Consider the following 67,182-nt stretch of genomic DNA (forward strand, 5'->3'; position numbering starts at 1 on the left):
CCCCAGATGGAAGTTGAGGCTGCTGGACTCTGTTTCCTATCAGCTCCCTTCAGGGGATCGCTCTGTGACCCTCTATGAAGTCTCCCCCAGGTGCCAGAAGGGCTGAGCTTATCCCCTTGGAGCTGTTTAGTACCCAGAAGCATGTAGGAGGGCTCCCTCTGTGCCGGATCCTGGGCTATAAGTTATGGGGGACATCCAGGACTTTGGCGGACATTCCTTGCCCTCAGGGAGCTCCCCAGCTGCTGATCCCAGTTAATATAGTGAAACTGTCACCAGGTCTGCGGTCTTGAGGAACTCGCAGACTCCCTGTGCCTTGACAGCCCAGCCTCGTGGGCTTCCCCTAACTGCAGGGAGGTGTCTGTCCCAATGCGGGGTTCTGCAAGGCCACTTGAGGTTTTCTTCTCTCCAGGATGGGGAGGGGCTGCAAGGCTGGCACGCGCATGCGCCCCTCGGTCAGGGAGGCCCGCAGGCAGGAGACCGGGGACATTCCCTCAGCTCGCCTTCCTCGTCCTACAGGCGCTCCCCACGCGCTTGATCCCAGCACAAAGGCCGCCGGAGCCTCCCCCCATCCCCGGAGGTCGCCGCCTCCTCTTCCCAAGTATGCGAGCTCTCCCGTTACTAAACTTCTGCTACCTGGCTGGCTGGGAACTTCCGGCGGCCGGAAACGCGCCCTTCTTCGGGCCTTCATTGGTGCCCGACACCGAGGCTTCCCAGAGCCCCGCCCCCCCGAGGAGCTTCTTCCGCGCACGAGGACCGCATCGTTCAGCCCTCCTCCATTTCTCAGCCGCCCGCGCGTGGGGAGAATCTCCCTGAGGCCCCCACACTGTCTTGGGGCCCAGAAGAGCCTGGAACTCCGCACGCCTGACGCCCCGGGACCCTTTTCTTTCCTCCCGGAAGCCCCGAGACTGCAGCGAAGTGAAGGTCGTACCAGTTCCTCCTCCACCTCCTCCTCCTCCTCCTCTCCCAGAGCTCTTCTCGTCTCGCCCCTTAACCTGCAGTGGAACTTCCTCCGCCCCGCGCCTGCAGCCTCGGTAATTATGAAGTGCTGGCGGGGACTGAGGGGGAGGGGCCTGGGGGAGGGCGGGAAGCGGAGAGCTGGACCCAGTTCGAATCATCCTTTTTACGAGTCCCTCTGGGGCAGACACCTCCCACCTGTGCAGCCGAGAGCCCCCTAAAACCCCGAGCCCGGCCCCTTCCCCCAGGTACTGGGTCTTTGCAGCTGGGCGGGGCCGACTGGCCCTCGAGAAGAGCGGGACGGGCAGCGCTTGTGTGGGAGTTGCCTGCTGAGTATGATGCATCCCGGGGCTGCTCTGGTGTCTGACAGGGGTCGGCTGTGACCTCTGGATTCCTCTACAGGATCTTCTTTTCTGTGGAAACGTCCTGCCTGGAGGGGGTGTCCGGGGAGGGGTGAGGAAGTACCAGAGGCAGTTTTACTGCACTCTGTAAGGACCCAGGAGTCCTGCCTCCCAGCCTCGGCCCCGGACCCCCGAGCTCCTGCTCCCTCCCTCCTTGGGCAGCCTCAGCTTCAGTCACCCCAAGCAGGCTCTATTCAGGCTAAACCGGCAGTAATGAGCAGATAGAAGGCGGAGAGTGAAGGGGAGCTCAGGAGGGCTTCCCGGAGGAGACGAAATTGTCGTTTGGGCTGTAGGGAAGCCAGGGAGGGCAGTGGTCCCAGCTGGAGAGGAAGAGCCTGTGAGCCGCCCCTGAGGGACAGCCAGAGAAAAGATGCTCCTGGCCAGGAGATGGAGGTGCTGTTCTTGGACCCTCCCAGGAGGCTGGTGTGTCCTGGGCAGAGGGGGTGGCAGGGAGAAGGGGGATGACGCCATCAGGGCTGGGAGGGCTTAAGAGCATCATGGGGGATTTGATGCAGGGTAGGCTAGACCCAAGGAAAGTCACCTGAGGGGCTGAATGGAGGCTGGCAGGGAAGGGGAAGAGAGCCCAGGAGGCCAGCAGAGCCCCAGGAAGGCCCTGCAGTCAGGACTGAGGGAGGAGGAGTATCTTCCCCACAGGGAGGACTGCCCTCTGGCAAAGGGAGTCCCACCTCTGGGAAACCTAGGAGAGAGTGCCAGCCCTGCAGTGGGGTGGGCCTGGGTTCCAATCTGGCCTCAGACCCTTCCTGTGCTCTTAGCTGCTCACCCTTTTGTCTATGAACCCTGAACTGGCTGGAGGATCTCCCCCTGGAGGCTGGCTGGGCCCCCCTGGAGCACTAGGAAGTTCCCCCTCCCCCATGATCTTCCCCCTGCCCAAAGGGGCCTTCAGCAGGCACTTGAGGACTTCTGGGATGGGAGAGACCAGGTGGTCCTCCTGCAGCCCCTCCCCCATTTCCCCGAGAGCAGGGCTTTGGCTTTGAGCCAGTTTCTGGTCAGATTGGGCCTCCTTTGGTCTCTTGGCCACATCCAAGCCCTGTTCCTGGTTCTGGTTCTGATTCTCCCATTTTTCCTCCCCCTCCCCCCACTGACTCCTCTCCTTCACCTGCCTGATTCTCCTGGGATGGCTCAAACCGCATCCCCACCCCAGAACTCCCAGATGGCCCCTCTTTGTGGGCCTCACATTCCCTCAAACCCCCACCCCATGAGCCCTGTTCTCACCCAGGAGCTCTCTGCTGCCCCCACATTCCTCAGGCTATATCTAGGCAGTTCTGGGGGAGGTGAGGGCAGGGCTGGGTTCTGATGAATGGTGGGGGAGGGAAAGAGGGGCTGGATGCTGGGGAAAGGGAGTTCCATCCTGCCCAGGGTGGTGGTAGTAGCCCAGGGGGAATCCCCAACCCTGGGGTGGAGTATAGGAGGAGAGAGGAGCCATTCCAGGGGTATAAGGATTCCTGACCCAGGTGTCCTGTTTCCCAGCTCCTGCTTAGAGATTCTTCTGTATTGCCCTCAGACCCAGCCCTCTGTGAGGATCCCTGAACTCTGCCTTCTTCCCCTGGGGCTGCCCAGGAGCCAAAGCCCTTTCCTGGCCCCTTCATTTGGTCCCCTGGCCCTTGGGCTTATTGCATCTCTTAAGGAGACCCCAGCACCCTGTCATCCTGTTTCTCCAGGATCAGCCACCCCCAGGAACACTTGAGTCTTTCCAGGGTCTCTGCCCTCCGTTACACTTATAATAGATGAAGGAGACGGGAACAAAGGGATGGAGACAGAGAGACTGTGTGTGTGTGAGAGAGAGATGATCAGAGATGAGTTAGACACCGTTTGGTTCTCCTCCCTCTCACTAAAGGTCTCAAGACGGGTATCCCTGAGGTGATGTTTGAGCAAGGATGGACAGAGACCATTGCCCAAACAAGAGTCTTCAGTGACTTGAGAAACCAACTTTTCCCCAGGCCTTTGCTGTAACCTGGGACCCAAGAAAACCTCCTCTCTGTACATGATCCTGAAGGTAAAGGCTGAATGGCTTCTACTCTGGATTTCCTTGACCAGCTTTCCCAGTTCCCTCTCTCCTTTTCTCCTTCTTTCTTATCCTCTAGAAGACAACTTTGATCTAACTGTAATTTACTCAGAAAGGGGTGCTTTATTATGTTAGTGAACAAGGGAGGGTTAGGAAGGAAGGATTAGGAAACCTTAAGAGACACCCCAGCAGTTTGTGCCTTCTCTGCTCAGCTGAGCCAAACGGCTAGGGCTTCTGTGGGTTTTTCCTCCTTCTCCCTAAACTATCTATTAGACTACACTACACCAGGTCACTAGTGTCCTCCTTGGGTAGGCACAGGTTGGGACAGGTCTTTGGGGTGACTCCACGAGGTTTCAGGTCAAGCCCCTCAGCAGCTGATGATGGTGTCTCTGCCCCTTTGGTAGGTGCTCCAATGATTTGAGTAATCATTCTATTTATTCAGGGCAAGGGGAAATTGAGGCAAATCTCAGGTATCTCAGTTTTGAGTCCTGAGCCCAGGTGCTCCCTTCCCATCTCCCTCAGTGTCCAGAGTGCAAAAGACCCCCTCCTTAGTTCTCTTTCCCACGTGCCTCCTTGTTGCTTCCAAGTGTCACTCCTGTCCCTGCTTCCAACATTCTAAGTGGTCCCTCTTTGTTCCAGTTCCTTTCCTAGACCTCCTTGCTAGGAGCTCTGTTGGATCATGTGACTTCCTGGCCCCTCTCTTGGCTCTCCTTCCCCATGCTTGCCTGTTCCGCCTTCTGGCAGAGCCCTTAAGCCCCTTCCTCGAAAGAGGGTTTTGGGTTCCCATTCTTAGCCCTGGAGGTTCTGCCTGGGCCCATTCTATGTGGGATCCCAAAGCCCTGCTGCCTCTTTGGGGTTTGGGAGGATGAGGGAAAGGAGGGTGCAGAAGAGGAGGAACAGAGTGCTCATCTGCCCCTTCAGACTGTCTTCTCTTCCCAAGCTACCCCTTCCCCTCTGCTGGTAGTGTAAAGATTAAAATTTAGGGGAGGCTGAGGAGACTGAAGCAAGTAGAAATTAGTTTCTCTCTGCAAGGAGCATTATATTTTTAGAGGTTTATTAAAGGTTAAAGATTAAAGAAAATACAGAATAAGAAAGAACACGTGCCTAGGCCAGAGGCCTAGACAAGACCTCACCTACATTATGGAAAGAGCCACGTCTGCTCCAAAACAGAACTCCAAAAGAGAGCTCAAAAGCCTTTGCAATCAGGTTAAATACCTTCTTGATCTCGGCCCATGTGAGAATTCAAAGCATTCTGAGGAAGTGGAGCAAGGACTTCTGGGGATTGAAGTCCAGAGTTCGAGTCTATTGTTACATATCCTCATTTGATCATTTGAAAAAAATATTTTTTTCCCAAAGGATCATGAAAACATAATTAATTTCAATATTACAATAATTTGAGGATAAGAGAAAAAAAAGAATAAAACCAATAATTACTGGACACATTGACAGAAAGCCAGTTAGGGGGCAGTCCCCTTTGGCATGAAAGTATACATACAAATAAATGTTCAATCAACTACACCCAAAGTTCAATTTTTGTGCAGCTTGTGATCTGGAGGCTTCTTCATGGTGGCTTCTCCAACAGTTCAGTTCTGGATTCAGAGAGGTAGCATCTTCTTTACCTAAAATTCTTCTCAAAAGGAATTTAAACTTTGCAATTTAAATAATGATTTTTTTACATTCCCCCCGTTAAGAGGGTGATTGAAAAAAAAAGGATCACTTAGGGATACATGGCTGAGGTATGAGGTATATGAATGAACTGGCAAGAGATATTAAAAAGATATCAGAAAAATCCAAAAAAAGAAAGATTTCTGGATGAAAATATAGACTATCAAAGTCTTATGTGTAAAATTCCAAGTAAAAAGAAAATAAATCTATAACAAGTCCTTGAATCAGGGCCCAATTAAAATGATCTAAGCAATGATGCATTTACCCAGTCAGTGGCCAGGACTACAGAAAGTTACCACACTATGAAAGGCAGAAAAAGGGACCAGATTATGAACCAAGGTTTCCGGGATACTCGTCTGTAAGTATTTTCAGAGTGAGTGTGGACACAAGGAAAGCCTATGTCTAACAATGATAAACACAGTAACCTCGAGTCTTCACACTAGGTTCAAGACCTTTGTATTGGCCTAGAAGTGCATCAATACATCCTGGATTGGCTTTTCTTTGGCTCTGTGAAATGGCTCTTGTGTGTTTATCTTGTCCTGGAATCAGACAGAATCATTAAGCAAAGTCCCATAATTTATTTAAATAATTAGTGGCATCGTTTTTATAGTCACAAGCCTTTTAGGGCATGCATTAGCAAATGTATCTTAAACTTGTAGTACTGAAAAATCAAAAGGTTAAAGAAAATCTTAATGCTGGTGACATGTGCTTCAAATATAAAAGGAGAAAAAAATAAAAAAAACAAATAGCATATTGCACATGGAAGAAAAATATAATAAAAGTCTTTAAAAAATTCAAAAATATAGCTTATAATCATTGACACACTGTGTCAGCTAAGAAAATATAGAATGCAAGGCTTTCTCACCAAAAATGAGATCCATTTCCTCTTAATATTTGGCCATGCTCTACTGTGAGTAGAAGGCAAATGAATTGAACACTATTACAAATATGTAGTTTCAATATCCCCAAAATTCTCAATAGCCCAATTAATTACAATAGCAAACATACACAATATCATATTTCACACAAGTTGCTGCATGGCATTTTAAAAAACCTATGAATTGATGGACATTTGTCACACTTTTTTTTTAACAATCGTAGCAATCTTTCAACCTTGGTAATAAACATATTTTTCAACAAAGTAAAACTCATCTTGGGTTAAGAACATAATCAAGAAATCTATATATCATTCTGGTGGAAGTAAAATAGTGAGGTGAAGAGTATAAATAAAAGGATGCTCCTTTTTTGGAGGCTTTTTAGGGATACAAATGCACTGAGATTAACTGCCCAATTTCCATTCACATATTTAGAAATGTGGGAAGGTTGGGGGTTATAAAATGTATTTTACTTAAGCTAGAATTGGCCTTACCTTGTGGTAGGGGCAGGCAAAATGACCAGAGATTGTTAAAAATTTTCAAAAATCATATTTTAAAAACCCTTAAAATCATTTGAGATATTTAGCATATTAAATCTTCCAACGGTTGTTATACAGTTATAACCAGTTCTGCCTCTATGTGATAATTTACAAAGTCAAAATAGAAAGGCTGTTTTTTTTTTCATATATGGGCTTAATTACAATAATATTTGTTCAGCACAGTTATAAGGGGAAAACAACAGAATTTCAAAACTCGGTGCATTCAAAATAAATTCAATTTACCTTCAGTGTAACAGAATAATATTGAATCCAGTAATATATGAACTTAAAATCACAAAGTTAAACCTTAGAAATACAGAGACTTGTATAAACCATTGGAGTCTCAAATGCCTTAGAATATATAACCTCCAGTCTTTAAAGTTCCTTGGGGTTTTTTTGTTTGTTTGTTTTTAATTATCCATTTAAATGTCTATTGTCCGAAGGCAGAGTGGTAAGGGCTAAGCAATGGGGGATACTTCCCACAGCTGGGAAGTATCTGAGGCCAGATTTTAACAGCCAGGGTGGTCAGGTGAGCTGCAGTCTGCGAAAAGGTCTAGATCGGGGCTGAATGCCTGCAGGCAGAAGTGGCTGAGCCGTGTGGGGGAGCTATCTAATGGCTGGAATGAACAGCAGCTACATTATGGAAAGAGCCACGTCTGCTCCAAAATGGAACTCCAAAAGACAGCTCAAAAGCCTTTGCAATCAGGTTAAATACCCACTTGAGAATTCAAAGTATTCTAGGGAAGTGGAGCAAGGACTTCTGGGAATTGAAGTCCAGAGTTTGAGTCTAGTTTTACAGTAGCAGGCTCTCCCCTGAAGCCAAGCCTGGCCCTTGGTGATTCCTGTAGCATCTCACTCCCTGTAGATCCCTGTGGGGCAGCCTAGGATCTGGGAAGAGCAGGGAAAACCTCTGCTCCTCAGGGTCCCTTCTCCCCATCTCAGGGTGCAAAAGCCCAGGGCCTGGCCCCAGGAGGGATGGGGCTGAGCTAGATCCAAGCCAGGATGGAGATCAGGGCAGCTTTCTTCTCAAATTCCACCAAGAGCAATTGGCCCAGAGAATGAGCCCAAAGGCAGTGAAGAAGATAGGCTTTTTTTTTCCACACGAGGTGAAAGGGGAGGGAGTGCCTTGGAGTGGTGTTCCAGGTCAGCTCCAGCTGCTCAGAAGGGTTGAGCCGTCAGATGTTTCCTAGGCCAAGGGAGGCCTGTTGGGAAGAGCTTTGTCTGGAGCTCTAATTGGGGAGCCAGAAAGCTGGGAGGAATGGGGGGCAGGGAAGAAAGGGAGACTCCAGACCCTGAGTGAGGTGATCTAAAAAGTGATTTTTTTATTCCCTTTTTAATTTAACTGGGAACCTGGAGGTCCACCTACCATAGAGATGTGTATGGACTAACCACCTCACAGTTACAGGAAGTAGAAACTATAGATATAGGAAGGAGGAACCATAGAGACAGGAAGTTAGGTTGGAACGGGGACCAGCATCAGTTGGTCATTCTGTCAGTTGCTGACAGCAGTTAGTTGCTGAAATATAAAGACGGGTCTCAGCTTACTGAGAGGGCATTTTGACTTTAGCCTTTAAAGGGTTTGGGGATTTGGGTTTTTAGATTGTTTTTCTTTTGTGAACTTTTTGAAAGGTGGCTGGGCTTCATTGACAGACCTAATTGGGGTTGGATTAACTACTGATTGAGTTGGTTTTAATTGGGCTGGAATTTTGTGAGCTGATTGGTATTACTGGTAGTTCAAGGAAGTTATAGGTAGAGTCAGTTTAGGTAGTTTTTGGAAAACTAGTATAAAAATTGGGATATTTCTTTCTCTACCTCTTATGTTTCTCTCCTTTACTATATTCATTTTACTATATTCTTTTTCGATCTGTACTTTAATTTAACTAAATTGTTAATTGTTAAAAGCTGCTAGAAGTTTTCTCTGACTTAAAGGGATAATATTAATTTACAACTTGATTCTCATTAAAACTTAATGATTAAAAGCTGCTCTCTTATTTTGTCAAAATTCCTAATTTAACCATTATAGAGTCAAGGCTGGCAAAAGATGGAGGAGCTCCACCTGATGGATTCACTGAGGCTACTTTGCTGCTTCTACAGAGAGCCTGGAGTCTCATGGATGGCCTTTGAGAGGGACAGACTCACAGCCCAGGTCAGTCCAGCTCCAGATGGGAACCCCATCAGGCAATGAGGCCCTTCCCTGGCTCTGACACAAGATGGGCTGGGAAGCTGCTCCCTCCTAACTACTGGGCCATTTAGGTCCTCACATCCTAGGCAGGAGGAACAGCAGTTCTTGGCTCTCATCTTGGCTTTGGGAGTGATTCCTTGGCCCTTGGGTATCTCAGACCCAAGAGCTGACCCCATGGGAACTGGCTCCCATATCAGATTTCTCCCCATCACAAATGAGCGCCAAGTACAACCATTGACTCTTTCTTCTTCCCTGTCTAGGGATTGTATCCTTGCTCTCTCTGCTTGCCTGGCGACACTCACACCCTCTTCCTCTGCCTTTTTTCACCTGTTCTCTCTTGAGTCTGGTCTGGAGCAGAGCCAGAGGGTGTCCCCTGGTCTTTGCCATCCTCAGGTTCCGACTTTGTTCCCTGGTGTTGCTCACTAGCTTCTGCCTCAAGTCCTCGAGTCTTCCTCTCTTCCATTTCTTAGCCCAAGTCAGCCAAGGTGGAGGAAGACCCTGGTTGTGCCTGGTACTGCTCAGCACAAAGGTAGGCACTGACTAAGGAGACCTCTCAGTAGCCATGTCCAAACAAACTCTGGGTACAATGGAGGGAGGCCTTGTGTGAGGGAAGACTCTAAGGGGAGATCATTGGTTCCCAAGGGGAAGATTCAGCTGGGACTCGAAGGAAGCTCCAAGGCCAGAGACAGGAGAGAGAATATTCCTTGTAGAGAAACAGACAGCCTTCTGCTGTTGGGGGGAATGTTGCAAAGTCGGGATATTAATGCACTGATGGTAGAGTTGTAAATTAATCCAACCATTCTGGAAGGCAATTGGGAACTACACCTAAAGGGCACTAAAAGACTGTCTGCCCGTTCATCCAGCTATAGCATTGCTGGGTTTGGACCCCAAAGAGATAATAAGAAAAAAGACATGTACAAGAATATTCATAGCTGCACTCTTTGTGGTGGCCAAAAATTGGAAAATGAGGGGATGCGCTTCAATTGGGGAATGATTGAACAAATTGTGGTATATGTTGGTGATGGAATACTATTGTGCTCAAAGGAATAATAAAGTGGAGGAATTCCATGTGATCTAGAACAACTTCCAGGAAGTGATGCAGAGCTAAAGGAGCAGAACCAGGAGAACATTGTACACAGCGACCAATACACAGTGGCACAATCGAATGTAATGGACTTCTCCAATAGTGTCAATGCAGTGATCCTGAACAACTTGGAGGGATCTATGAGAAAAAACACTGTCCTCATTCAGAGGAAAAATTGTGGGAGTAGAAATACAGAAGATAAACAACTGCTTGAATACATGGGTCGAGGGCATATGGCTGGGGATGTAGACACTAAATGAATATCTTAATGCAAACACCAACAACATGGACATGGGTCCTGATCAAGGACACATGTAATACACAGTGAAATTGCGTGTCAGCTACAGGAAGGGTGGGGGATGGGGAGGGATGGAAATAATATGATTCTTGTAACCAAGGAATAATGTTCTAAATCGACTAAGTAAATAAATTAAAAAACAAAACAAAACATGTGCCATCGGTCAAGACTCATTTCCCTATTAACATTTGCACTAGGGTGATCTTTTAGAGTCTACATCCCCAATCATATCCCCACTGACCCATGTCATCAAGCGGTTGTTTTTCTTCTATGTTTCTTTTCCCACAGTTCTTCCTCTGGATGTGAATAGTGTTCTTTCTCGTAAGTCCCTCCGAATAGTTCTGGATCATTGCATTGCTACTAGTAAAGAAGTCCATTACATCTGATTGTGCCACAATGTATCCATCTCTGTACAATGTTCTCCTGGTTCTGCTCCTTTCACTCTGCATCACTTCCTGGAGGTCATTCCAGATCACATGGAATTCCTCCACTTTATTTTTCCTTTGAGCATAATAGAATTCCTTCACCAGCTTATACCACAATTTGTTCAGCCATTCCCAATTGGAGGGCATCCCCTCATTTTCCAAATTTTTGCCATCTCAAACTGCCTTGCTATGAATATTCTTGTACAAGTCTGCAAGTGTTCTTGAACAGAGGTGTTTGTGTCTATGCCAGCAGGTGGGTACATTCCTTCTCTCTTCAGTAGACTTCCACACTGATCTAGTCCTTCCGTTGTTGGACAAGCTGGAGAGAAAGGGGCAAGTTTCTGGAAAGCCTGGGAGTTTTCTTTGGAAATAAGGTTAGGGAGGTGTTAAGGTGAATTTTGGGGTTGAGACTGAATATATATTATTTAGTGGTCTCCAGGGATTTAAATTCTAAATCCCAATGAAATACTCAAGTGAGAATGGAATTTTGTGGTGGTTTATTTACAATAGAAGGAAGTAAAGATGTACTCGGGCCTGGCCTGAGCCAGAGGGAGTTCACAGGCCTCTCAGCCAAGGGGCATTCCCAGGAAGATAAATCTAGCTCAGCTTCCAGCTAGGAGGCTGGTGCCTTCAGAAGGGTCAAGGGAAAGGGGAGTCAGCCTTATCACTTAACCACGTGGCTGCCGAAGGGAAGCAGTTTCAGGATCCATGTTTCCAGTTCCCCCAGTAAGCTCCACCTCCAAAGTCCACCAAACCTGACAAAGATCCCCTCATAGGAAGTGACACAAAATATAATGGCAGTTCTTTACATCACTTCCTGTGACTAACATGTACCAATGGTGGCTTAAAGTTGGCTTAGGACAGCCCAGGGGGTCAGTCAGTTGTTTCTGATTTGTCACCTGCTAGCACACACACAGGTCACAGACCGTCCTCCCTCACACTTAATCCTTATGTGGGGGTGTATACATTCCTGGTTGCTAAAATTCTAAAGACTAAGCAGGGTGGAGTAAATCTAAAATTGACAGAGGTCCTGAGGGAGACATCCTGCTCTTCTCATAAAGGCATCCAGCTCAATGGTAAAGAAAGGCATACAGACAGAATGGAGTGCTTTCTGTTCCTCTAAAAATCTACTTTTAGCAATCTGTGTAATAACCCTCTGGGGTAAATGTTCTTATTCTCATCATTTCAGTTGAAGAAACTGAGGTAAACAGAGGTTAAGGTTCTGTGCAGAAGTTTTTCTCTTTTAAGGAATCAAACATTTCCCTTTTTTTGGGTAATTGTCTCTATCTGGAATTCAGCTAAGCTTTTTTGTCCTTGAACTGCAAGGTAAAACATCACTGAGGCACCCTCTCATGCCACTTGACAGGAGGTATTTTCTTATTCTGTTCCATTGCTTTATCTCCTTACTTACCAGTACCCCAGGTTTAGGATGACTGCTGACCTGTGATCTGGTCTGAGCTCTGGCAGTGCTGTTTCCCAGTTATCCTGTCTTCTTTTCATCATTTTCTTTGATATGGTTGATCTTTTGTTTTTCCCAAATGAATTTTGTTATGATTTTATCCAGCCCTGTCAGATATCCTCTTCCTCATGGCATGTGGGGTGAAATTACATTTTTCTCTTCTGGATTACATTTTGCATTTGAAACTATACAAATTCTGTTCAATCTGAAGCAGCTTCTGTGAGGTTTCATTAGAGAAATTTGTGTGGACTAAAGTGTGGAGTTCCCCCTCTCTGAAGAGAGATGTTGAGGCTGATCTGGCTGCTGTTTCCAGAAAATCTCTATTCTCAGTGTTCCCATAAAGCATGATGTCAGCATTTCCTGTAGGGTGTGTGAAGAAGCTGGGAGAAACCTACCATGTGCCATCTACTGAGCTGATTCCCTCTTGGGAAGGAAGGGAGGGTTTGGGAAGGTGAGGGGTGAATTGTGGAAACATTATCTTGTGATTCACTGCTGGAGTTGGCTCGAGTCCCTTCTATTCAGGAGTGTGCTTTGTCCAAATTCTGTCTGGTGAGGAAAGTTTATTCAATTAGGATAATTGGAAGAAATCCAAGTTACAGTATTTGAACCTCTTCCTGCCTGACTTGGACTGTACCTGCTGTTTAGAGACCCTCAGCTAAGGTCAGAGTTTACGTTGACCCAGAAGCACAGTCAGATTCTGAGACTGATGGAAGGAGTTTTCTCATTGTATATCTCAGGCATTCAGTGGGTCTTACCTGCAAACTGGGTCCATATTGATCAATCACTTATTGCTTCTTTGTTCTTTTGATTGCTTACAGATTTTGGGAAGGAAAGGAATGGGACCGCTTTTCAGGGAACTTCCTCTGTCCCTCTTCCCCATCCTGATTTGGCAAGTCCCTAATCTTTCCTCTAGTTAGAAAGCAGATGACCCAAGATTGCATTGTTTCCTTTGCATTCATTGGTTTTATTTAATTCATCTCTTTTAAGGTAGATAAGTCTCTTTTCCCCCTGATTTTGAGGTCTAGCTTTAAGCCTAGGAAAGAGACTGGTCCTTATTGGTTGGGCAGTTGGCATACATTGCTTTAATAAATTCATGTGCTCAAAGAGCAGAGCTTTGATTCCTCAGGCATTTCATCTTTCACTTGTCACAGTTAACCTCTTTATTTTCTTCTACATTTGCCTAGAAATCTAATCCTTGGGTCAAAGCTATCCTTGTCTTCCAAGTGCCACACTGGACTAACCCTCACCCTAATCTCCACCCCGACTACAAGTTGTATCCTCCCGCATTCCCCCCAGGATAAGTAGATTGCAGGCAACAAGTCTCTCTGGCATCAGTGTGAGGCCTCATCTCTCTTTATCCTTGAGAACATTCATCAGTGGAATCCCCTTCCATGTCATGTTACAGCCTCCATCCTTTTTCCATCTATTCAGCTTTTGCCTTCTCACCTCCTTCCCTATCTGCTCTATCTTTCTGAGATGATAGAGACTTCCTCCTCAGTCTTTCTTCTCTCAGCCCTATCTGCATCCTTTGTTGCTTTTGGCTCACTCTCTCGTCCTTGATATTCTCTTCTCTCTAAGAGTTTTAGGAAATGGCTTTCTCTGCTGGTTTAGCTCCTACCTCTGATCTGTGATTCTCTGTCTTTTCTGCTGCTCCTCCTCTAGATCTTGTAACAGTGGGATTAGGTTGAGGGAGTTCTTCTAGCCTTGTCTTTGGCTCTCTAATATTCTCCCTCTGGACTTCTTTACTTGGTGATCTCATCAGCTACCAGGGATGCAAGCACCATCTCTGCTGAGTCTCAAATCTATATTTTCTGGCGTAATCTCTGTGCTTACCTAGTCTTTTATCTCATATTTTCTTACAGGGATTTCATATTAGGTGACCAGTATGCATGTTGAGCTCAGTGTGTCCCAAATACATTGTTCTCTCTCACCTAGACAGAACCCCCACCTTCTTGATAGCTGTATTCTTCTTGTCTCTTGGGCTCAAAACCAAGGCGCCCCCCTTGACTCCTTACTGTCCCTTGCCCACATATCTAACATGGTGCCAGGACCTATTCGTTTCTGTAGCATTTCTCCAAATTGATGCCTTCTGTCCTGTGTCACTGCCATCCTCCTGGTGGAGCCCCATATCACCCTTTTCCTGGACTATTGAGACAACCTGCTGCTGGATCTGTCTCCCACAAGGCTCTTCCCACTCCAACGCCTCCTCCATTTACCCACCAGAGTGATTTTCCTACAGCTCAGTTCCGATCATGTCACTCCCCTCCTCCATAAACCCCAGTGACTCCCTATTCCCTCCAGGATCAAATACAAAACATTCTGTTTGGTGTTCTAAGTCCCCTTTCTTGTCTTCTTATTCATTATTCCTCAGTCTGTATTCTTAGATCTAGGGAACCTGGTCTCCTGGCTTTCTTCACCTACAGACTTTTTAAAAAATCCTTTACTTTCTATCTTAGAATTGATGGTAAGCATCTGTTGTGAGGCAGAAGATGGCTAAGAGGAAGGCAAGCGGAGGTAAGTGGCTTACTGAGGGTCACATAGGTAGGAAGTGTTATTGGTCATATTTGAACCCAGGACCTTCTATCTCTATTTCTAGTTCTCTATTTACAAAGTCTCCAAATTGGAAAAGGTTTTTTGCTTTTTTTTTTACCCCTTACCTTTCATCTCAGGGTCAGTTCTAAGATAGATAAGTGATAAGGACTAGGCAGTCAGAGTTAAGTGACTTATCCAGGATCACACATCTAGGAAGTGACTGAGGTCACATTTGAACCCAGATCTTCCTAACCCCAGATCTGGCACTCTATCCATTGTGTGATCTGGCTGTGTCTAGTTCCAGGCATTTTCCATGGCCCTACCTGATGTCTGTAGTATTTTCCCTCCACATTTGAAATCACTGACCCCTTTAAACTTCCTGTAAGTCCGAAATAAAGGCTAAAAACTTTCTACAGTAAACTTTCCCTCATCCTTCTTAGAGCGCCTTCATTCTTTCCATTCCTCCCTATTTCTCCTAGACAGAGCTTGCTTTGTGTATATGTCTCTGTATTGTCTCCCTCCACCACTGGACTGTGAGCTCCTGTAGGGCAAGGACTGTCTTTTGCCTCTTGGGGAATCCCCAGAAGGGCAGAACAGGTGTTGAATGTAGAGGGAATGGAAATGAAAGTTTTTGATCTTTGAGAAGTCCTTTGTGTATCCCCATATTCTCTGTATCTGCCTCCTCTTCTCCCCTGTGGTCCTTCAATCCAACACAACAAGCATGCTTCTGGAGCAGATGGGACACCACAAGATTCTTCCCATGATCCCTTCAGTCTTCACTTTCACTTTTAGCCTTGCTGGGTTTCCTCCTTCCTCCCTTTCTCCTTGTCTATAGTTTTTCAAAGAAGCCTCTTTCTGCTCTCTCTGATGTGCTTCTGCTACTACTATTGTCTTCATTTATTCAGGCCTCCTGCATTTCTGCTGTTTGGGTTGTTCAAGAAGCAAATGATCTCTTCCCTTTGGGGTCTTTTCCTAAAAATACTGCAGACTCCTCTTCATTGGGAAGCTCCTATTTGCACGTGTTGGTAGTGAAATTTAACCAGTGGGTAAACTGTGGCAGCTCTCCAAGGAAGTCAAGCAGGGGGATGCTGCCTGTCAATAAAAGGGGTCAGAGACTTTCCTCTGTTAATGCTCCAAACCCCAAGCAGAAGGATAGATCTCATTGATAGGTTTGGGGGAGCACAGAACAAAGAACAGTCAGGGTAAGTTATGTCTATCATAGGATCGAGGGTCACCAGTAGTTATTGAGCTAGAATAATCAAAGACACTGTGACTGACTGGAATAATCAGTAAACAAGCAATACCCCAGCCCTTCCACTCTCCTCAAACTAAGAAAAAATTCTTGTGTAGGTCCAGTGCAAGGTCAGGGCCCTAATTTTGGGCAGCAAACCAGAGATCTCTGAGAAGGGTGGGGGTTGTAGAAAGACTAAAGCTGCCTCCCTGGGGCTCATCTGAATCTTCCAAGGCCAGTGAATGTTTTGAAATGAGGCTAAAACAGTGATGAAAGGCCCAAGAGCTGGATTCTGTACTTCCCCTATTACAGCCTGGCTGAATGTGTAGCTGAGTCAGGAGGCAGAGAAGCAGGAGTCAGGCAGTTCCTGGACAAAAGCAGTTACTGGTAAATAGGATCAGCAAGTAAATAATCAGAGATAATCTCAGCCTCCTCAGAGAATTGGTCACCTGGGCTGTGTCCTGAGTCCCGGAGCTCTCTGCAACACATTCTCTTCTTTCTCATGCCTCCCAGAGTTATAAATAAACATTCATCTGGGGGTTCATTACCAGAATGATGAGCATTTATTAGTAGAGAGAAAGAGAGAGAGGTCTCAACCTTTCTAGATCTCCTCATTTCAGCTTGCTCAGGCTGGGCTTGCCAGAGATCATAAAAGCTCAGAGAGAACCCCCCAGCCCAGACAGCTAGTTAGTTCTGGGGAAGGTATAAAAGCCCCCTCTCCTTCCATCTCCCACTTTTTACCTTCAGCCCAGCTACCCCCTCCGTGGCTTGGGCTCTGGCACGTTGGTGATTCTCAGACACAGCAACAGACACATTACTGACTCCTATATCTCACAGGGCCCTTGGGATCCAGGCTGCACTGGAGGTCCCCTAGAGATTTCCTTTCACACACTAGAAACTCCTTGCCTTCCTTCCAGAGCATCCAAGAGCTGCTTTTCTCAAGCCTCCATTGGGCTCTTAAAAGACTCAGCTTCTAGGGCTGGTTCTGAGACCAACAAAGAGCGATACCTTTCAGCCCCTCCTTTCTCTGTGGGTCATTTTCCTCCTTTAACTGAACAGAGGTGGGCTTTTGTTTGTCATTTGGCTCTCAGCCCTCTGTACTATACCTTGGCCTGCTCTAGGTGTTGACCTTCAAAGATGTGGCTGTGGAGTTCACGAGGGAGGAGTGGCGCCTCTTGTCCCCTCCCCAGAAGGAGCTATACAAGGAAGTGATGCTGGAGAATGCTGGGAACCTGCTCTCTGTGGGTAAGAAGCCCTCTCTCTGCCACCCAAGTCTGCCATCTAAGGGAGTATCACTCTCAGCAACAGGCAGGGTTGGGAGCAGTTTTCAGTCAGGAGGAATGGTCGAGGATTGGTATGCCAAGTCCCAGAACCAGGGCCCTCCTTTTGCCTGGTTCTCCTGTAAAAGACCTTTGCATTGTGTAATGGGACCTTGGGGTCCCCTTTGGTGCTCCTGAAGTCTAAGATCAAATGCGTGTTGGAGAATCTCAGACGTGGAAGTAATATCAGCTGATTCCGTCTCACCTCTCCCTGGCACGGAATTGTTTCTGCTAAACCCCATTAGGAAAACTATTCAGGAGGGTTTTCCTCCCACCCTCTTCCCGTCTAGGGTGGATCTACTATTGGGGATCGTTTTCTCTGTAACCAGCATAAACTCATAGCTCATAGCTCCTAGATGTCCCCAAGAAAGATGGTTTGTCATTAGTCTTCTTTCCTATTGCCATAAGCCTCCAGCAGAACCTATAAGGAAGGGAGTAAAGGGATTAAGCATTTATAATGACCTTCTCCTGGCCCAGGGCTCTGCTGAGTTTTTCTGTTGTTATGGCACTTTTTTCTCACCTCCATCTTCCTAATTCAGTGACACAATTATCCCCATTTATTTTAGATTCGATCAAGTGGCTTGTTCTGAGTCACCCACATAAGAGCTGTTTGTCAAAATGTAAACTGAAGCCTTCCTGCCACTAATCCCAGGTCCTTGCCTTCTGCCCTTCTTGCTGCCTCTTATTTCCAGATAATGGAACACTATGGACTGAGTCCAGCCTTCTCTGAAGAAAATGCACAGAACCTAACATTAAGGTTCCAGATTAGTTCCCTGAATTTCTCTCTTCTCTTCTCACCACCCTATATGCTGTGAAGACTCTTCCTCCAGGAGGCTCCATAAACTGCAGGCCCTGCTTGCCCTCATCTATCATTGTCAAGATGAATGGACTGGCTCAGAGACAGCCTTTGACCTAACAGGGATTGTGGAATTCCCCAGGGGAGCAGGCAGGGTGATAGGAGAAAAGCTGATCCCTCAAGGTGTTAATATTAAAATTAGTTTCTCTGCTAAAAGTATTATATTTTATGAGGTTTATTAGAGCTTAAGAAATAAAGAAAATGTAAAATAAGAAAGCACGGGCCTAGGTGCGCCAAAAGGCCCATTCAATTACTTTACATCTTGAGAGATGCCTGTGCTTGAAAGGGGAAGCAGGGAGCGAGAGTAGGCGGAGAGCCCCTTTAAATAATAATTTGTGATCTTGCACTCAGGTGAGATTCAGGGAAATTATAGGGCAATCTGGGAAGTTCCAAGGACTTCTGGGGATTGATGTCTGGGGTTCACATCTCCATTTTTACATTATCCGTTTGATCGTTATTGGGAAAAGTTTCCCCAAAAAGGGTCACGAAAACATAATTGACTTAAAGATTACAATAATTTGATGATGAGAGGAAAAAAGAACAAAACCCATAATTGCTAGAAGTATTGACAAAAAGCCAGTTAGGGGGAAGTCCCCTTTGGCATGAAAGTATACATACAAATAAATGTTCAATCAATCACACCCAAAGTTCATTCTTGATCTTCTCATGCAGCTTGTGGTCTGGAGGCATCTTCATGATGTCTTCTCCAAACAGTTCAGTTTCTGGATTCAGAGAGATATCATGTTTCTTAACCTAAAATTCTTCCCAAAAGGAATTTAAACTTTGCAATTTAAAAAATAATAATATTTCTACATTTCCCCGTGAAGAGGGTAATTGAAAAACACAGGATCACTTAGGGATGCATGGCTGAGGTATGAGGTATATGAATCTATTGGCAAGAGAAATTAAAAAGACATCAGAAAAATCCAAATTAATAAAGGTAATTTCTGTATGAAAATATAGACTATCAAAGTCTTATGAATAAAAATTCTAAGTAAAGGAAAAGTAATTCTATAATAGGTCCTTGAATCAAGGCCCAATTACAATGATCTAAGCAATGATGCATTTACCCAGTCAGTAGCCAAGACAACAGAAAGTTTGCCACACTATGAAGGACAGAAAAGGGACTAGATTATAGGAGCCAAGTTTGGGATACTCGTATGTAAGTATTTTCAGAGTGAATGTGGATACAAGGAAGGCATATGTATTAACATATGTTAAGTGGCGCAACCTTGAGTCTTCACACTAGGTTCAAATCCTTTGTATTGGCTTGGAAATGCATCTTTGGCCCTGTGTAATGGCTCTTTTATATATCTTGTCCTGGAATCAGAATCATTAAGCAAAGTCCCACAATTTTTTTAAACAATTAGTGGCATCATTTTTACAGCCTGAAGCTTTGGGGGCATGCATTAGCAAATGTATTTTAAACTTATATTACTGCAAAATCAAAAGGTTAAAAGAAGATCTTAATGCTGGTTGACATGTGCTTCAAATATAAAAAGGATAGGAAAAAAATAAAAAACTAAAATAGTATATTGCACATGCAAGAAAAATATAATAAGAGCTTTAAAAATTAAAATGTAGCTTATAATCATTGGCACACTGTGTCCACCAAGAAAATATAGAATACAAGGCTTTCTCAGCAAAAATGAGATCCATTTCCTCCTCATATCTGGCCATGATCCTCTGTGAGTACAAGCAAATGAATTTCACAAGGTAACAGTTGAATCAGTATCCCCAAAATTCTCAATAGTCCAGTTAATTACAATAACAAACAAACCCACTGTCTTATTTTACATAAATTGCTATATGGCTTTTTTAAAAGCCTATGAACTGATGGATATTTGTCACAATTTTTACAAACATAGCAAATCTTTCAACCTTGGTAAACATTTTTAAACAAAGTAAAACTTATTTTGGTTCTAGAACATCATCAAGAAATCTAGATATTGCAAAAAATGTGTCAGAGGAGTCTAGGAAAAACCCAAACCTCTGTAAAGTGAGCTGAAGAGTATAAATAAGAGATGCTCCCCTTTTTGGGGGGGTGGGGGAGGCTTCTAGGGGTAGTATATGCCTTGGGCTTAACTTCCCAACTTCCATTCTCATTCTTATAAATGCGGGAGTTGGGGTTTATAATTGTATTTTACTTCGGCTACCAAAATAGGCCTAACCTCTCGTGTTTGGGGCAGGCAAAATGACCAGTGATTGTTAGGAAAAATTCTAAAAAAAATCATGTGTAAAGAATCCTTAAAATCACTTTGAGATATTTAGCTCATTAAATTTTCCAAAGGTTGTTATAAGAACTTTCTGATGGAGTCCATCTATCCTCTATGTGACAATTTACAAAGTCAAAAATAGAAAAGCTGTTTTTATATGGGCTTATTCAATCATGTTTGTTCATTATGGTTATAGGGGAAAAGCAACAGAATTTAACGGTAGTTAAAACCCAGTACATTAAAATGATTCAGTGTCACAGAATAGTATTGAATACAGTAATATATGAACCTAAAATCACAAAGTTAACCTTAAAAACAGTCAGCAAAAGGCAATAGAATGCAGAGATTTTTATAAAACACTGGAGTCTGAAATGCCTTAAAAATATAAAGTTCCTTAGCTTTTTCATCCATTTAGATGACTATTGTCAGAAGATTGGTAAGGGATAGGCAATGGGGGTTAAATGATCTGTCCAGGGCCACACCGCCAGGAAGTGTGTGAGGCCAGATTTCACCTAAGAACCTCCCATCTCTAGGCCTGGCTCTCAATTCACTGAGCCACTGAACTGCCTTCCCATAGTAAGGGTAGATTTTAGGAATCTCAAATTTAGCTAAAGAGTTGCAGGGAGCTGAATTTTTCCCCTGGCACTCAGGTGAAGTAAATAAAAGGATCAATGTAGTCAAAAGATATCCTTTTAAAGTAGCCATGCTTGTTTCTCCCTCCCCGTGATCCCTGCCCCCAGTCCATGTGGAGGCTAATTGTAGCCTATGGAAAAAACACCCCCGTTTTTTCCCAGCTGGTAGAAATGAGTCTTGGGCCTGGGGCGATGAGCAATGTGCTCTGAGGCCAGAGTTGCTGGGCTAGGTGAGTGAGAGATAGGCCAGGAGTCGAGGTGGGCAGCCAGAGCAGGAGCTGTCTGAATCAAACAGGTCAGGATTGCAGGCAGGCAGAAGTAGGCAGCAGGAGCCAAGCAGAGCTGGGCCAAGGGCTGGGACTAGGTGAGCGATATTGAATCAAGAAAGTCCGAAATGGATTGCTGCAGGTAGGAGCTGATCAAGATGGTTTTCTAAAAAAGCATCTTAGAGAAACGTGGTTTAGAAATCATTATCTAGGCTAAAAATTTTGAAAAGTTCTCATCCAATCTAGTGGTTGCCATAACTGTTTAGAGTAAAATTAGTTTCTCTGCTAAAAGTATTATATTTTATGAGGTTTATTAAAGATTAAGAAATAAAGAAAATACAAAATAAGAAAGCACATGCCTAGAAGGGCCGAAAGGCCTATTCAATTTTCACTTACTCTACATCTTGAGTGTGCTTGGAAGCGGAAGCAGGGAGCGAGAATAGGCGGAGAGCCCCTTTAAATAATAATTTGTGATCTTGCACTCAGGTGAGATTCAGGGAGATTATAGGGCAATCTGGGAAGTTCCAAGGCCTTCTGGGAATTGAAGTCCAGGTTCAAATCTCTATTTTTACAAAGGTCCTTGTGTCTGAGGCTTTAGACTAACCCAGAATAATGACCCTCAGACCGAGTTTGGGAGTTTAGGAGGTTCTGCCAAAATGGACTAGCACAGGATGGGGGAGCAAGGCTGTTGATCATTTGAGGTCCCCCCAGAAGAGTAACAGGAACATCCTATGCTGGGATCCTGCATTATAGACACTAATGGGTGAGGTCAGACTCCTTTGGGAACCCCATGGACAGAGTTTCTGAGTGGAGTCACTGGATTCCCCAAACTCTCCCTAAAGAGAATTCAGTGACAAGATTCTCTGTCCGCCTCCTTGACTCACTCTCCCTTGCTCAGGGCTTCCAGCACCGTCAGAAGACATTCTATCTTATTTGGAGCAGAGGGAAGCCCCATGGATGCTGGAGCAAGAAGACTTGAGGAGCTTCTGCCCAGGTGAGGGAGGGAAAAAAAGGTGTGGGAGAGTCAGGGTAACGAGAGGCTTCTAGGTGCAGTGAACATTGGATATGGCTCTCCCCTGATTGTAACACTGAAGAGAATTAGCTCTTCCTTGATTGTGAAGATTAAATTGTAATCCCTTGACTATTTTTAGATTTTAATCCCCAAAAATGTAAGCACAGTACTCAAAATAGAATATGGACCCATTTTGGATTTTATCCACAAAAAGGTATATACACCCATTTCATACATTGAGTGGGAGGTCTGTGACACATGTGTGAAAAAGCCGGCAGTCCTGGAGTGGAGCATCATTTGTGATTGGTAGATGTAAAAATTTAGGTGAAGTGATGCAAGAGAAAAAGGTCTTTAAAAGTGGAAACAGACACACATAAACACACTTGTAGTAAAGAGACACTTGGAGTGGAACCTCCTGTAAGAAGTAGTTTTACTGGAGTTGACGCTGGTAAAGAATCTGCTGGTTGAATTGACACATGGTGAGTGTAAAGGCTGACTTTAGTAATTCATTTTTGGGATTTAGTAATTAAATCCCTGGTGATCAATTAAATATATTCAATCCAATCATGAATTTAACAATCTGGCTGACAAAGTCAGTTGTGATGAAATACCCTCAATCTTCTTAACTTTCCTAAACTTGTCCTTTACTGTTGTGGCTATCCCTAAGTCAACTTTTAATAGCCTATTTGGAATCTACAAAAATCAGTTAAAGAAGTAAGTTTGCTGTTTCCAGTTCACCCTTGCCCTAAAGAACAGTCTACCTAATTACGTGACCCTCGCTGGCAATACAAACTGACTGGAATGTTTTTAAATACCTGTGAGAAAAACCTGGAAAAAGGAACCCTACTAGAGAGTGACTGTATTAAAAGTTTTAGCCTTGTCCAACTCTGTCTTTACACCCAGAAGAGTTAATTGGATTAAAACTTTTAAAAGGACTGTACCCAAACACCTAAAAAAATGTGGTTAGAGCCAGTATACAGCCAAATTAACAAGTGGCTTCTCAGTAAAATAACCAAAATTGGATAAACATTGTTCTTTGTCTGTTTCATAATCCCAGAGAATGTATGGCAATGGCTGTGCTCCGAACTGTTCCTGGATGTAATTGTAATTGTTATCGGTACAGTGTTGTATCTTTTTTTCTCTAGGAGACATGGAAAGTACCATAAATATTCTAAAAAATCAAATAAGAGATTCAGGTCGTCCTCCCCTTCTAAAGTACATTTCCTGTTCAAACTGACCATTTGTTCCTTCTACTACTCAACAAACTGCAGAACTAAAAGCTCAGCTTGAGTATAACTCAAGTCACCTGGAAATTATGGAGGAGAGTTTGGGGGAAATCATGGTTTTTATGAAAAATATTGAAATAAACTTAAAACCACCCCAAAATAGGAGTGACTTATCTCCCCATACTTCCTCATTATCAGAATCTCTGTCCCACCCTGCTCTACACAATATGACTCCTAGTTCTCAAACTATCCAACACATTACTCCTCCCACCCATGCCTCCTGCCCCTCCCCCCTGCCCTAACCCCTCCTTTTCCATGCTGTCTGCTCTACCCCCTCTTCCCTACCCCTCCCCATTCCTCGTCCCCAAATTCTCTGCCTCTTCCCTCCCCAGTCCCTACCCCTTTTTCTTCCCCACCCTGCCCAATTCATTTCCCTTACTGCTCCTACCTCTCATCCTTTTGGCACTCGGGGCCCACAACCTCTCCCTCTTAGCTTGCCCACCTAGGCCCTTCCGGTTATCTACCCCATTGAAAATGGAGCGAGGAGCTCTAAGTAAAGGGTAAATATTTGGGTTGAGACTGAATATAATTTTAGTTGGTCGCCAGGGATTTAATTTCTAAATCCCAATGAAGCACTCAACTCAGAATGGAATTTTATGGTGACTTATTTAAAATGGGAGGAAGAAATTAAGGATGAGAGTCAATTTACACTGCTCTAGCACAGGCTGAGCCAGGCAGGAGTTCAAGGCCTTGGCCAAGGGGGGGGCCACCCCAGAGAGCCAAGGGAAAGGGAGTCAGTTTTATAATTCACCACATGACAGTCTCAAGGAAGCCATCTGAGGAGCTCCTCCAGTCTGGAGTTCCAGGGTCAACTGGTGCCCAAGCAGTCCCCATAGGAAGTGACGCGAACTCCAAAGGCAGTTCTCTACATCACTTACTGCGTCTTACATGTGCCAATAGTGGCTCAAGCTTGGCTTAGGATAGCCCAGGGGATAGTCAGTTGTTTCTGATTTGTCACTTGCTAGCACATGACAGTGTAGTGTGGGTGTATACTTTCCTGGGTGATAAAATGGAGAAAATCTAAAATTCACAAAGCCCAGAGACAGAAATATAGGAAAAGATTCTCAGTTTGCCTCTTCTAGTATGGTTTTTGTCATCAGTCATCTTGTCAGTGAGATATTTTATGTTTCTATTTTGTCAGTCTTTTGACTTTGATTTATTCATTCTTCCTGTTTTGTGAGATCATTTGCTTTCAGTTGCCCCATTCTGGTCTTTAAGAACTGGTTTTCTGCTATAATCTTTTGATTTTCCTTTTGGATGTGGCCTATTCTGCTTTTCATGATTTCTAGTTGCTTAATTTTGGTCTTCAATTGAGAGTTCCTGTTTTTTAAATATTATTTTCTTTTTGAACTGTTTCTCATAAGCTCTGATTTAAATTCTTCAAGAGTTTGAGGAGAATTTCCATTTGGGGAGGGGGTGCGGAGGTTGTATGCATTTACTTGTTTGTCATCTTCTGTTTTCTCTGTGGTTTGGATTTTTTTTTCTCTATAAAATTTATCCAGGGTCAATGCCTTCTTGTTCTTCTTGGTTTTTGGAAATTGTATTTCCTTGGAATTTCTTGCTATCACTATACTGGTTTTTCCCTCACTTTCCAGTCAGAAGTCTGAGTTAGGATGGCAGACTCTGTGTATGGAGCTAGGGAACATGATTTTTGGCTGAGGCCACCTCTTGAGTCTCCAAGACTTTTTCTGTGTGACACCTTTCTCTGTGCTATCTCTGCACCCAAGGTCCTCATTATTAACCTGTGGGATCTCAAGTCTAGCTGCTCTCAGGGGTAGGTCCCTGGAGGTCTTAGCTGCCAAGGATCTAGAGGTGTCCCTTGCTAGCTTGCTGATTGTAGTACACTGGCTCTGATTATGTGGCTACGTAGGTGGGTGTGGCAGGGTTGATCAGCTCTCATTTTGGTTGAAGTGATTTCACCCCCTTATAGTGTGGAAATGGCCAAATCCCATGTACCTTCAATGCTGTACCCTACTGTGGCATCCCTTCGTTCATATGAATTTGTTTTGGGGGACTTTTGAGGTAGTCTATATGGGTAGGTTTGAAGATTGGATTTAGCTCTCCCCTGATTGTAACAATGAAGTTACTTAGCTCTTCTTTCATTGTGAAGATTAAATTGTAATCCCTGTTCTATTTGTTGATTTAACCCCCAGAAATGTAAGCATAGTACTTGAAGTTGAGTGAGAAGATCTGTCCATGTTGGATGTGCTCACCAAGGGGGTAAATCTCCCACTTAATCATGAGATTGGAGATCTGTGACCCATGTGTGTAATAGTAGGTAACATATTAGAATGGAATAATTGCCTTCTGGGCAGTCCAAAGAGCAGAGCATCTGATGTGATTGGTAGATATAAAATTTAGGGGAGGTGACAGAAGAGAAAACAATCCTTAAAAAGAGGATCATGGAAGGGATTGAGGAGATCTGTGACTTAGAGTTGGACTGCAGGATCAGTCTCTTGAGCTTGGATTCTAGAGGAGATCTCGGACTCAGACTTGGACTGGAGGAACTGGACCCCTGGAGGAACTCCTGCACAGTCACAGTTAGTGAGTGAAAGGCTGACTTAGTGAGCCTGCCTTTCTGGAGGCATAAAGCCTCCAGGAAAGGCCCCTTATCATGGGACTATTTTTCCCTTGGCTGGGGCTTAGAATTTCTAACTGGTATCAGAGGTCAGAGGAAGCCAGATATATATATATATATATATCTCCCTCTCTCTCTCTCTCTCTCTCCTCCCCGCTCTCCCTCTCTCTCTTCCTTGATGTCTTCCCCCTATTGTAAATAGACTACCATAAATTCCATTTACTGACTACCTATATATTCAGAGTCAAATCACAATTAAATTTAACATAGGTCATGAAGAGAGAAAGAATACTGCTTCTACACTGCAACCATGTTAACCTGGAAGTTCCTTCTGTTTGTTTCTTTTAGGAGAGATCATACCTGAAATGAAGGTGAATCCAACAGAGGTGAGCCCTCCTGTGGAAGAAATGGACCTACAAAGATTCATGAGTGTTAGTCCCAATAACTTTGCTTCCAGAGAATTCTGTGTTGCTTCTCAACATTCATCTTGTATTGAACATCAAAGAATGCACACTGAAGAACAATCTAGTGAAAGTAATCAGTATGGAAAGAATTTTATGCACCGGGCCAGTCTTGCTCAACATCACAGTATTCACACTGGGGAGAAACCTTATGAATGCAAGCTATGTGGAAAGTCATTCAGTCGTAGCTCCTATCTTGTTAAACATCAAAGAAGGCACACTGGGGAGAAACCTTACGAATGTAAGCAATGTGGAAAGACATTCAGTCAGAGCTCCAGTCTTGCTGAACATCAGAGAAGGCACACTGGGGAGAAACCTTATGAATGTAAGCAGTGTGGAAAGACATTCAGTCAGAAGTCCAATCTTGCTTACCATCAGAGAAGGCACACTGGGGAAAAACCTTATGAATGTAAGCAGTGTGGAAAGACATTCATTAAGAGCTCCTGTCTTGCTGTACATCAGAGAATACACACTGGTGAGAAACCTTATGAATGTAAGCAGTGTGGGAAAACATTTTATCAGAGCTCCAGTCTTGCTTTACATCAGAGAAGGCACACAGGGGAGAAACCTTATGAATGTAAGCAGTGTGGAAAAACATTCATTCAGAAATCTTTGCTTGCTTACCATCAGAGAAGACACACTGGGGAGAAACCTTATGAATGCAAGCAGTGTGGAAAGACATTCAGTCAGAGATTCAGTCTTGCTTACCATCAGAGAATACACACTGGGGAGAAACCTTATGAATGTAAGCAGTGTGGAAAGACATTCATTAAGAGCTCCTATCTTGCTAAACATCAGAGAGTACACACTGGGGAGCGACCTTATGAATGTAAGCAGTGTGGAAAAACATTCAAACAGAGCTCCAGTCTTGCTGAACATCAGAGAAGGCACACTGGGGAGAAACCTTATGCATGTAAGCAGTGTGGAAAGATATTCAGTCGTATCTATAGTCTTGCTGTACATCAGAGAATACACACTGGGGAGAAACCTTACAAATGCAAGCAATGCGGAAAGTCATTCAGTAGAAGCTCCAATCTTTCTCGACACCAGATTATTCACACTAGGGAGAAACTATGAATGTAAGAAATGCAGAAAGATGTTCACATTGCAGCTCCAGTCTTGCTATTGTGTGAAGGAAATTCCCCTTTCTCCCTTTCTGGGGCAGCAGTAATCAAAAGATAACAAATGATGTCAATTTCAAGTATGAAATAAAATTATTGGCATTCCGATGTCCGTTGATTGCATTATCAGAATAATTGTCTAATATAGAAAATCACTGTGCATCTAATATCTTTACACCCTGTACTGATTGCACCCAGAGGCCAATGTAGCAACTGATAACAATCACACTTATTTCTACAATTTTTAAACCCATCACTTGCATATGAAGTCTAATGTCTATTTTACATTAAGGTCTATGCTAGATCTATATCACACCAGCACAGAACTTGTGAAGATTGGATTTGGCTCTCCACTGGTTGTAACAAAGAAGGTATTTATTGTTTCCTTGATTTTGAATGTTGAATTGTAATCCCCTGTCTGTTGATTTAATCTCCAGGAGTGTAAATACAGTACTTGAAGTTGAGTGGAAAGATGTGACCATATTAGATATGATCAACAAAGTTGTAAATCTCCCACTTAATCATTAAGTGGGACGTCTGTGACCCACGTGTGTGTGATTGGTAGATGTGGAATTAGGGGAAGTGATGCAAAAAATATATATATTTAAAAGAAAAATAGGGGCCTGGGAAAGTTGGTTTTCTGGGAATTTTTAGTGGTTGGTCTGGGAGTTTGAGACACTTGGAATGGAGCCTGCTGGAGGTGAGGGTGATAAAAGAATCTGCCGATTGAACTGACACCATAGTGAGTGTAAATACTGACTTCCTTCCTTGCCCTTTCTGGAGGCATAAGTCTCCAGGAATGGCCCATCATCTTGAGACTTCTTTCCCCTGGCTGGGGCCTTAGAATTGCTATGAGGGTCAGAGGAAGCAGGATCTCTTGCTCTCTGTGTCTTCCCTTCTCTCTCTTCCATATCTTCCCTGTATTATAAAGTAAACTACCATAAATTCAATTTGACATTAGTAATTCATTTTTGGGATTTAGAAATTAAATCCCTGGTGACCAATTAAATATTCAGCCCATCCATAAAAATCTAACAATCTGGCTGACCATGTCGGTTGTGACAAAATACTTTCAATCTTCTTAACTTTCCTAAACTTTTCCTTACTGTTGTGACTACCGAAGTCACCTTTTAATAGCTTATTTTGATCATTTGTAGAGGTATGTTCAATTTTTTTCTTTTTTCCTTAAATTAGATAGAATACAGGCATTTTAATCTTAGCAACTGTGTCCTATCTGGGGAAAGTTTCTAATTCTCTCTTGCCCTATGGAACAAACAACCCAATTATCCAACCCACACTTACAATACTAGTTGGCTGGATTGCTCATAACTATCGGTGAGGAAAACCTGGAGAAAGCCCTGCAAGAGAGGGTGGTTGTATTAAAGTCTACTTTCCTATTTTCCAGCCTCACTAGTTTTTAAATTTTAAATGGGCTTTGCTCAAAGAGGAAAGCATATGGTCCTGACAGTTTTAGCCCCAGGGGTAAAGAAAGAAGTCTTGTGATCCCTCCCAAACTTAGCCTTTAAGAAGAGCCTCAGGCAAAAGACTGTTTTTGTCTGCCTTTTCACCCAGAAGAATTGATCAGATTAAGGCTGTGCATAGAATTGCACCCAAACGCCTAGCCAAAAGAAAAAAAATTACAACAAAATAAAATCCTAATCGATAGCTCAATCTACTGACAAAAGGCAAAATTACAAGCAACGTTATGATTGACTTTAGGAATATGTGATTAGAGCCAGTACACAACTTACTTAATAACTGGCTTTTTATTGCCATGATCAAATTTGGAAATGTATTGCTCCTTGTCTCTTTGAAATGGCTCATCGTAGAGAACTTACGGTAATGCTTAAACTCCACACTGCCTGGTTGGGATTTTAGTTGTTGGAGCTGTAATATTGTATCTATTTTTCTCTAAGAGAGACTTGGAAAATACCATACATAAGGTAGAGAATCAAGTAAGAGAATTATGTCAGTCTCCCCTTGGAAAACATTTCCCACCTAAACCAGCCAATTGTTCCTTCCACTATTCGACAATATGAGGAACAAAATACTCAGCTTGAGTTCCTAGAGGAAAGTTTGGGGGAGCTCATGGCTTTTCTGAAAAGGATTAAAAGGAACTTAATAACATCCCACAATAGTAGTGATTTATCTCTCCATACTTCATCATTATGAGAATCTGTCCCACCCTGCTCTACACAATTTGGCTTCTACTTCTCAAACTGCCCCCTCCCATACCCAACCTCCTCCTCCCCTTACTACCCAACCCATTCCTCCCTGCCCTTCCCCCTCAGTCCTAGCCCCTCCCTCTGCTCATGCCTCCTAGCCCCCCCCTTTGACCCTAGCCCCCACCCCACCCATGATGATTCCAGCTTAAACCCTGTTGCCCTTGCTACTCACCCACCCATGCTGCCTACCCTGCCCACACTACCTTAATCCCCTCCTAACCATCCCACCACTTCCCTCGACCATGCTTCCTCTCACCCTGCCCAATTCATTTCTCATACTGCTCCTACATCTCATCCTTCTGACACTCCAGGCCCACAGCCCTTCCCCCTCAGCTTGTACATCCCTTCCCTTTCTCTTACCTACCCCGTTGAAAACGGGACAAGAAAACAAGATAATTCAAATAGAAGTTTATTCCCTTTAAGAGAAGTTCCAACTTTTAATAAAAATGGGAACTTGGTATTTATAAGATAATATACTCCTTTCAGTCCTGAGGATTTAAAAAAAATTCAAGGAAGACCTTCCCTCATTTGAGGAAACACCAATGTTAATTATAAAAAGATTGGAGAACATATTCAAAACTTTTGACTCCACTTGGATAGATGTTGAAAATTTATTAAAAAAATTTCTGACAAACAGAAAAATAAAAGAGTCATCTCTTTGGCTAATCAGAGTGAGTAGAGGGAGCAAACTATTGGCCAACTGAAAATCCACATTGGAACCCCAATGTTGAACCAGATTATACAAAAATATTCCAGGCCCGAGAAGCATTATTGACAGCCACGTGAGCTTGCTCTGACAGACCAGATTCATGGTCTAAATTCGAAAGCACCAAACAAGAAATAGATGAGACTCCCTCCTGGTTTATGGACAGACTTATTGTTGTGGGCAACATATATATGAACTTTGAACTATCCAGAGAAAGGGACATTAGACAACTATGTAGACAATTCGTTAAGAATCGTTGTTCAGTAGGAAAAGACTACTTTAAAACAAGATGCCCAAACTGGGACTCTATGGACCTCAAGGAGAGTAGCAGTCTATGTTTATAAGGGCTGTACAAAAAGATGAGGGGGGGAACAGTAAGTCAGTGGAAGACTTAGAGAAAGAAATTTAAAAATTAAAAAGAAAACTAAAAAGTCAGCTAGAGACTATACCCCCTTTGCAGGAATGCATAGATAAATGAATAACCTGCCATTACTGTGGAAAAAAGAGACCATGTAATGATCGTTTGTGAGAACTGATTATGGGGAAAAAATAATAACTTTAGAAATAATGACTATAATAATGATCATAGAAATTACAACTTTAGGACTGATAGAAATACTATAATAACTATAGGAATCGTAATGCTAATCAGAATAATGACAGTTCTCAAATGAGACAAATGAATATACACAACAAAATACCCAACAACAATATATAAAAAATGGAGCTTGTCCACGCTAGACCAGGGTGAAAATCCCCATCAATGTGGAGAATCTCAGAAAACTATCCAAGCATCTTTATGACAGTGTGATTCGGGGGGTTGGGGGAGGGTAAGGAAGGGGTGGTGCCTTGGAATCAAAGAACAAAACCTTTGTTTTTCCAGACCCTGATATTTTAATGCCAATTATCCCTATATATCCCACACACACATACTAAGGAACCTCATGTCACCTTAAAGGTGGGGAATTCATACTATGATAGTCTCTTGGACACTGGAGCATCTAGGTTGGCCTTGGTAAGGTTCTCTAAATGTAGTAGGTGTATCAGGAACACCTTAAAAGGTCCCAAAACTTTCTCCTCACATGGTATGAGTGGGACCCCTAACTGTTCAACACTCTTTACTTTTAATGCCTGAATCCTCCACAAACTTGCTGGAGAGGGATTTATTATGCAAACTATAGGGCACAATAATTTGAGCTCCAGAAGGCTCTATATCATTGGAAGTACCTGAGGAATCTTTAAATTTACTCCTTCTACTCAGAGAGTCAGGAGGTAAAAGAGGCTCCCACCTTTTCAATACCTGTAGATATACTGGAGTCTCTTTGGGCCACATCTTCTGATGTAGGCTTACATAAATCAGCTATTCCTGTGCAGATTAAAACTAAATCTAGTCCACCTTCTTCCATTTCCTTAGTACCCCCTCTCGAAAGAGTCAATTGAGGGTATTACCCTGGTAATAAACTCATTAATTGACCAGGGCATCATAATTCCCTGTAATTGGCCTGATGGCAAGCACCTCTATAGATTTGTATAAGGCCTGAGAGCAGTCAACAATCATGTTATAAAGAGACACCCTATATTTTCCAACATAAATACTATTCTTCCGTTCCTAGCACAACTACATACTTTATAGTAGTAGACTTGTGCTCTGCTTTCTTTTCCATACCTGTACTTGAAAATTCTAGGCATATTTTTGCCTTCACATAGAAGGGCTCTCAGTGGACATGGAGTCTTCTGCCTTGAGGTTATGTGGAAAATCCAAGACATTGACAATATGAAATTTAAAAACAGCAAATTAATAAAATGTAGATGATCTACTCTTGACTTTAACAAATGCTGAAGCATGCCAAGAGGATAGTAAGTACCTCCTCCTAGAACTACATAAAAGAGCACAAGATGTAGAAGGAAAAGTTTTAGTGGTGTCTCCCAAAATTAGAATACTTGGGATTTATTCTAACTGCTGGTGCCTGCTCAATTTCTCCTAAGCATTGAAAATATCAAAAAATTAAGCGTTCCTACCACTAAAAAGCAATTGAGGGTGATTCTTGGAGCAACAGGATTTTGTCGGCAGTGGATCCTGTGTTATGCGGAAATCACTAAGCCCCTTGTATCACTTACAAAAATCTTGGTCCCTGAACCACTTAAATTAGAAATGGAACACCTAACAGCTCTGTCAAATTTAAAACAGGCTATCCTGTCTGCCCCTGCTCTAGGCATCCCAAATTATGATAAACCATTTACCCGATATATACTTGAACAAGGGGGAGCTTCAGGTGTTCTAACTAAACTTTTGGGACCTGCTCAATGCCCAATAGCCTATTATTCAGCCAAGCTAGATCCAGTAGCTGCTCAAGCACCACCATGCCTTAGAGTAGTAGCTGCCATGGCTTTAATAGTAACTAAATCAGCCTATCTGGTATTGGGATGCCCTCTGACCATAATGTGCCCACATGAGGTTGAGGCATTGTTATTAAGACATAGCTAGACACAGGCATTTAGAGACCAAAGGATTACTAGGTATGAAATAATACCACTAAGCAATGAACACATCACACTAAACTGCTGTGGAGCACTTACTCCTGCAACCTTGCTTCTTGATTTGCCACCTTCTGAAGAACCTTTTACAGGATTGTACATCTTTAGTGTCCATTGTTGATAAACCTCATAATAATTTACTGGACACCCCATTGGAGAATTCAGATTTAATATTATTTACAGATGGTTCTTCATTCATGAGAGATGGTGTGCACTATACAGGAGCTGCAGTAGTTAATGAATTTGATAACCAAGCAGATATTGAAGCCAAATGGTAATACACTAGAATCTTTTCCCCCAAATACAGGCATGATGAAAGTATGCCCACTTTCCCCACTGGTCCTTGATTCTAGAAATGCTAGCCATAGGAAGAAGATGAGAGAAAGGAGCAAAAGGAAGACAGCTTGGGGAAGAGGAGATGATACTATCCCTGTGTGGTGACAATATGGTGTTTTACTTGGAAAACTTATAGTTTGTGTTCAGGCATCTTGTCTAAATCCTCTACATTATAAACCTTGATGAGAGGGAGCCACACCTCCTCTCTGGCTTACTCTGCCAAATAACCCAATGAATTTATGAACTCGTTTTGATTTTGGGGTTTGGCTACAAAACAACATGGTGTCAGAAGTGGGATTCCCTGATGGTCACCTGAATAAACTCAAAGGTTCTCTGAGTCTATGAAAGCAGAGAAAGACTATGATTGGGTATGAGTGGGATGGACCCACAAAGGATGGCATCAGACACAATGTGAACCTGGAGAGGCCACTCAGGCTGAGCTCAGACACCGTCCAGCATCTGATTCTGGGTGTCCATTACTTATGTAGAAAGAAGCAGTGCAACTCCACAAGTAAAAATAGAAGTTAACTGGTATTGTATAAGGAGATTTGTACAGGAGTATAAGGAGATTTGTGTACTGTCAGACTGGAATATGATTGGAAAATAAGATGAGATAGACTTTTAAAAGTATTGAAAGTAAAGAGAAGTGAGGAATCAGTGTAAAAGGAAAGGTCAGTGCCAAAATTGGTAGGCTTTAATCAAAGTCCACTGAAGGGGCAGCTAGGTAGCACCATGGATAGAACACCAGGCATGGAGTTAGGAGGTCTTGGGTTCAAATGTGACCTCCTAGACATTTCCTAGCTGTGTGACCCTGGGCAAGTCACTGAACTTCCATTGTCTAGCCCTTGCTGCTCTTATGACCCTAAGATAGAAGGCAAAGGTTTTTAGAAACATTCACTGGAAGGAAAACAATTGTAAAAGAAGGTTAAGCAAGAAGAGAAAAGGAGAATGAGAGGCATGTTAAAGGAAGTCTTCTGTATGCACTGACAGTGGGAATAGAGAGTTTGAAAATGGTGAGTTTGGAGTACTGGTAAGAGGTTTGAGGAAGTTTTTGATTCCACCACATTGTGGTGGATTTGAGAAATGTTGGGGGAAATGCTTGTTTGCAGTTTCAGATAGATAGCATTCTCTATCAAGTGATAACATTTACTAAATGGAAACAATAGAAATAAAATTTCAGCATGCAATTATTTTGAGTCCAGCATACTGAAAGTCTGCCTTTGAAGGACCATTAGAATGGCATGACCCAATGCTTGTAACTTGATATGCTTCAAAAAAGAAAGAATTGGAATGCAGGAGGGCCATCCCGTGTCTTCAAAAGTGCCTTTTGGTGTTAGTAATCCATTATATTTTTTTTTGGTCATTGTCAGACTTCTAATTTTTCTTGCCTTGTAAGTTTTGGGAAACCAACTCTAAGAACCACATTAGATATAAGAAATGCCTTTAGCTTGAAAAATGATACCCCGAGAGTATTGCCATTATGTTAGTATATTAGAAATATAACTTCTCTTTTAGCCTAGATGTTATTAGATTAGGAATCGGACTGTGAAAGAATAAGGCCATGATGTTTGAAAACTGTTAATTCCATATATTTTGCTTTAAAATAGATAAAGTTCGGTGCTTTCTATTTGGATGTGGTCATAAGATCTAATAAACCCTGCTTGACAGAACATTGTAACGTTCTAGAGTAATAATATTTGAGAAACTAAGACCATTCTCAGTCAAAGTGGGTAGGGGGAACATGTTTATTTATTGCAAAGAATGAGTTTTATCTAATAGATTTTGGGGATCATCTTTTATGAAAATCATCAAATTGGACTGCTTAATAAACATATGTCCTAAAGTAACTTCTTGGTGTTAACTGAGTAATGATAGACTTAAGATTCAAAGACTTTTTGCCATTGGGTTAATATGAATGTTAGTCTGTAGACTTGTACTATGAGAAAATTGTGGAGGGGATGAGAGCACGTGGTGAACCCTACTGACTCTAAATTGTGACTCATTTCTGGAAATAACTTAATTCCTTTTCTTTTCAATTATGAGCCTCATCCAAATTCTGTCCTGTGAGAAAAGTCTATTCAATGGTGGGAATTGGAAGAAACCTGATTGCATTATTTGGACCTGGCCCTAAATGGCTGGGAAACTGGATCCCTGTACCTGCTGTTTGGAGACCCTTAGTCAAAGACCCAAGTTATACTGACCAGAAATGCACTGGACCCTAAGGCTGATTTAAGAAGTTTTCTCAGAGCTGTACATCTCAAGCAACCTATCTGAAATTGATCCCATACTGATTAGTTGGTTGTTTTCATGGTCCTTTGTTTAGAGATACCTGGGGAAGGAAGGACACTTGTTTTCCTAAATTCAGGGAATGACACCTGTTTACTCTTTCCCGCCCAAACAGAGTTAATAGAATTAGCTCCATGAGGTTTAAGCTGCTTTTTGCCACATGTAAAGATTAAAATTTAGGAATAGACTGAGGCAGGTAGAAATTAGTTTCTCTCTGCAAGAAATAGTATATTTTTTAGAGGTTTATTAAAGGATAAAGATTAAAGAATATACAAGTAAGAAACATGTGCCTAGGCCAGAGGTCTAGACAAAATAACCTCACATCACGCAAGAGATACGCCTGCTCCAAAGCCGAAGTCCAAAAAGAGCCAAGAGCCCCCTCAAAAGCCTTTGAATCAGCTTAAATACCTTCTCGATCTCGGCCCAGGTGAGATTACAAGGCATTCTGGGGAAGTGGAGCAAAGGCTCATGGGGATTGTAGTCCTGTATTCGAGTCTGTTTTTTACACACATCAACTGGTTGCTGAAAACATAAATTTAAGAACTGTACAAAGTTTTCTTGAGTCTTGTTACTGGCATGTTTTGGCAGCCTTAAGTAGGGAATCTCTACAAGTCACTTGGAGCAAGAAAAGCAAATTTTCTAGGAGAAGTCTTCTCCAGACCTGTCTGGAGAACATGGCCCATTTCCAAATTTCCAAGGGAAAGTACTCCAGGGACGGCACAGCTGCTATTCAAAAGGAAATGGGTTGACTAAATAGAAATTGGGCCTGGATCCCAAGGAGACTCAATGTTATATAATATTGATAATCATTATTTATAACTCTTTTGTTTCATAGTGTTTGTGTTTGCCCTAACTCCTTTTATTATGTGGGGATCAGGGCATTTCTCTTGTAACTTTTCAGTAAACTGAAAGTCTGTTTCTATTAACCTCAACTTACCAAAACTTGACTTAGGACCTAATAACATCAACTGTCTGACTTTCTTCTGGTAGAAAAAAAGCAAAGGAAATTTTGAAGTTCCTTGAAATGATTTAGTTATTACCCTAGTTAACTGTATCAGAGGATTTCCCTGACCCTCCTTTTCTTGATTACTTTGGTCCTATATAAATCTTCCCTCTTAAAACAGTCCATTGTGAGTTCTCTAAATATAGTTTAATCTATTATCTGCCTTGGTTTACCCTCAGAGTCATTTAATGAGGTTCATCTCCTTAAGGGATGTATGAGATTATGACTCAATTGTTTATTCATCTTTTATGACATTGAAAGGAACATGGGATTATGACTTTTGTAATACTCATGGCCACAGTACCCTCATTTCCTACTGTAAGCATTTACAACTCCTAAGACTTACTCCAATTGGTCCCTCTAAGAGACAGTGGGGGAAAGCTGGATGCCAATTTGACCCTTACCCCTCCTTAAATGAATTATAGCAAGTTCTAGACAAGATGGATAATGAGGATGCTTCCATTTGTTCAGGTTGTTTTGATGAACTCCCCTTGAGATCTTAACTTAGCTTTTGACTTCTATAATTATGCGTTCACTTATATGACAATGTTAGGTTTGGGAAATCCCAATCAGCTTCACAAGCTTAAGATGGGGTCAGTCTGAAAATGATCTGGTGGTTTTAGTGGACTGAAAGCTTATCATGAGGACTGGACAAGGAAAAAAGTTAATCCAGTCTTAGGCTGCATTGAGAAATGCATAGCTTTCAAGGAAAGCCTTACAAGGAAGTCAGACAGTCAAGGCTCTTGACCGAAGTCTATGCCATATGAGGACCAGTTGAGAAAACTGGGGGTGTTCAGCCTAGAGAAGCAGGATGGAGAGACATGATGACTGTCTTCACATATCTGAAGGCTTCCACGTAGACAAGGCATACTTTGTTTAGTTTGGAGGACAGAACTATAGGGGATGAGGAGGGATCACAGAGAGATAAGCTTAGGTTTAATGTCAGTAAAATCTTGATAATCCAGGTGACAGAGTGGACAAAGCATTAGGTCTGGAATCGGGAAGTCCTGAGTTCAAATCTAACCTTAACTTTTAGGTATATGACTCTGGTCAAGTCATTCAATCCCTATATGCCTCAGTTTTCTCATCTATGAAATGGGGATGCTAATAGCACTTACTTCCCAGGACTGTTGTGAGATCAAATGAGATAATGATAAAGAGCCTGGAACATAGCAAATGCCATGAAATTGTTAGTTATTATCATTATAATACCTCTCCCCAAATGGGATGGATTGCATCAGGAGGGAGTGGGTTCTCTCTCATTGGAGGTTATTATTAAGCAAAGGCTGGATGACCACTGACTGAGGAGGCAGCCTGGAGTAGGGATTCTTCTTCAGGTTTGGGTTGGACCAAATGGCCGTTGGAGTTTCCTTCCCAAAAGAAAGTTCTGTTCACTGCAGTGACCAGCCATTGTTAATGGATGAGGGTGACCCCATTGCTGTTGAGACTTCTGCTAGGGCTCCAGGTGGGCTGGACACTCATGCCCTTCATGACTCTCCTCTGACCACAGCAAGCCCCATTAGGGTATTTGAGACACTTGGTGTCATAACAGAGTTCTGGGCTTGGAATCAGGAGGACTTTGCTTCAAATCTGGCCTCCTACACTTACTAGCTGTGTGATCTTGGGCAAGTCACTTCATCTCTGTCGCAGTTCCTTTGGCCATAAAATAGGGATAACAGCACCTACCTTTGCAGAGTTGTTGTGAGGATCAGATGAAATACTTGTAAAAAATGGGTCAGTGCAGTGGCTGGCACATGGTAGGCACAATAGAAATGCTCATTCCTTTCCCTTCCCTTTAAGGTTAGGAGAGGCATGACTGGAGCTGTCAGAGGGCCAAGTCCTGGAGAAGATGAGTCCCCTTTTTTTTATCCTGTGTACGGGCCTCTACACCCCTGGTGGGAATCACCTCATGTTCTTCTCTTTTGGGGGTTCCCATACTGTCCATGGGCCCCTTTTCCTGGTTTGTTTCTCTTCTCCACAGCAGAGCCCCAAAGGGAATGATGGCCAGAGTCCCTCTCTCTATCTACATATGTATATCCTTGGGCAGCTAGGTGGTACAGTGGATAGGTCATCAAGCCTGGAGTTGGGAAGACTGGAATTCAAATATGGCCTCGGACTCTGTGTGACCCTGGGCAAGTCACTTAACCCTATTTGTCTGTTTCCTCACTTGTAAAATGAGCTGGAGAAGAAAATGGAAAATCACTCCAGTATCTTTCCCAAGAAAACCTCAAATGGGGACATGAAGTCAGACATGACTGAAACAATTGAACGCCAACGATGTGCATCTATATCTTATCCAACTAACTTCTTTCCTCCTAAGCTATTCTAGCGAAGAGATGAATTCCAGGACAGGATTTGTGGATGGAGAGAAATCTTCTTTAGTAGATGGCTTTCTACAAAGTCCCAATCTACTTTTTGTCTCCATCTGGAAACCAGAAAGATTCAGGGGTTCACCGGATGATAGTCAATGTCCAGAGGGATCCTCAGTCTCAGAGGTCCTCTCAGACCGTCCACTCCAGGAGAGCTGACAAGAAGTCATCTGGCAGTTTCACTCTCTCAGCTCATCTGTGTTCCTTCTGGCATTTTCAGCCTTTCTTTGCCCTTCCCCCATTTGGGCTCTTCTTTTGCATGCTGGATCTGATTTTTCTCTCCTACAAATCTATACCTATAGCATCTATCCCTTCATCTGTCATTATATCTACACACACACATGTAATACCTGAATAGAAGTCTATACGTACATCTAACAATATTCAGCTGTGGTTCCTCATGAAATGAGCACATTCCATCCCAAGGTTGCAAATGAGGAGGCTCCCCTGTCCTCCCAGCCCAGATTGAGCCTCAGTTTCCCCAGATGTAAGCTGAGGCTGCAGGACTCCATTTCCTATCGGCTCCCTTCAGGGGATCGCTCTGTGACCCTGTACGAAGTCCCTGCCTGGGGCTGAAGGGCCTGGAAGTCTCCCGCAGCTGCCAGAAGGGCTGAGCTCATCCCGCCCCCATCTCTCTGCGCCAGCGCGGGGGGAGAATCTCCCTGAGGCCCCCGCACTGTCTTAGGGCCCAGAAGAGCCTGGAACTCCGCACGCCTGACGCCCCGGGACGCTTTTCTTTCCCCTCGGAACCCCCGAGACTGCAGCGCGGCGCCTGGAGCCACTGTGGAGGGGCGGGGAGGGAGGCGGGACTCACCCGGGAGACGCGGAAGGGAGGCGCAGAAGGAGGGGAGGAGGGAGAGAGGGGGGAACAGCTCCACAGGGCTGGGCGGGGCAATCTAACCTGGGAACCGGGCGGCGCAGAGGCCTCCGGGAAACCGGAAGTGAAGATCATACCAGTTCCACCTTCTCCTCCTCCACTTCCTAAGCTTTTCCCTCTGTGGCCCAATAGCCGGTGGTGGAACTTCCTCCGCCCCGCGCCTGCAGCCTCGGTAATTATGAAGTGATGGCGGGGACAGCGGGAAAGGGGGGCCGAGGGGGAGGGGCCTGAGGGCGGGCGGGAAGCGGAGAGCTGGACTGAGTTCGAATCCTCCCTTTTACTAGTCTCTGGGGCAGACACCTCCCGCTTGTGCCTCCTGTAGCTCAATTCCTGGATCCCCCCTAAGCCGAGAACCACCCCCCTCCCCCCTCTTCACCCCAGTCCTGGGACTCTGCAACTGAGCGGGGCTGGCTGGGCCGGAGCGGAGCCGGACGGGCAGCGCCGGAGTGCGAGTTTACTGCGGGGTACGATGCATCCCGGGGCTGCTCTGGTGTCTGACAGGGGTCGGCTGTGACCTCTGGATTCCTCTGCAGGATCTTCTTTTCTGTGGAAACGTCCTGCCTGGAGGGGGTGTCCGGGGAGGGGTGAAGCAGTACCAGATGCAGTTTTACTGCGCCCTGTCTGGACCCAGGAGTCCTGCGTCCCAGCCTCTGGCCCCCGGACCCCCAAGCTCCTGCTCCCTCCCTCCTTGGGCAGCCTCTGCTTCAGTCACCCCAAGCAGGCTCTATTCTGGCTAAACAGGCAATAATGGACAGAGAGAGGGCGGAGAGTGAAGGGAGATCAGGAGGGCTTCCCGGAGGAGGCGAGATTGTTCTTTGGGCTGTAGGGAAGCCGGGGAGGGCAGTGGTCAGAGCAGGGGAGGAAGAGCCTGTGAGCCGCCCCTGAGGGACAGCCCGAGAAGGGGCTCCTGGCCAGGCGCTGGAGGTGCTGTTCATGGACTCCTCTGGAGGCTGGTGTGTCCTGGGCAGAGGGGGTGGCAGGAAGCAGGGGGATGGGGCCATTAGGGCTGGGAGGGCCGAAGAGCATCATGGGGGATTTGATGCAGGGTAGGTTAGACCCAAGGAAAGTCACCTGAGGGGCTGAATGGAGGCTGGCAGGGAAGGGGAAGAGAGCCCAGGAGGCCAGCAGAGCCCCAGGAAGGCCCTGCAGTCAGGACTGAGGGAGGAGGCAGGTCTTCCCCAGAGGGAGGACTGCCCTCTGGCAAAGGCGATCCCTCCTGGGCTGCTGGGAAGCCAAGTGGGGAAGGCCTGGGTTCCACTGTGGCCTCAGACCCTTCCTGTACTCTTTAGGCAGCTCCCCCTTTTGTCTTTGAACCCTGAGCCTGGCCTGGCCCCCTGGAAGGGCTTCCTGGCTGGAGAATCTTCCCCCTGCAGGCTGGCTGGGCCCCCTTGCAGCACTGGGAAGCCCCCCCTTCTCCATGATCCTCCCCCAGCCCAAGGGGGCCTCCAGCAGGCACTTGAGGACTTCTGGGATGAGAGAGACCAGGTGGTTCTCCTGCAGCCACTCCGCCACCCCAGAGAGCAGGACTTTGGCTTTGGGCCAGTTTCTTGTCAGTTTGGGTCTCCCTTGGACTCTTGGCCACATCCAGGCCCTGTTCCTGGTTCTGGTTCTCCCATTTTTTCTCCTCCCCTCTCCCACACTGACCCCCCTCATTCCCCTGCCTGATTCTCCTGAGATGGCTCAACCCCACCCCCACCCCAGAACTCCCAGATGGCCCCTCTTTGTAGGCCTCACATTCCCTCAGTGCCCCACCCCACCCCATGGGGCCCTGCTCTCACCCAGGAGCTCTCTGCTGCCCCCACTTTCCTCAGGCTATATCTAGGCAGTTGTGGGGAGGGGAGGACAAGGAAGGGGTCCCTAGAATGGTGGGGGAGGGAAGGAGTGGCTGAATGCTAAGGGAGGAGAGCTCTCTCCTGCCCAGCCTGGTAGTGGTGGCACAGGGGGAATCCCAACCCTGGGGTGGAGTCTAGGAGGAGAGAGGAGCCATTCCAGGGCTTTAAGGATTCCTGAGCCACGTGTCCTGTTCCCCAGCTCCTGCTTAGAGATTCCTTTGGGCTGCCCTCACACTCAACCTCCCTGAGTTCTGCCTTCTTGCCTCCAGGAGCCAAAGCCCTTTCCTGGCCCCCTTCTTTGGCCCCCTAGCCCTTGGACTGGTCCCCATCAGAGCCCAGGCCTTGGGCTTCCTGGCTCCAGTTCCCTTTGGGATCCCCAGCCTCAGCTGTGCCAGAGGGTTCAAGGTTCCCTCCCCTTCTCCTAGGGAGACCCCAGCACCCCTTCATCCTGTTTCCCCAGGCTCAGCCACCCCCAGGAACACTTGAGTCTTTCCAGGGTCCCTGCCCTCTGTTCTGTTTATAACAGATGAAGGAAAAGGGAATAAACGGATGGAGAGAGACAGAGAGAGAGAGAGAGACCGCGATTTACTCAGAAAAGGGTTGTTTATTAGGTCAGAGAACAAGGGAGAATTACGAAGGAGGGATTAGGAAACCCCAAGAGACACCCCAGCAGTTTGTGTCTTCTCTGCTCAGCTGAGCCAAACGGCTATGCCTTTTCTGTTTTTTTTTTCCTTCTCCCTAAACTATTTGACTACACTATAGCAGGCCACTAGTGTCCTCCTTGGGTAGGCACAGGTTGGGACAAGTCTTTGGGGTGACCCTGTGAGGTTTCAGGGTTAAAAGCCTCTCGGCAGCTGATGATGGTATCTCTGCTCCTTTGGTAAGTGCTCCAATTATTTGGGGAATCTTTCTGTTTCTTCAGGGCAAGGGGAACTTGTGGCAAGTGTCAGGTATCTCAGTTTTGAGTCCTGAGCCCAGGTCCTCTGTTCCAATCTCCAGAGAGCAAAAGGCCCCTCCTGAGTTCTCTTTCCCACAACCCTCCTTGTTGCTTCCAACTGTTACTCCTATCCCTGCTTCCAGGGTTAGGAACTGGTCCCCCTTTGTTCTAGTCTCAGTCCTACACACCTCCTTGCTAGGAGTTCTGTTGAACTGTGTGCCTTCCCAGTCCCTCTCTTGGCTCCACTTCCCCATGCTTCTCTGCTCTGCCTTCTGGCACAGCCCTTAAGCACCTTCCATGCAAGTGGGGCTTGGGCTCCCATCCCTAGCCCTGGAGGTTCTGCCTGGGCCCATCATATGTGGGATCACAAAGCCCTGCTGCCTTTTGGGCATCTGGGAGGATGGGATAAAGGAGGGGGCAGAAGAGGAGGAAGAGAAGGAGGGGGTTCATCTGCCCCTTCAGACCCTCCTCTCTTCCCAAGCTGCCCCGTCCCCTCTCCTGGTAGCAGGCTCTGCCCTGAGGGCAAGCCTGGCCCTTGGTGACTCCTGTGGCCTCTCACTCCCTGTAGATCCCTGTGGGCAGTCTCGGATCTGGAAAGAGAAGGGAAAGCCTCTGCCCCTCTGGGTCCCTTCTCCCTCCCCAATAAAGGGTGCAGAAGCCTAGGGCCTGGCCCCAGGAGGGATAGGGTTATGCCAGATCCTGAGCTAGGAGGGAGATCAGGGCAGCTTTCTCCTCAAATCCCAAGAGCAATTGTCCCAGAGAGTGAGCCCAAAGGCAGTGAAGATGGACTTTTTTCTACACAGGGGGAAAGAGGGGAGGGAGTAGAAGGGTTGAGTAGTCAGATGTTCCCTAGGCCAAGATAGGCCTGTTGGGAAGAACTTTGACTAGAGCTACATTTAAAGTTGTGGGGGTGGGGGGAGGCTCCAGACCCTAAGTGGGGCCGTGTAAAAAGGAATTTTTTATTCCCTTTTTAATTTAACTGGGAACCTGGAGGGCCTCTTACCATAGAGATGTGTAGGGATTAACCAGCTCACAGTTACAGGAAGTAGAAACCACAGAGATAGGAAGGAGGAACCATAGAGACAGGAAGTGGTGTAGGAAAAGGGTATAAAAGGGGACCAGCATCAGTTGGTCATTCTGTTAGTTGCTGAAATGTAAAGGCAGGTTTGAGCTTCCTGAGAGGACTTTTTGACTTTAGCCTTTAGAAGGTTTTTGGGTTTGGGTTTTGGCTGTTAGGTTTATTTTCTTTTGTGAAGTTTTTGCAAGGTGGCTGATCTTCATTGACAGATCTAATTGGGGTTAGATTAAATACTGATTGAGTTGCTTTTGATTGGGCTAGAACTTTGTGAGCTGCTTGTTATTAGTGGTAATTAGAGGCAGTTATAGGAAGATGTAGGCAGTTTAGGTAGTTATAGGTAGTTATTGGATAACTAGTATAAACCTTAGGAAATTTTACTCTACCTTTTATGTTTCTCTCCTTTACTATATTCATTTTACTATGTTCTTTTACTATCTGTATTTTAACTAAATTGTTAATAAGTTTTCTTTCCTATGGCTTAAAGGGATAATATTAATTTATAACTATTCTCATTAAAACTTAAATGATTAAAAGCTGCTCTCTTATTTTGTCAAAACTTCCAGTTTAACCCTTACAGAGACAAGGCTGGGAAAATATGGAGGATCTTCACCAGATGGACTCACTGGGGCTACTTTGCTGCCTCTACCGGAAGCCTGGAGCCTCAGAGATGGCCTTTGAGAGGGACAGACTCCCAGACCAGGTCAGTGCATTCCAGCCCCAGATGGGAGCCCCATCAGCCTGGGAGGCCCTTCCCTGGCTCTGACATAAGATGGCCTGGAAGCTGCTCCCTCCTTCCAGCTGGGCCATTTCTGTCCCCACATCCCAGGCAGAAGAAACAGAACTTTTTGGCTCTCTTCTTGGCTTTGGGAGTGATTCCTTGGCCCTTGGGCAGCTCAGAGCCTAAGAGCTTACCCCAGGCACTGGCTCCCATATCAGATTTCTGCCCACCACAAGTGAGCTCCAAATACGACCATTGACTCTTTCTTCTTCCCTGTCTAGGGATTGTGTCTTTGTTCTGGTGACATTCACACCATCTTCCTCTGCTTCTTTTCACCTGTTCCCTCTTGTGTCTGGTCTGGAGCCTGAGGGTGTCCCCTGGTCTATGCTGTCCTCAGGGAAGACTTTGTTCCCTGGTGCTGCTCACTTGCTTCTCCCTAAAGTCCTTGAGTCTTCCCAGGTCTCTCTAGCTTCTTCCTCTCTCCCATTTCTTAGCACAAGTCAGCCAGTGTGGAGGAGGATGCTGGCACTGCTCAGCACAAAGGAAGGGAGACACCATAGGCCACCCCGCAGTCTGACTAAGGAGACCCTTCAGCAGTCATATCCAAACAAAGTCTGTTCAGGCACGATGAAGAGGCATTTTGAGAGGGAAGACTCTAAGGGGAGATCACTGGTTCCCGAGGGGAAGATTCAGCTGGGACTCAAAGGAAGCTCCAAGGCCAGAGACAGGAGGGAGAACATTCCTTGTAGGGAAACAAACAGTATTCTGGTGCTGAGCTCCCTGAGAGAGTCCAAGGAGTATGGGGGGAGCCCAGGAAGGGCCCTCCTGCAGAAATGAGTGTTCTTGAACAGAGGTTTTTGTACCCGAGCCAGTAGTTGGGTACCTTCCTTCCCTGTTCAGTAGAATTCCTCACTGGTCTAGTCCTTTTCTTTTTGGAAAAGCTAGAGAGAAAGAGATGAGTTTCTGGAAAGCCTAGGAGTTTTCTTTGCAAATAGGTTTAGGGAAGTCCTGAGGGAGACATCCTGGCCTTGTCATAAAGGCATCCAGCTCAATAGCAAAGAAAGGGATACAGATTGGAGTGCTTTATGTTCCTCTAAAAAATCTACTTTCAGCAATCTGTGTAATAACCCTCTGGGCTAAATGTTCTTATTCTCATCATTTCATAGTTGAAGAACCTGAGGTAAACAGAGGTTATGGTTCTGTGCAGAAGTTTTTCTGCTTTAAGGAATCAAACTTTTCCCTTTTTTGGGTAATTGCCTCTATCTGGAATTCAGCTAAGCTTCTGTGGCTTGAACTGCAAGGTAAAAAAACATCTCTGAGGCACCCTCTCATTCCATTGACAGGAGGTATTTTCTTTAATCTGTTCCATTGCTTTATCTCCTTACTTACCAGTACCCCAGGTTTAGGATGACGGCTGGCTTGTGATCTGGTCTGAGCTCTGGCAGTGCTATTCCCCAGTTATTCTGGCTTCTTTTCATCATTTTCTATGATATGATTGATCTTTTGTTTTTCCAAAGTGAATTTTGTTATGATTTTATCCAGCCTGTCAGATATCCTCTTCCTCAGGGCATGAGGGGTGAAATTACATTTTTTTCCCTGGATTATATTTTTGGATTTGAAACTATGAAAATTCTGTTTAATCTGAAGCAGCTTCTGTGAGGGTTCATTAGAGAAATTTGTGTGGACTAAAGGGTGGAGTTCCCCCTCTCTGAGGAGAGATGTTGAGGCTGATCTGGCTGCCATTTCCAGAAAATCCATTCTCTGTATTCCCATAAAGCATGGTGTCAGCATTACCTGTAGGGTGTGTAAAGAAGCTGAGACAGGCTGAACTTGTACCATCTCCTGAGCTGATTCCCTCTTGGGAAGTAAGGGAGAGTTGGGGGCATGAGGAATGAATTGTGGAAACATTCTCCATCTTGTGACTCACTGCTGGAGTTGGCTCAGTTCCCTTCTGTTCATTTGTGGCCTTGTCCAAATTCTGTCTGGTGAGGAAAGTTTATTCAATCAGGAGAATTGGGAGAAAGCCAAGTTACATTATTTGAACCTCTTCCTGCCTGACTTGGAAACTGGACTGCCTATACCTGCTGTTTAGAAACCCTCAGCTAAGGTGCGAGCTTAGGTTGACATAGTCAGATTCTGAGACTGCGAAGGAGTTTTCTCATTGTATATCTCAGGCATTCAGTGGGTCTTACCTGCAAACTGGGTTGATATTAATCAATGTTATTGCTTCTTTGTTCTTTTGATTGCTTACAGATATTGGGAAGGAAAGGAATGGGACCGCTTTTCAGAGAACTTCCTCTGTCCCTCTTCCCCATCCTGATTTGGCAAGTCCCTAATCTTTCCTCTAGTTAGAAAGCAGATGACACAACATTGGATTGTTTCCTTTGCATTCACTGGTTTTATTTAATTCATCTCTTTTAAGGTAGAAAAGTCTCTTTTCCCCTGATTTCTATGTCCAGCCCTAAGCCCAGGAAAGGGCCTCGTCCTTATTGGTTAGGTACTTGGCATATGTTGCTTTAATAAATTGATGTGCTCAGAAGAGCAGAGCTTTGATTTCTCTGGCTTTTCATCTTTTAACCTCTTTTTACATCACAATTTTTGGTGATGTAAAACATCTTTTAACATCACAGTTAACCTCTTTATTTTCTTCTACGTTTGCCTGGAAATCTAGTTCCTGGGTCAAAGCTATCCCTGTCCTCCAAGTGCCACACCTGCACTCTGACTATAAGTTGCAGCCTCCCCCAAGCCCCAGGACAAGTAGACTGCAGGCTCCAAGTCTCTCTGGCCCCAGTGTGACTCTTCATCTCCCTTTACCCATGAGAACATTCATCAGTGGAACCCCCGTCAAGGTAGGGCTTCCATCCTTTTTCCATTTATTCAGTTTTGCCTTCTCTGCACCTCCTCCCCATATGCTCTATCTTTCTGAAACGATAGAGACCTCCTCCTCAGTCCTCCTTATCTCAGACCTGTTTGTAGCCTTTGATGCTTTTGGTTCACTCTCTCTTCCTTGATATTCTCTTCTCTGTAGAGTTTTAGGAAATGGCTCTCTCTCTCTACTGGTTTAGCTCCTACCTCTCTGACCTGTGATTCTCTGTCTTCTCTGCTGGCTCCTCCACTAGATCTTGTAACAGTGGGATTAGGGTGAGGGAGTTCCTCTAGCCTTGTCTTTGGCTCTCTAATATTCTCCCTCTGGACTTCTTTATTTGGTGATCTCATCAGCTACCAGGGATGCAAGCATCATCTGTCTGCTGATGAGTCTTAGATCTATATTTTCTGACCCAGTCTCTGTGCTGAGCTGTAGTCTTTCATCTTAAACTTTCTTACAGGGATTTCACACTAGGTGACCGGTAGACATCTTGAGCTCAGTGTGTCCCAAACACATTGTTCTCTCACCTAGACAGAACCCCCACCTCGTCTCTCAGGCTCAAAACCAAGGAGCCCCATCATGACTCCTCACTGCCCCTTATCCACATATTCAATAAGGTGCCAGGACCTGTCGGTCTCTGTAGTGTCTCTCTAATACTCCCCCTTCTCTCCTAGTCACTGCCATCCTCCTTGTGGAGGCCCATATCACCTCCCTCCTGGACTATTGAAACAACTTGCTGCTGGGTCTGTCTCCCATAAGGCTCTTCCCACTCCAAGGCCTCCTCCATTCTCCAACCAGAGTGATTTTCCTACAGCTCAGTCCTGATTGTGTCACTCCCTTACTCCATAAACTCCAGTGGCTCCCTATGAAGTCCTCTTTCCCCTCTTCCTATTCATTAACCCAAGTCTATATTCTTAGATCTAGGGAACCTGGCCTCCTGGATTCATTCACCTGCAGACTTTTTAAAAAATCCTTTACTTTCTCTTAGAATTGATGGTACGCATCTGTTTTGAGGCAGATGATGACTAAGAGGAATGCAATTGTGGGTAAATGTCTTACCCAGGGTCACAAAAGTAGGAAGGGTTAGAGGTCATATTTCTATATCTCTAGTGCTAGTTCTCTATTCACTGAATCTACTAAATGTCCCCAAATGGAAAAGTTTGTTTGTTTTTTTTAACCCTTACCTTTCATTTCAGGGTCAGTTCTAAGATAGATTAATGATAAGGACTAGGCAGTCAGAGTTAAGTGACTTATCCAGGATAACACAGCTAGGAAGTGACTGAAGTGAAATTTGAACCCAAATCTTCCTGACTCCAGATCTGGTACTCTATCCACCCTGTGATCTGTCTGTGTTTGGGGGAGTACAGAACAAAGAACAGATAGGGTAGGTGATGTCTATCATAGGATGGAGGGTCACCGTTGGTTATAGAGCTGGGATAATCAGGGACACTGTGACTGAGTGTAATAATCAATAATAAGGGGCCAGCAGTGCCCCAGCCCTTCTCTCCTCAGACTAAGAAGAGATTCTTGTGTGAGTCCAGTGCAAGATCAGGGCCCCAACTTTGGACAGCAACCCAGATATCTCTGAGATGGGTTGGGGGTGTAGAAAGGCTAGACCTGTCGCCCTGGGGCTTGCCTGAATCTTCCAAGGCCAGCCATGCCTTGAAATTAGACTAGAACAGTGATGAAGTGCCCAAAGCTGAATTCTGCACTTCCCCTATGTTAAATTTATGGTTGGACTGATGTTTAATTGGTGGTCGCCAGGGATTTAATTACTAAATTCCAAAATGTATTACTAAAGTACATGGAATTTATGGAGGGAGAGAGAGAAAGAGACTCAGGAAGTCAGAAAGTCTCAGCTTTTCTAGATCTCTTTCTCAATTCAGCTTGCTCAGGCTGGGATTGTCAGAGATCAAGAGATCAGAAAAGCTCAGAGAGAAACCCCCAGCCTACACAGCCAGTTAATTCTAGCCCCTCTCTCCTTCCCTTGCCTACCTTTTACCTTCCTCCCCAGGTTCACCCCTCCTTGGCTCTGGCTACACTGGGACATAGCAACAGGGCCAGAGACATGTGACTGACACCTACATCCTAACGTGGGGGCACCTAACTGCACTGGAGGTCCCCATGAGATTTCCCTTCACACACTGGAAACTCCTTGGCTTCCTTCCAGGGCATCCTAGAGCTGCTCTTCTCAAGGCTCCATTGCTCAGCTTTTAGGGCTGCTTCTGACACTGAAAAAGGGGTGGACCTCTGGGCCCCTCTCTTCTCTGTGGGTCAGTTTCCTTCTGCAACTGACTAGAGGTGGGCTCTTCATTGTGATGTGACTCTCAGCCCTCTGTGCTCTGACCTGGGCTGCTCTAGGAGGTGGTGACCTTCAAGGATGTGGCTGTGGATTTCACTCGGGAGGAGTGGCGCCTCTTGTCCCCTCCCCAGAAGGAGCTGTACAAGGAGGTGATGCTGGAGAATGCCCGGAACCTGCTCTCTGTGGGTAAGGAGCCTCTCCCTGCTGCCCAAATCATCCATCCAATGGATTATCACCCTCAGCAGCAGGCAGGATTAGGAGCAGTTTTTAGTCATGAGGAAGGAATGAGGGCTGGTGTGCTGAGTCCCAGAGCCAGGGCCCTCCTGCTGCCTGATTGTCCTGTAAAAAGACTTTGCATCATGCAGTGGGACCTTGGGGGCTCCCTTTGGTATTCCTGAAATCTGAGATCAAATGCATATTGGAGGATTTCAGACATGGATGTAATCTCAGAGCTGATTTCATCTCGCCTCTCCCTGGCACGGAATTGTTTCTCCCAAACCCCTTTAGGAAAACTGTTCAGGAGGATTTCCTCCCACCCTCTTCCCCTCTAGGGTAGATCTACTATTGGGGATCTTTTTCTCTGTAACCAGCATAAACTCATAGCTCATAGCTCCTAGATGTCCCCAGGAGAGATGGTTTGTCCTTAGTCTTCCTTCCTATTGTCCTAAGCCTCCAGCAGAGCCTTTGAAGAAGGGAGTGGAGGGATGAAGTGTTTATAATGACCTGCTCTTTGTCCGGGGCTCTGCTGAGGGTTTTTTTCTGTTCTTATGGCAGTTCTTCCTCACCTTCATCTTCCTAATCTAGTGACACAGTTATCCCCATTATACAGATGAGAAAATAGATTCAATTAAGTGGCTTTTTCTGAATCACCCACATAAGAGCTGTTTGTCGAAATATAAACTGAAGCCTTCCTGCCTCTAATTCCAGGCTCTTGTCCTTCTAGCTGCCTCTCATTTCCAAATATTGGAAAACTATGGAGTATGTCCAGCCTTCTCTAAAGAAAATGCCCAGAACCTAACACTCTAGTTCCAGATTAGTTCCCTGAATTTCTCCCCACTCTTCTCACCACCCTATATTCTGTGGAGACTCTCCCCCAGGAGGCTCCTTAAGCCTCTCGCAGGCCCTGCTTGCCCTCTCCCATCATTGTCAAGATGAATGGACTGTCTGAGAGAGCCTTGGGCCCAAGGAGGACTGTTGAGTTCCCAAGGGGAGGAGGTAGAGACTCCCTGAGAGAAGAATCCACAAGGCTCAGAGAGGTGTCAGGGAGGGAGAAGCAGGCAGGCTAATGGGGCAAAAGAGGATCCTTCCAGGTCCCAGAATGACCCCCAAACGGAGTTTTGGAGTTTAGGAGTTTCTACCAGAATGGACCAGCACAGGATGGGGAAGCAGGACTGTTGCTCACTTGAGGTCCCCCTAGCAGGGTTACAGGCACATCCTACCCTAGGCTCCTGCATTACAGACACTGAGGGGTGAGGACAGGCGCTTGTGTGATCCCCATGGGCAGAGTGTCTGAGTGGAGTCACTGGACTCCCTAACCTTTCCCTAAAGAGAACTCAGTGACAAGCTTCTCCATCCTCCTCCTTGACTAATTCTCCCTTGCTCAGGGCTTCCAGCTTCCCCAGAAGATGGGTTCTCTTATTTGGAGCAGAGGGAAGCCCCATGGATGCTGGAGCAAGAAGGCCTGAGGAGCTTCTGCCTAGGTGAGGGAGGGGGAAAGAGGTGTGGGAGAGCTGGGGTGACCAGAGGCTTCTGTGTGCTCTGGTGAAGTCAGGGTTAGATTTGGGGGCAGGAGGATCCGACTTGGAATTCTTTTTCAGAGGTTTTAGCAGGAGCTCCCTGGGCAAGTTACTGAACCCCTCAGCCTCAGTTTCCCTATCTTTAAGATGAGACTGTTGGACTCCATTTTCTATAAGCTCCTTTCATGGGTCTGTGACCCTCTAAGAAGTTAGTGTTTGGGACTGAAGGGCCTGAAAGTCTCTTGCAGATGCCAGAAGGGCCGAGCTTATCCCCTCTAAGCTCTTTAGTATTTAGAAACATGTATGAGGGCTTACTCTGTGCCTGGTCCTTTGCTAAGTTATAGGGGGCATAAAGGGCTGTAGTGGACAATCCCCTGCCCTCATGGAGCTCACTTTATGCTGAAGCAGGTAGCAGCATGCCAACAGTTCTGTAGAAGACCTCTAGATCCCACCTCCAGAGTAGTTAGTCAGAGAGGGAAGGCTCTGAAGGAAAGAAGCACTAGAGATCTAATGGGGGGAGGTGGCCTGGAGCTCCTGTCAAGAAAGTTCATTCCCTCCCCCTTCTGAGTAGCCTGACCTGGCCCTCAGCATTCCTCACATAACAGTTATGCCAGGTTTTGCGTCCAGGAACGTGCTGTATGTCAATAAAAGGAAAGGGGCAGGTCTTTTCTAGGCTTTTGGCTTTGAACAAAGGAGGGAACCTCTAGAGAAGGCAGGAAATGGGGGAGGAGGAAGGAACTGGTGGGCTAGGCAACTCCTGTACAGGTTACTTAGAGGAATGATGAGATTTTAAAACTATGATTGTCTACACTTTCTAACAAACTTTATTAAGTATATGTCTGGGTAGAAATATTAATTCAATTCTTACAAGCTTCGGGAGAGCCAGACTGAGGATTCTCGGGGAAAGTATAGCAGAGAAATCAAGGGAAAGGCAGTGGCACAACTCACTCCCCATGGTCATCTCTAGAAGTTTAGCCCTGAACCTGAGGACAGATGTTCAATTGTATCTCAGGGGGAGGAAGAGATCAAGTGAGAGTGTTTGGAGCATTGGGGAGAAATTGGTTCTCACAGGAATAGAGTCATTAGCTCATTAGTATGGGAAAGGCTGAAGATGAAAGAACAATGGGGGCACTGCAGGGAGGAGTAGATGGGTTTAGATGAGGGATGGGATGGGCTTTTTTGTGCATGGAAAGAGATTTTCTTTAGCTAGGAGAAGAATGAACTTTTTCCTCTGATCCTGAGGCCCAAGAGGAAAAGGAGGCAGCTGAGCTGGGTGAGATGTTGAAGATAAGAGAGCCCTGCAGAGAGGTCCAGCTTTTGTTCAGTGTAATATAAAGCCAACTTCTCAGCTCAGAAGGTGAGGCAGGGGGTGGAAGGATGCCATAAGGGAGAGCTGGAGATCTGGGAAATATTTGGAAGGCTGCTGTGCTGGGTGGCAAAAGGAAACCATGAGGGAGACATCATAGGATTGCCTGGCCATGGTAAGGACATAGCTGAGGTCAGGGAGCCTCAATGTTGAGTGGAGCCAGGCAGCTGGTTTCCTTCACTCCATTGACTTGCAGCCCATGAGCAGGAGTGAAGGCTGCTGCCTTACTTGGAAGTGATGCAGAGCTAAGCTTTCCCTCAATCATCAGCTCCAGGCCCTTTCCTGGTCTCTGGGGCTCGGTCTTTATCCTGTTCTTATACAATCAGGTGACCACAGCACTTCACTTTAGGGAAATGAGGACCTAGAGAGAAGCCTCTGGGATCTTCAGGATTAGGTCTACTTTAGTTCCAATGGACTTACTGTTGACTGCTGAGAAATAAATGCAAGAAAGGGACAGAAACACAGCTGGGGCCAGAGCATGCACAAGGATCCTGGTAGAGGTTGGGCCCGACATGGACCCTGGGCCCCATTATCAGATCAGATACTGAATATATTCTAGGAACCATGCAAAGTCTGAGCATACAGAGGAAGGGAAACAACAGTCAGGGCTGCCTTGGAGGTCACAATCTAGAACCCAAACATAGAGGTGGTTTAGGAAGAAGGAACAGATCCTGAATCTCATTCTGTTATGATCCAGGGAGAAAGGAATGTTGGGAATGGAAATGCATTTAATTGAACAGGGAAATAAATCAGGAACTAGAGGAGTGAAGAGAATGACAGTTTAAGGAGAAAAGTAATGCAAGGAGGAAATCATCCAAATTCTAATGATAAAAATAAACATCACCATTTGCATAAGGCCTCTAGTATATATTATACACTTGATAAATATTATCTCATTAGATCCTCATAGGAACCCTAGGAGTCCCTTGATATTATTACATCCATGTTAAAGTTGAGGGGCCTGAGACCAAAAGAGCTCCTGTGACTTGCCCAGGCTTAAAAGTCCTGGCAAGTTTCTGAGGTATGATGAGAACGCACCACCACCTGTATTGGGATTTTTAAGAAGAATATCATGAAAAAGTCAGTAGCTATATAAGTGGGGTAATAGGAAGAGAGTTGTATTAGCTTTCTTGCTCATTTCCTTATAAAAGGATCATGGACTCAACTTATTGTATGAGACAAATTTTTAAACATGGGAGATGCCATGTTTTTGTTTAAATTGTATTTAGTTGAATTTTATTTTAGTGAAAAGAGACATTTAAAGAAAAGTAATGGCTACTCTCAAGGAGTACGGAACAGAATTTCTTCATCTGATCTCACATACTGGAAGAAAAAGTAGATTGAAAGCAGTCATGAAGGGAGTTACATAATGCTTACAGAGAAGCTAGATAATGAAATAATAGGATTATTTAGTCTGCATACACTCAGTGGTGTCTTACCTATGGAGAGAGGATTGAATGTATAGACAATGGAGAGGAAAGCAAAAAGATTGGAAGTGAATAGTCTAGTGCTGTGGACAGAGCATTCCCAGTCATAAGATTTGGTTTCAGCTGCCAAGATTTTGGGTCAAGTCACTCATCCAGCCTTTCTTTGGTCATGGTCTGAGTTAGGAATGTAATAAAGCTAGCCTGTCCTAAATCCCAGATTTGTTATGAAGAGAAATGAGATCACATGGGAGGTTCTTTATTATTTAAATTGTTCTTCAGGTTTGAGGTAATGGCATTTTCAAAGGATAGTTTGTGCCCATTTAAGTTGGAAGACTTTTCTTCTTATCTGAGGAAATAGGATATAAAGCAGTTTATGTTCTGACAGTGGAAGAAAGGAAATAGAGTTATTATATATGTGTATATGTCACTATATATGTATATTTTACTGTTTTGTTTCTTTTCTTTTTTATTTAATTACGAATATTTTTCCATGGTTACAAGATTCATGTTCTTTCCCTGCCCTCCCCCAACGAACTCCCCTCCTATAGCTGATGTGTAATTCCTCTATGTTTTACATGTGTCCTTGATCAAGACCTATTTCCATATTTTTGATATTTGCACTAGGGTGATCATTTAGAGTCTATATCTCCAATCATATCCCCACTGACCCTTGTAATCAAGTGGTTATTTTTCTTCTGTTTCTATTCCTATAGTTCTTCCTGTGAATGTAGTTAGTGTTCTTTCTCATAGGTCTCTCAGAATTGTCCTGGAACATTTCATTGCTACTAGTTGTAAAGATAATTTAGGGTCATGACCTAATCTAAGTTTGATTTTTGGTTGCCAGGGGATAGCCCAAATAAAATACCCAACTCAGTTTGGAAATCTATGGTGGTTTAATCAATATAGGGGGAAGAGAGATCAAGCAGAAGAGAGAGGGAAAGGGTATAGTATTTCATCCGCCTGGCCTGTGCCAGGGGGAGTTTAAAGTCCTCTGCCACAAGGTTTATGAAGATTAGAGGGTTCTAAGTGGATAGGGTTTGGAAGGTAAAGGAGGAAAAATCAGCCTAAACTCCAAGAGAGCTCTGAGAAGACACCTCACCTGAATTAGGTTACTAGGCTTCCTCTAGTATGGTATCAAGGGAAACTCACCGCTAAACTGGACAATAACAGCCTCCACGCCAAGATGCCGAAACGCTCAGCATGCTGCCACCAGACACCTCTCGAAATATATAAAGGGTATTACATCACTGTCCTGCATCTCACCTGTAGCCATGGTAGCTTAAGCTTGACTTAGGACAGCCCAGGGGTCTGTCAGCTGTTTCTGATTTGCCATTTGCTAGCACATGTTTATCATAGGCCATCCTCCTAGATATTTAATCCTTAAGTAAGGGTATAGACATTCCTGATTTTGTTAGACTAAGTAGTGTGGAGTAATCTAAAGTTCATATAGTAGAGAAGTCCATTACATTTGATTGTACCACAGTGTGCCAGTCTCTGTTTATAAGGTTCTCCTGGTTCTACTCCTTTCACTCTGCATCAGTTCCTGGAGGTCGTTCCAGTTCACACAGAATTCCTTCAGTTCATTATTCCTTTGACCACAATACTATTCCATCATCAAGAGATACCATGTCCAGCCATTTCCCAATTGAACAGCATCCCCTCATTTTCCGATTTTTTCCACAAAGAGTGAAGCTATGAATATTTGGTACAAGTTTTTTCCCTTTATGGTCTGCTTATGGTACAAACCAAGCAATGCTATTGCTGAATAGGAGAAGAGAGAGGGAAAGGGTGTAGGATTTCATCCACCTGGCCTGTGCCAAGGAGAGTTCAAAGTCCTTTGATTTTGGGCAGGCAGTCTTTTAGTGCCCTTTTGGCATACTTTCAAATTGCCATCCAGAATGACTGGATCAATTCACAACCCCACCAGCAATGTATTAATGTCCCAATTTTGCCACATCCCCTCCAACATAAGTGTGAGGGAGTACCTCCGAGTTGTTTTGATTTGCATTTCCCTGATTATAAGAGATTTAGCACAGTTTTTCATATATGTTTATTAACAGTTTTGGTTTTTTTTATCTAAAAATAGCCCATTTGTGTCCCTTGCCCATTTATCAATTGGGTAATGATTTGAATTTTTGCACAAGAGATTTAGCTCCTCATAGATTTGAGTAATTAGACCTTTGTCAGAGTTTTTTGTTATGAAGATTTTCCCTAATTTGTTGCTTCCCTTCTAATTTTGGATGCATTGGCTTTCTTTGTACAAAACCTTTTTAAGTTAATGTAATCAAAATTATTTATTTTACATTTTATAATTTCTTTCTAATTCTTGTTTGTCTTAAAATCTTTACTTTTGCAAGAATCTGACAAGTATACTATTCTGTGTTCACCTAATTTACTTATAGTTTCCTCCTTTATATTTAAGTCATTCACTCATTCTGAGTTCATCTTGGTGTAGGGTGTGAGATGTTGATCTAAACCTAATCTCTTCCATATTGTTTTCCAATTTTCCCATCAGTTTTTATCAAATAGTGGATTTTTGTCCCAAAAGCTGGGATCTTTGGGTTTATCATAGACTATCTTACTGAGGTCACTTACCCCAAGTCGATTCCACTGATCCTCTTTTCTGTCTCTCTGCCAGTACCGTATTGTTTTGATGAACACTGCTTATCGTTTAATATTTGGTACTGTTAGGCCACCTTCCTTCACATGTTTTTCATTATTTCCCTTGATATTCTTGATCTTTTGCTTTTCCAAATGAACTTTGTTATGTTTTTTTCTAATGCAATTAAAAAAAAAAGTTTCTTCGTAGTTTGAAGGGTATGGCATTAAATAAGTAAAATTGTTTGGGTAGGAATTTCATTTTTATTATGTTAGCTCATCCTACCCCTGTGTAATTAATGTTTTTCCAATTATTTAGATCTAGTTTTAATTGTGGGGAAAGTGTTTTGTAGTTGTGTTCAAATAGTTCTTGTGTTTGTCTTGCAATATAGATTCCTAAGTATCCTATATTGTCTAGGGAGATTTTAAATGGAATTTCTCTTTCTAAGTCTCGCTGCTGAGACGTGTTGGAAATATATAGAAATGCTGATGATTTTTGTGGGTTTCTTTTGTATCCTGCAACTTTGCTAAAGTTGTTGATTATTTCAACTAGCTTTTTAGTTGATCCTCTAGAATACTTTAACTAGACCATCATATCATCTGCAAATTGATAGCTTGGTCTCCTCATTACCTTCAATTTCTTTTTCTTTTCTACTTGCACTTGCTAGTGTTTCGCTAGTCTAGTACAATGTTAAATAATAGAGGTGATAATGGGCATCTTTGTTTCACTCCTGATCTTATTGGGAATGCTTCTAATTTATCCCCATTGCAGATGATACTTGCTGATGGTTTTTGATATATACTGTTTATTACTTTTAGGAAAGGTCCTTCTATTCCTGTACTTTCTAGTGTTTTCAATAGGAATGGGTGTTATATTGTGTCAAAGGCTTTTTCTGCATCTATTGAAATAATCATATGATTTTTGTTGGTTTCCTTGATGATCTTTTCAATTATGTGGATGGTTTTCCTAATATTGAACCATCCTTGCATTCGTGGTATAAATCCCACCTGATCATAATGAATAACCCTTATGATGACTTGCTGGAGTCTTTTTGCTATTATTCTATTTAAGATTTTTGCATCTATGTTCATTAAGGAGATTGATCTGTAGTTTTCTTTCTCCGTTTTTGACCTGCCTGGCTTTGGAATCAGTACCATATTTGTGTCATAAAAGGAATTTGGTAGGACCCATTATTTGCTTATTCTGGCAAATATGTTGTATAGTATGGGGATTAGTTGTTCTTTGAATGTTTGATAGAATTCACATTTGAATATATTAGGCCCTGGGGATTCTTTCTTCAAGTGTTTTTTGATGGATTGTTCAACTTGTTTTTATGATATGGTATTATTTAAGAATTCTATTTCTTCTTCTGTTAATCTAGGCAATTTATATTTTTGTAAATATTCAGCCATATCACTTAGATTGCCATATTTATTGTCATATAACTAGGTAAAATAGTTTTTTAATGATTTCCTTAATTTCCTCTTCATTAGAGGTGAGGTCTCCCTTTTTATCTTATATATTGTTAATTTGGTTTTCTTCTTTCCTTTTTTTAAATTAGATTGACCAGTACTTTGTCTATTTTATTTGTTTTCCCATGCCTGTAGGTTTGTATTTTGAGGATTTAGTATAGAGGATGTTCTATAAATTCTTTAAATGTCTATTTTGCCCTCTTGTTCAAAAACATCAGGGCAGTTTTCTTGGATAATTTTTTGTAGTATGATGTCAAGATTTCTGTTTATTTTTGGGTTTTCAGGTAGACCAAATGATTCTCAAATTTTCTCTTCTAGACCAGTTTTCATTTTCAGTCATCTTGTCAGTGAGATATTTCATGTTTTTTTTCCTATTTCTATTCTATCAGTCTTTTGACTTTGCTTTATTAATTCTTCCTGTTTTGTCATATCATTGGCTTCCAATTGTCCAATTCTGGTATTTTGAAGACTGATTTTCTGTTATAATCTTTTGATTTTCCTTTTCCGTTTGGCCTATCCTGCTTTTCATGGCTTCTAGCTGTTTAATTTTGGTTTCCAATTGGGAGTTCCTGTCTTTTAAACTGTTTTTTTTTTTAATTAATCCCCCCCCCCTTTTTTTGCCAAAACTCTTCCATCTGTCTCATAAACTCTGATTTAAATTCTTCAAGAGTTTGTGACCAATTTCCTTTTTTTGGGGGGGGGGGGAGATTTGGATGTGTTCACCAGCTTGTCATCTTCTGCTGTTTCCTCTGGGGTCTGGATTTTTTCTCCCTAGAAATTATCCAGAGTCAATGCCTTCTTGTTGTTCTTAGTGTTTGGAAGTTGTACTTCCTGGGCATTTCTTGCCATCACTATGCTGGTTTTTCCTTCCCTTTCCAGTCAGAATTCTGAGTGAGAGTAGACTCTGTGTTTGGAGCTAAGGAGCATGTTTTTGCCTGAGTCCACCTCTTGCGTCTCAGGGGCTTCTACTGTGTGCCAGCCCTCTCTATGCTATGTCCACACCCAAAGTCTGCACTCTTCAGCCTGGTGGGGGCTCATCTAGCAGCTCTCAAGGGTAGGTCCTTGTTGGTCTTAGTCACTTACCAAAGACCTAGATGTGCCCACCTCTCGCTTGCTGATTCTAGCATGCTGGCTTTGAATATGTGCCTCCGTAGGTGGGGTGTGGGAGGGTTGATCAACATGCATTTTGGTTGAAGCTATTTCACCCCCTTATTAGTATGGAAATGCCTAAATCCCATGTACCTCCAATCCTGCGCCCTGTTGTGGAGTCCATTCATATGAATTTGGTTTTTTTGGCCTCTTGACGTAATCTATAATGATAGGGGGTGAGGAGAGGAAGAGTCCTGCTTCTACACTGAAGCTATGTTAACCCAGAAATTCCTTCTGTTTGTTTCTTTTAGGTGGAGAGATCGGACCTGAAATGAAGGCGAGTCTAACAGAAGTGAGCCCTCCTGTAGAAGAAACGGACTTACAAAGATTCATGAGTGATGGTCCCAATAACATTACTTCCAGAGAATTCTCTGTTGTGTCTCAAAATTCATCCCGTATTGAACATAAAAGAAGGCAGACTGGGGAGAAACCTTATCAATGCAAGCATTGTGGAAAGACATTCAGTCAGAGCTCCAATCTTGCTCGACATCAGAGAATCCACACTGGTGAGAAACCTTATGAATGCAAACAATGTGGAAATACATTCAGTCTGAGCTCTGATCTTGCTAGACATCAGAGAACCCACACTGGGGAGAAACCCTATGAATGTAAGCAATGTGGAAAGACATTTAGTCAGAGTTCCAATCTTGCTTTACATCAGAGAATCCACACTGGGGAGAAACCTTATGAATGCCAGCAATGTGGAAAGACGTTTGGTTGGAGTGGTACTCTTGCTAGACATCAGAGAAGGCACACTGGGGAGAAACCTTATGAATGCCGGCAATGTGGAAAGACATTTGGTCGGAGGGATCGTCTTGCTGAACATCAGAGAAGGCACACTGGGGAGAAACCTTATGAATGCCAGCAATGTGGAAAGACATTCAGTCTGAGCTCTGATCTTGTTGTACATCAGAGAAAGCACACTGGGGAGAAACCTTATGAATGCCAGCAATGTGGAAAGACATTCGGTCAGAGGTCCCATCTTGCTGTACATCAGAGAAGGCACACTGGGGAGAAACCTTATGAATGCCAGCAATGTGGAAAGACATTCAGTCAGAGCTCCCATCTTGCCTTACATCATAGAATCCACACTGGAGAGAAACCTTATGAATGCAAGCAGTGTGGAAAGACATTCACTCTAAGCTCCAATCTTGCTAAACATCAAAGAAGGCACAATGGGGAGAAACCTTATGAATGTAAGAAATGTGGAAAGATATTCACATTGCAGCTCCAGTCTTGCTATTGTGTGGAAAAAATTCCCCCCACCCCCCTTTCTGAAGCAACACAAATCAAAAGATAGCAAATAATGTTGTGGATTTCAAATATGAAATAAAATTATTGATGTTCCAATGACTTTAGTGAAAAGCATTATCAGAATAATTGTCTTACATAGAAAACGACCATGTATCTGTCAGTTTGACACTGTGGACTGATTGCACCCAGAGGCCAGTGTAACAACTGATGCAGTCACACTTATTTCTACAATTACTAAACCCTTCACTTACATATTAAATCTTATGCCTATTTTGCATTAAGGTCTGTGCTACCTGTGTGGCAAACATTTATCACACCAGTACAGAATGCTAACTTAAATAGGCTTATTTGGAGGAGGCCAGACTTTCAATGATGCCAGACTTTGGTCAAATCTAGAGCCTTAGGAGATAGCCTTTTTTATGCCAAGAAACCTGATGATGCAGTGATAGAAAGTAGTCATAATTAAAATAAAATGGATGCAAAATCATTCATATGGACATCTTAATTAATGACACAAGTTCTGATTAATCTGATCGATGTAAAAACAATCACTGAGTGGTAATTTTGTAGCACTCAAGGTCTTGGTGTTTTACTGATGATTATGGTTTAATAATAGGGGTCTGTATTTTTGGTTAACTGATATGTGAAAAGGAGAGTAGCCCTCCACCTCCTGTGCGACTTTTCTTCTACAAACAAGACCATCCTTCCTCTTTTTGTCTCACCATTTTGTTATATACCCAAGAAGGGTGTGGTAGGATTTATGGAAACTCCTGGGTTATAGGCTTATGGTTAGGATGTAAATAAGATTTGATAGCAACCTAAACTAATTTTCTTCATTACTATTTATAATTTTTGTAAAGCAAACTATATTACCTAACGATTAACTCAAAACTAATATGTTATAAGAATAATCATGAAGGCTAATGCTATTTTAATCATAAAACGGGGCAGGGGGTTTCACACTCACACATATAAGACCAAATATAATTATCTTTATAGGAAAACAGATGTGAATTGAAGTGCTACTACATTGTAATTAATTTTAAGTCAGTTCCATTAAGTCTGAATTCATCATTATAAATGGTACCTTGCAGAATCTTTTCTCAAGAGACACTTTCTGTTAGCACCTCAAATGATAGCTATCTCTACTTTTAGATTAGTCTACTGCCCAGGGTTTATGAATATCGACCTACTCAGGAGTGTCTGAGCTTGGCATAAAGGAGGGAAAGAGGAAGTTGTTGAAAAGATGGGGAAAGTGGAGCCCCAGACATGAACATGGGTAGTGAGCATGGGTAGTGACCCAGGTTGAATTAAAAGCCTGAGGAAGGAGGGAACCTAGGACCCCCAGAAGGAAAGCTCTTAAGAATTTGTGACCAAGAAAAACTCAGAAATTGAAATGCTAGGGGCAGCAGGGTGGATCAGTGGATAGGAAGACCCACTTGGAGTAGGTTGGATTTAAGCAAGACCCTTAGAAACTGAGATCACTCTGCCTTTTGGAAACCAACTCCTCAGGTGCAGGTCCCAGGTAAGTCTAGGCCAGGAACCCAGAAGGCATCAGACTTCTTCTGGCTTCCCTTTCCTTTGAGCCTCATTCTCCACTTCTTGCCTCATGCTGAGCATCTTCTGAGGCAGTCTAGAACATGGTTCTATCCTAGAACTAGCTACTGGCCATCAACACTCATTCACATCCCAAAACCCACAGGGTACCAATTTTACCACTGAGTCACACTTTCCTTTCTCATATTGCCTATACCAGCTCAATGGCATATCCATCCCCCCAGCCCTTGGTTAGAGGTTTGGTGATACTGCCTCCATCACAGACCACTGTGAATTCATAATTTCTGCAATGGGATGGACCTGTTCTTTTGGTCCTCTGTAGGAAAGATCAAGATTGGTATTCAGAAGGTGGCAGCAACCATTTTAGTAAGACCCAGAGACATACAGGGAAAAGTAGAAAGGATAAAACTCCTTTGCTTATTTTGTCAAATTTGTATTATATTGGGATTAGTTGTTCTTTAAATGTTTGATAGAATTCACTTGTGAATCCATCTGATCCTGGGGATTTTTTCTTAGGAAGGAGTTTTACAAAATTCCTTTCATGACACAAATATGGTACTGATTTCAAAGCCAGGCAGACCAAAAACCAAGAACGAAAACTACAGACCAATCTCCTTAATGAATATAGATGCAAAAATCTTAAATAAAACACTGGCAAAAAGACTCCAGCAAGTGATCATGAGGATTATTCACTATGATCAGGTGGGATTTATACCAGGAAATCAAAGATGGTTTAATATTAGAAAACCATCCACATAATTTACCATATCAATAATCAAACCAACAGAAATCTCATAATTATCTCAACAAATGCAGAAAAAGCCTTTGATGAAATACAACCCTCATTCCTATTGAAAACACTAGAAAGTATAGCATTTGAAGGGCCTTTCCTCAAAATAATAAACAGTATATATTCAAAACCATCAGCAAATATAATCTGCAATGGGGACAAGTTAGAAGCCTTCCCAATAAGACTGGGAGTTGTAGTAGTAGAATTGAAAATAAGGTAACTAAAATTTAAAAATAGATAGGTGAAAGGGGGTTTTGAAAACTCTTAGGTCCTCAAACAGATTGGCGGGTGCAAGCAAGTTTTGGAATGGAAGGTATACGGGCACAATTCTGTTTGATAGTTAAAAACACTGGCTAGCTGGAAAAACAGTTGCGTTGGGGCACTGGCACTGACTGGACTTTTCCTGGTGTTTCTGGCTGTGTGTGTTTTCTTAAACTAAACAGACTGGAAACCCTGATTTAATTTGCACTGAGAAGAATTCAAGAATAAAAAAGAAAGCTGAATTACAGGGAGATCCTGGACTCTTTTCCCAGGCCATCTTTGGTCTGAGAGAGCAATTTGAAAGATCTTAAAGGTTTCCTGGTTCCTGTCTTCAGAAATCATCAAGAAGAAGGCAGTGCGTAAAGACCAACCTTTGCTTTTCTGGCAATTTGAGATTTCTCTCGTTGCCAGGTAACTGGTAGCCTCACGATATCTCTAGGCCTACTAGGGCCAGTCTGTTTAGAAGCAAGGTATAGACAAATAAGTGATAAGTTTCCCATAGTGGTAGATGAGTCAGAAGTTTTATTTGGGTTTTTCTAGTTATTTGGTAAGGAGAGAGTGTAATTTGGAAAAACAGAAGGCTGGGCATTGAGATCCAATTAGGGTTGTAAAAGCTTAGCAACGTTATTTTGACAGGGTCTCCTTATTTATTGTCTTTTTATATCTATTTTGTACAAATAAATATATATAGAAACCCTTGTTCTCCAAACTAGCTGTGTGCATGGGCCTAGTCAAGAGAGTAGTTGAGGCTTAATTAGCAAAATCCTCAGTACTATGAAGAATAAAATGAACTCTCCCCTGATTGTAACAATGAAAATACTTAACTCTCCCCTGATTGTAAAGATTGAATTGTAATCCCCTGTCTATGTTTAGATTTAATCCCAAAAGTGTAAGCACAATACTTAAAGTTAAGTATGGATATCTGCCCATTTTAGATCTAATCACCAAAGATGTAGACACCCCATTTCACACATTAAGTGGGAGGTCTGTGAACCACGTGTGAAACAGTGGGTGATGAATCAAAATCAACTGACTGCCCCAGGCAGTCCCCAAAACAGAGATCAACTGTGATTGGTAGACATAAAATTAGGGTAAGACATGGGAAGTGACACAAAAGGAAGCATCTTTAAAAGGAACTGTTACTTCCTGTGAGAGGCAATTCTTCATTCTTTGGAGTTCTGCCTGGACCTGAAACCCTGTCCCTTTGAACTGACACGTGGTGAGTGAAAAGCTGACTCAACTGCTGGATATTCAGAAGAGACTTCCAGGGGTCCGCAGCGTTGCTGAGGCTGGTTGAAACTAACTCTTCAGGGAGGGCGGGGAAGGGTGTGGGAGCAAATTACTTAGTGCTTAGGCTAGATATCTTACCTCATCCTCTCTGTGATTTCTTACTTCACTCTTTCTACATTCTGTAAATACATTTTAAATAAATCTTTTTGGAATTAATTAAATTCCTAGTGACCACACTCTTACAATATCAAGTCCAACTCTCTTTCAAATAATCCCCTTTGTCCCATACATTTTATTGGCTGACCATGGCAGTTGTGACAAAATATCCTCAATCTTCTTAACTTTCCTAAACTTTTCCTTTACTTTTGTGACTATCCCTAAATCGGCTTTTAATAGCTTATTTTAAGTGTACACAAATCAACTATGGAAGGTAAGATCAACTGCTTTTCCTTTCCCCCTTAAAAACAAATATAGCACAGGTTTCTTTAATTTTAGGTGCTGGATTCTGAGGCTCCACCTGGGGAAACTGAAACTAACCCCCACCCCCCAAAAAAACCCAATACATGGGATAATAGATATTATTATATATTATACTATTATACAAGATACTACTTGAAAGAGATTGTAAGAGAATATAGGCAGAGATCTGGAACAGAATTCAGAAGCAAACTGAGTTCAAATTTCTTTTGTAGATGAGGAAGCTAAGGCCTTGAGAGGTTAAAAATCTAGGCTAAAGTCACAAAGTTAGGGTCAGGATTTGAACCCAGATCCTTCTATGCTAGAATCAATACATTTCCATAACACTGGACTTATTTCCACAGAGCACATGCCTCAGATGAGTCTTGGTGCAGGAAGCTAGACTGTGTCTCTTGATTCTTCTTCCTTCCTCAGGTATCAAGCCATGGTTCTCTCCACAGGGAGTGAATCTTGGCCCCTGCTGGTGACTGAGCCAGTGATGGAGCAGAGCAGGGCAGCTCAGAGCTTTGGTCTTGCTTCCCCAGAGTCCTGGGCTCTGTGTGACTGAAGCTGCCATCATGGGGCAGACAGTGACCGTCAGCCCAGAGACGGTCAGGGAGGCAGAGCTGGGGGAAGTGTCCTTGGAGCCAGAGAGTCTCTCGGTGATCCCTGAGAAGTGACCATGCTTGGGCGCCTGGACCTGGGGCAGGTGCCACTGCTCTTAGTGCAGGACATTGGGACTGACTACCCAGAGACCCTGACACTGACCTGGCTGAGTCAGTCCAGCCAGGCCCCAGCACTAGAGTTGGGGAGTAAGTTAGGAGCCAGAGACCCTCTGTGCTCCCCTCACACAGCAGGGAGAGAGGAGATGCCCTCTCAGACCTGGGTGACATTTTCCTGTGAGACCCCTCAGGAGGGCACCTTGGCACACAGTGAGGAGGGGGAGGAGGAGAGGAACCCAGGCCGTGGTGCAGACTCCCCAGAGCTCTGCTGTCTGAGGCACCTCAGCTGGGGCTGGACTCTGCCAAGTGTTTCTGGTCCCCCTTGTCCTCCCCCTCCATCCCTCCATGCAAATCTGCTGCTTCCTCATTTATTTCACCCTCTTGGGGTCCAGAGAATGGGTCTGGAGTTGGAGAGGATTGTGGGTGGAGGGGCAGATGAGTAACAAACCCGAGACTCTGATTCTGCCCATTGTGGGGAGGCTGGGCAGGAAGCAGCTGCTGGGGCACCCTAGAGCCCAGTGAGCATTATTCAGGGCTGGAAGCCTGCAGAGATTTGAGAGAACAGTCCAGCAATCCCCAAACACAGTCTGACAGTGCCTCCTGCTGGACCACAAGCGGATGTCACCCAGAGGCTATCATAGGTCCTGACATCAATGGTGAAAGTTCAATGGTCTGACTAGGCTTTGTGGGCCTTTCCTTGTCACTGACATTAGGTGGTGGCTCTGCTGTTGTTTTCATAGAGACTTTTATACTGGAATCAGGCATTCCAGAGTCTCCATCATCCCACCATTGCATGGGGCCATCTTTAGCTGCTCCTGCTCTGGGTCTCAGGTCTCTTCACCCCCCCTTGGACTGATGCCCCAGTCAGATTTCCCTCCTCCTCCCCACTGAAACCAAGACCTTCTAGATCCTGTGTGCTATTCTCTCCTGTTGGCATCCATCCTTTCTCCTGTTTGGATTAAAGGCCAAAGAGGAAGAATAAGGACAAGTAAAGCCTGGGGATAGGAATCCAGTGGAGGAGAAAAGGGAAAGGAGGGACTTGTGGGCGATCAGGGCCAAGGTTGCACCCAGGGGCACAAAGACCAAAGTGCAATGTGGGGTGGGCCCTCCAATGAGACAAGCTGTGAATTTTTAAATCTCCATCTTGCTTGGTCTAGCACCCAGGATTATGCACACCCACACTACACACTACATGTGCTAGTCAATGACAAATCAGAAATAACTGACTGCCCACCTGGGCTGTCCTAAGCCAAGCTTGAGCCACCACTGGCACTTGTGAGGCCCAGGAAGTGAGGTAGGGAACAGCCTCGGGAATTCGCTCACTTCCTTTGGGCAGAACTAGGCGGCAGTTGGTGCTAGGAGCTCGAGGAGAGAGGAGGCGGGCAGACAGCTTTCCTTCAGATCAGTCACGTGAGTCAAGGACTGATTCTCTTCTCTACCTTGGCTTTTGGGCTAAACTCCCTCTGGCTCTGCCAGAAGGTTGAGTTAACCTTTTTCCCTTGTCTCCTTTCTCCTTCTCTCCCTCTCCTTTTTCTTACTCCCAGTGTGATTAAACCACCATAAACTCCATTCTGACTTGAGTGTTTCATTTTAGGAATTTCATAAGTAAATACCTTGGAGACCATAAATTAATATTATAACAATCTTTAAAGGTGATTTTCACCATAACAAGGACCAT

The 67,182-nt window shown here is 44.0% G+C and overlaps 2 protein-coding genes across 16 annotated transcripts; both read left to right on the forward strand.

The window, feature by feature from the left end:
* Nucleotides 1–449: 449 nt before the first annotated feature.
* Nucleotides 450–27,523, forward strand: LOC100619274 (zinc finger protein OZF-like). 14 transcript variants are annotated; one of them, XM_056820442.1, is made up of 7 exons: nt 8,475–8,603; nt 9,110–9,168; nt 14,362–14,419; nt 16,790–16,913; nt 17,680–17,744; nt 21,856–21,951; nt 26,182–27,523. In XM_056820442.1, exons 6-7 carry the CDS (start codon nt 21,915–21,917, stop codon nt 27,369–27,371), a joined length of 1,227 nt encoding a protein of 408 aa, XP_056676420.1. In that variant the 5' UTR covers nt 8,475–8,603; nt 9,110–9,168; nt 14,362–14,419; nt 16,790–16,913; nt 17,680–17,744; nt 21,856–21,914; the 3' UTR covers nt 27,372–27,523. The 14 variants fall into 14 exon arrangements, with proteins under 14 accessions (XP_056676422.1, XP_016288471.1, XP_056676423.1 ...); XM_016432985.2 differs by lacking the exons at nt 9,110–9,168; nt 14,362–14,419; nt 17,680–17,744 and adding exons at nt 461–1,031; nt 3,211–3,369 and having other exon boundaries at nt 8,481–8,603; XM_056820445.1 differs by lacking the exons at nt 9,110–9,168; nt 14,362–14,419; nt 26,182–27,523 and adding exons at nt 461–1,031; nt 3,211–3,369 and having other exon boundaries at nt 8,481–8,603; nt 21,856–21,874.
* Nucleotides 27,524–35,721: 8,198 nt separating this feature from the next.
* LOC100619310 (zinc finger protein OZF-like) lies at nt 35,722–60,765 on the forward strand. Of its 2 annotated transcripts, XM_056820446.1 has the most exons (5): nt 35,722–39,924; nt 44,163–44,299; nt 49,545–49,671; nt 51,090–51,185; nt 59,486–60,765. In XM_056820446.1, the coding sequence occupies exons 2-5, from the start codon at nt 44,195–44,197 to the stop codon at nt 60,532–60,534; spliced, it is 1,377 nt and encodes a 458-aa protein (XP_056676424.1). In that variant the 5' UTR covers nt 35,722–39,924; nt 44,163–44,194; the 3' UTR covers nt 60,535–60,765. The 2 variants fall into 2 exon arrangements, with proteins under 2 accessions (XP_056676424.1, XP_056676425.1); XM_056820447.1 differs by lacking the exon at nt 51,090–51,185.
* Nucleotides 60,766–67,182: the final 6,417 nt, after the last annotated feature.

Source organism: Monodelphis domestica, chromosome 3, assembly GCF_027887165.1.
Source record: "Monodelphis domestica isolate mMonDom1 chromosome 3, mMonDom1.pri, whole genome shotgun sequence".
Classification (NCBI taxonomy): domain Eukaryota; kingdom Metazoa; phylum Chordata; class Mammalia; order Didelphimorphia; family Didelphidae; genus Monodelphis; species Monodelphis domestica.

Coding starts and splice junctions, on each gene's coding strand:
- LOC100619274 (XM_016432985.2), top strand. Junction 8,604..16,789: donor GGGACAGACTCACAGCCCAG/GTCAGTCCAGCT, acceptor GGCCTGCTCTAG/GTGTTGACCTTCAAAGATGT. Junction 16,914..21,855: donor TGGGAACCTGCTCTCTGTGG/GTAAGAAGCCCT, acceptor TCCCTTGCTCAG/GGCTTCCAGCACCGTCAGAA.
- LOC100619310 (XM_056820446.1), top strand. CDS start 44,195: ATGGAGGATCTTCACCAGATGGACTCACTGGGGCTACTTTGCTGCCTC. Junction 44,300..49,544: donor GGGACAGACTCCCAGACCAG/GTCAGTGCATTC, acceptor GGGCTGCTCTAG/GAGGTGGTGACCTTCAAGGA. Junction 51,186..59,485: donor CCTGAGGAGCTTCTGCCTAG/GTGAGGGAGGGG, acceptor TGTTTCTTTTAG/GTGGAGAGATCGGACCTGAA.